Raw genomic sequence first — 72089 nt, 5'->3', positions numbered from 1 at the left:
GGAATTTTCCATAACGTCGTTCTAGGATTGGGAGAATATAAGTTTTGCATCAATTTCGTTATTGTTCCCTTGGGTGGTTTTGGGGCGATTCTATGGGTCAATTGGCTCCATATAATAACATATTTTATACCTTATAAACAATGAACATTTCTCAGTATTGTTATGTAATATTGTTGGTTGTTTTGTCACCAATTTCATACTTTCAGGTCTGAAAAAGTAATTTTATTAATTATTATTTTTTAATTTTATTATTTGTTGTGAGAATATTAAATTATTGTTCATATTTATTTTATTGCAATGGTATTTGCGTTTGTTATAATTATTTTTAAAATATGATATCATTTTATATAATTATTACTATTTTGATCCCTATTGACACTTTATTAGTGTATATAAAAGTTATTATTATTATTATAATATTTGAATTTTGGTTATTTTTGTTATTATAAATTTACTATTTAGTTTGGTTAGTGCTATTATTATTTAAGTTATTATATATCATTTGAACGGTAGACAATAGGTAAGTTATAGCAATTAATTTGTGTGAGAATCCTAACTAATATTAATATAATTAGTAACAATACTAACTTAATTATAATACTAGTAATTAATGAAACTAATTTATAACATTTTTATTTATAGTAAATAAGTTTAATAATAATGATAATCATTATAATAATTGTGTACTAATATTTTCATCAATGTTAAAAAATTTCTGAATTCAATGACATTATTGATGTATTATGAAACTAATTGTAATTAAAATAATTAAAATAGTGATTATGGTATTAGATCATTAACTATTATTTTGTTTTATCAATAATACTAATTAAAAAGTAAAGACGTTATTAACTGATATGTAATGTGATACTAATAATAACACTAATTATAAATATTTAGATTAATATATGTTTAAATTATAGTAGTATTTTAAAAATAAATAAATAATAATGGGGCTAAATAACATATTTTTAGTAATAATTATGATATATGTTATGATCATAAAAGAGTTTAGAGGGGAGGTGAATAAACTCTTTAAGAAATTGACGTTTTTAAATTTGCTTATAATTGCTTTTAGGCGCTTGAAACTTTCTCGAATGCTTAGAAATGTGAACCACTTAAAAAGTGCGGAAGACGGTTCAGAATTTCTAATGAAGCTACAAATGGTTGTCTAGCTTGTTAACAAGAAACATTTCAAAATGCAGGAGCTTCCAGAAAGTAAAGACACATGATTTTATGGATGTTCGGAGATAAAACTCCTACGTCATCCCTTCTTCCTTTTCAGGAAAGATTCCACTAAAATATTTTGGTTTGACAAAATGTTGCAATAGCCAACTCCAATCAGTACTTATCACACCGCCTATGTTGGAACTCTTATTGATTATTTTACACTTCTAGATATTTAAAAACCTACGGTTCACCAGACCAGTCAGCAAATCAAATAACTCAAAGGTTACTGATATAAAGAAACAATATGCTTCAGTAGCACGAGGTTGATCCTTGAAAGATCTAATAGATTTCTGATGAGTGCGTGCTTGAATAAACGATAAAGGATGAAACTTTAAGTGCGCTCAAGATCTTCATATATGCAAACTTAATGATGAGGCAATATAGCGTTTGGAAAGCTTGTAAGTTGTAGAGCGCAAAAATCAGCAATGAGGCAATATAGCGGTTGAAAAGCTTGTAAGTTGTGGAGTGCAAAAATCAGCAATCTCTTTTCATTCTTCATCTCTTCATTTATATAGGCTATCAGTCCAACGGTCGACAAAGGATATTGTTGCGTGTATTCTTGATTGCTCGCAAGTGCACGATGTCAAGTTATAGTAAAATGTATTTTTGAGTACAAGTGTCGATCCCACGAGGAGTGTGTATATAAACATATATCAATTCTTGTGATTAAAATAGTCTTGATTTTATTTAGAATAATTAATTAAATATTTGTTTGCAAGAATAACTAAATTGAAAATGGATTAAAATGTAACACCAAATTTTAGCAAATAACAATGAAATAAAAGATCTATAGGTCCGATTTCACGCAACCGTCCACCATGTGTAATTTATTGTAGCTATGTTATAAAAATACTTCTTATTCATTAACTAAGAATCCTATAATTATCTACTCCCTCTCCCGAGTGAGGTAGATGTTAGTTATCTAAAAATGGATTGCGACATCCCCATCAACAATCTACAATTTAATAACACATCAAGCATTATATTCTCTACGAGCTTCGATAGCATTATAGGCCCTTCCAAACTCTATAAATACCATTGACGTATTTTTCCCTTTTCTTGTTTATAATTTTCTCTTCCGAGTGATAAATTGTAAACATATAAATCATTCAAATTATGGCCAATAAATTGAAAGTATCAAGATTAGAACAATACAAAAGAACAATATGAAGAGCTTAAATAGCTTATTTCATAAATTCCAACACATGGTTTCTAGTTTTGTTCCATATTTCGTCTAGAAATAAAATTAGTTAATAATAACAAAAGCAAAACAACATAACATGGTTCTAAAACAAGATATATCAAATGAAAAACAAAAGAAAGAAGAACTTAGAATAAGAGTTTGAAGTGCTGATTCCGTCCCCGAAGTTGATCAAAATATTTCCCAAAAACTTGATGAACTTGGGTCTTAAATCTTCTAGCATCGGCCTCCACTCTTCCCTTGGCTTCCCAATACCCTAGATGGTAAGTAAATGATGAATTTTATAGTCCCAGACAAGCCCCAATTCACAGCACACCAAAATCTTGGACTTCCATGCGTAGCACACCAAAATACAGATTTTTCGGATTCTGTCTTGCAAGGACCACGGGAGCGGTTAGGAAGTCATCGCGGGTGCCGTGCAGCTACTGGTGTGTGAGCACTAGTGCATTATTTTTTCAGCGTGGGTGCGGTGTAAATATAAGCGCGGGTGTGCTGTAGCTTCTGTATTTTTGCATCTTTTGCACTTTCCAATTCAAAATTTTAATACTCAAAACTCTCATCCTAAGCTTCCAAACTAAAACAACAACAAATCTCATAAAACCTGCTTAAGAATCACAAAATTCCAAGTTAAATATAAGTAATAAAAGTGCAATAAATTACACTTATCGAACTCCCCCAAACTTAGGATTTTTCTAGTCCCGAGCAAAAAAAAAAAAAACAAGTCATGAAATATTTTTAAAATAACTTTGCCTCAAGATAATTTAAGTAACTCTTCATGCATTCATTATTCAATATATGACAAGTCAAATCAATCCAACCAATTTTTCATCCGGATAATATCATGCAATCGATTAATTTTCTAAACTTCTAATCTCTTCAACTCATGTTTCAAAACATTCTCAATCGATTTCAAATATCACAAACACAAATCAAGAGGTATTTTTCGGTAAAAATTGGGTTCAAAGCAATATTAAATCAAGAAAAGAGTACCCAATAAATATTTGATGCAATGAGGTGTATGTAAAGTTGATCAAGATTTGTACTCAATGTAAGTGTTTATCGATTATCCATATGCTTGATCCTCACAATTCCTTTCCACTAGTATATTGGACAACTATGACTTGGTCAATAGGATTTGCAATGCTTACAATGTTAGGCCTTGACTCATGGCTACAAATGAAGATTAGGAATTCAAATAAGGGAGTAAGTTGAATTTGTATCTCTTTTGCATACTCCACTTTTTCTTTTATCTCCATTTTTTTAAATTCATTTCATCTCTTTTTCTCCAAGTTCTTCAATCAAACATCATTCATTTTTCTTTATTTTGTAGGAGAATTTCAATTTCTTTGATCCTTTGAATTCTTACTCCTTTGAGAAGGTAGGGAATTAATGTATAAGATATTCAAAGGGGTGGTATATGTGGGATATTTGATAGGGTATCGAATGGGGGTCTTTTACACATATTCACTTGTGCCATTCGAATTAATATAAGCTACAAAGATGTGACAAATGATAAATTATTTTATTTGGTGGCTCGAAAGGCTCAACCGATCCAAAAATCACCTAAATCATAGTTTGTCTGTATTTCACTTCGAGTGTTGTTTGGATAGTTCTAGATAAATCTCAATTCACCAACACAAAGTAGAATATAATCATCGTGAAAAAAATGGTGTTTCAATGCATCAACCAAACACATACATATTTAAAAGAAAAGTGTTTGGCTTGCAAGAAATTTCGAGAACACAATTTTTTTTCTCATATAGGCTCAAGAGGGCTTCAAATGAATATTTATAAAAAATATACATAGTCCCAAATAAAATCAAACATTTCCTCAATCATATATATGTTTGCAAAAATTTATTTCAATGTCAAATGAAATTCACAGAGTTGTTTAGAAATTATAATTCTCAAACTTACCAAATCTCATGATTGTTCTCTAAGATTTTCAAAATGATTGATGAACAAGAATGAAATGTATGAAATTTCTTCTCAACACACAAATTTTGTTCATCATTGACCATTTCAAAAAATTTCATGACTGACACTACAAACACACAAGCAAATAAAACACTCAAATAAAACTAAATAAATGAAATAAAATAAATAACATCTCCCCCAAACTAAAATATGTGCATCGTCCTCGATGTAAATGATCATGAAAGACAGAGTTGTAGTAGCCCGAATTCCAGATTGGGTAATTAACGAATTAATGGTGATTAAGAAGGTTTAATGTGTAATTTTGACCGTGGTCATAATCGGACGGACCGAAGATGGTTCGGTAGCACCGAAGAGTTCGGACGATCCGAAGTGGGTTCGGTGGATCCGATCATGAGGTGTCAAGAGTTGATCGACACGTGGGAGTTCGGACGTTCCGAAGTGTAGGTTCGGTGGATCCGATCATGAGGTGTCAATAGCCGATGGACACGTGGGAGTTCGGACGTTCCGAAGTGTAGGTTCGGTGGATCCGATCGTGAGGTGTCAAGAGCTGATGGACACGTGGGAGTTCGGACGTTCCGAAGTAGGTTCGGTGGATCCGAACATAGCCTATAAATAGTGCTCGGATTTCCTCATTTTGTATTGACAATCCTTGAGTTGTGTCTCATATTTGAGAGATTTGGAAGGTTTCTAGGGTTAGTTGCCGGTCGAGCGATAGCCAAGAGCTGCCAGGATTGGTAGTGTAGCGACGCCTGAGTTACGAGGCAATCGACATCAAAGGGCTGTCGACGGACGAAGGTAAACCCTAAACCTTTGGTAGTACTAGGGAGTACTGGTTTTGCTAGTTGAGCATGGTAGTATTGTTCATTGGGTGCTTTTGATGCATAGGCTTGTTCTAGACCTGATTAGCGGTGTTGCGTAAGGCTAGGCTTGCTGTGATAGAGGTACGAAAGTACTATCCGAGATATCCTGGTCGAGTATACATTCTTATATGTGTTGCATGATTATGTGGTGCATTGATATATGTCATATGATGCATGCTATTATGTCACGTTTATTACTGCACGTTGCATTTCATGTTGAGCCGTATCTCCTTCGAGATAGCCTTTACTGTTGAGCTGTATCTCTTTCGAGATAAGCTATATCTTGTGGGGCCGCTCAGCCCTGTCTTGTCTTGTGGACGCATGGACACCGAGAGTACACAGTGGCCGACGGGTCGGGAGGGCTTCGGTGATCCGGGACATTTTAGGTCCACGTCTGTTCTTGCAGTGGATGCAGTGACCCAGAGGTTGGACCGCGCGGCACTATCCACTTGGCGCCTCTAGACTGAGCATTTTGAGATCTTTTGTGACTTCTGTTTCTTGACTACCCTGGTATCATATCATAGCATGTGCATTTCATATAGGTTTGTATACTCATGCTTTTGTACTGGGCGTTCTTATCGCTCACGTCCTCGGTTTTGTTTATCTTGGACACCCCATTCCCACGGGGCAGGCCTCAGGTTGGACAGCTCGGGAAGAGCAGGAGGAGGACAGTGAGTATCTGGTTGGTTTAGTTTTCAGTACTATTCTATTTCGATATGGTTGTACCGAATATATTTTGAGTTCTTCTGATTTCGATTGGGTTGTATAACTATCATTTGTTGGTATTTCCGCTGTTATCTATGATTTTTATTAATTAAGTTAAGTTGCATGCTTAGTTCTTGATTAGTAGGTGATTCTGGAACGGGTCACTACATTTATGGTATCAGAGCATGCTTACGATTTTGGGATATAGATTCTGTTTTGGGATTTTCGTTGACCATTTTACCATTTTTCCCCATTCTATCTTGTAGCGATGGCTGACCACTTTGGTGATGAGAGTAGTCAGGGGAGTGTAGGTCGTTGGGGCGACCAGGATGATCATAGGCGTCATCGTGAGCATCGTCATCGTCGGGATGGTCCTAGGCGTTTTGATTTGCATCGTTTTATTCAGATGGGGCCTAAGCCTTTAGTTGGTGGTGAGACTCCCGATGATGCTGAGGATTGGTTAGAGCGCATGGAGAGTTGTTTCCGTGCATTCCAGTGCACCGAGGAGCAGAAGATAGAGACCCTTAGTTTTCTTCTCGAGGGCCGTGCGCGCAAGTGGTGGCGATCGACTTCTGCGCCGATAGTCCAGTCCCAGGGTAGGGTGACTTGGGCCGATTTCCGTGCAGCTTTCATGCAGCTGTATTTTCCTCCAGCCCTTCGCCAGGCGAAGACGATTGAGCTCCTGAACCTTAAGCAGGGGAGTATGTCTGTTGATGAGTATCAGCAGAAATTCTTCGAGTTGTTACCCTTCGCTCCTCATATCAGTGGCAGTTCTGAGGCCAAGTATGACCATTTCCTCCAGGGTCTTAACCAGGAGATCTTTGATCGAGTCACTGTCTGTGATAATCCTACTTCTTACGATGGGTTAGTGAACCGGTGTCGCCAGGCAGAGATCAGTCTCCAGCGTGGTAGGGCTATTTTTTCTTCCAGACCTCCGAGTACTTTGAGCCCTAGGTCTCAGTCGTTCAAGAAATCTGGTTCTTCTTCTTCTGGATCTGGATCACGGTCTAGCGGTGTTTTCCGCTTTGGTGATAAGAAGGATGCTTGTGTGCATTGTGGAAAGAACCATCCCTCGGAGCAATGCCGATCAGTCGCGGGAGCTTGTTTTCAGTGCGGAGAGATGGGGCATATTAAGAAGTATTGTCCTCAGTTGCGAGGTGGAGCAGGATCTGGTTCCGGATCACAGACGACTGTTCAGCAGAGGAGGCAGGGTCAGGCAGTGGGTAGTTCGAATCTTCGACCTCGTGCCCAAGGTCAGGTATTTGCGCTGAACCAAGATCAGGCTGCAGATGACTGAGAGAGTCATAGCAGGTACTTTTCGTTTATGCGGTATTCCTGCTTTTGTTCTTATTGATACCGGAGCATCGCATTCATTCATTTCTGCACGATTTGTTAAGCGTCATAAGTTACTGTATGTTTCTCTTGATGTCATTCTTTCCGTTTCTACTCCGATGGGTCATTCGGTTTTAGCCAAGCGTCTAGTGATGGGTTGTCCCTTAGATTTTGAGGGTAACGATGTTGTTATTTTCGTTTTGTTCATCCTCTAAACTTGATTTCGAGGACGAAATCGTTTTAAGGGGGGGAGAATGTAGTAGCCCGAATTCCAGATTGGGTAATTAACGAATTAATGGTGATTAAGAAGGTTTAATGTGTAATTTTGACCGTGGTCATAATCGGACGGACCGAAGATGGTTCGGTAGCACCGAAGAGTTCGGACGATCCGAAGTGGGTTCGGTGGATCCGATCATGAGGTGTCAAGAGTTGATCGACACGTGGGAGTTCGGACGTTCCGAAGTGTAGGTTCGGTGGATCCGATCATGAGGTGTCAAGAGCCGATGGACACGTGGGAGTTCGGACGTTCCGAAGTGTAGGTTCGGTGGATCCGATCGTGAGGTGTCAAGAGCTGATGGACACGTGGGAGTTCGGACGTTCCGAAGTAGGTTCGGTGGATCCGAACATAGCCTATAAATAGTGCTCGGATTTCCTCATTTTGTATTGACAATCCTTGAGTTGTGTCTCATATTTGAGAGATTTGGAAGGTTTCTAGGGTTAGTTGCCGGTCGAGCGATAGCCAAGAGCTGCCAGGATTGGTAGTGTAGCGACGCCTGAGTTACGAGGCAATCGACATCAAAGGGCTGTCGACGGACGAAGGTAAACCCTAAACCTTTGGTAGTACTAGGGAGTACTGGTTTTGCTAGTTGAGCATGGTAGTATTGTTCATTGGGTGCTTTTGATGCATAGGCTTGTTCTAGACCTGATTAGCGGTGTTGCGTAAGGCTAGGCTTGCTGTGATAGAGGTACGAAAGTACTATCCGAGATATCCTGGTCGAGTATACATTCTTATATGTGTTGCATGATTATGTGGTGCATTGATATATGTCATATGATGCATGCTATTATGTCACGTTTATTACTGCACGTTGCATTTCATGTTGAGCCGTATCTCCTTCGAGATAGCCTTTACTGTTGAGCTGTATCTCTTTCGAGATAAGCTATATCTTGTGGGGCCGCTCAGCCCTGTCTTGTCTTGTGGACGCATGGACACCGAGAGTACACAGTGGCCGACGGGTCGGGAGGGCTTCGGTGATCCGGGACATTTTAGGTCCACGTCTGTTCTTGCAGTGGATGCAGTGACCCAGAGGTTGGACCGCGCGGCACTATCCACTTGGCGCCTCTAGACTGAGCATTTTGAGATCTTTTGTGACTCCTGTTTCTTGACTACCCTGGTATCATATCATAGCATGTGCATTTCATATAAGTTTGTATACTCATGCTTTTGTACTGGGCGTTCTTATCGCTCACGTCCTCGGTTTTGTTTATCTTGGACACCCCATTCCCACGGGGCAGGCCTCAGGTTGGACAGCTCGGGAAGAGCAGGAGGAGGACAGTGAGTATCTGGTTGGTTTAGTTTTCAGTACTATTCTATTTCGATATGGTTGTACCGAATATATTTTGAGTTCTTCTGATTTCGATTGGGTTGTATAACTATCATTTGTTGGTATTTCCGCTGTTATCTATGATTTTTATTAATTAAGTTAAGTTGCATGCTTAGTTCTTGATTAGTAGGTGATTCTGGAACGGGTCACTACAAGAGTAATGCACATACCTCGGGCAATGACTGTCAGTGTTCATCGTCATCCTCATCATCTGTGCCTTTTGTTGGTGGGTGGAACTCCAGCGGGTAGTATGCGGGCGGCCACTGTGGAGGTTGTGGAAATGGATTATCCAATACGGAAGCTGATGGAAATTGTTGAGCCAAGACAGACGTGAAATCCATCATAAAGCCCATGAACGTATCGGTCCTAAGCCGAAACTCGTCCATGTCTTGGCGTTGATGGCGCATCTCTTCTTCCAAATGGGTTAATCGATCTCGCATATTTGTTGGTTGCGGTTGCTGTTGTGGGGCCAAAGCATGGGCACGTCTTTCTGCAGCTCTTCTGTATAATTCTCTCTGAGCTCGACGTGCTTCATGTTGTTCAGCTGGCAGTGACCTATGTGGTTGAATTATCACACTGGCATTTTTTGGTTTTAACAACTCTTCATTTGCTGCCCAAGCCACTCCCACATTCTGGCATAGATCAGTGATAAGATAGGGGTGGATGCATGGTCTAAAATCGAGTTCTGAAGCAATTGACCTAAGTCAATTATCTTTTCTGTCATGATGCAAAAAGTCAGGATTGCCCTCTACTTGATGACGGTGGTAGTATGGTCAGTAGGCTTAATCCTAGCCGAAATGAAGGAATACCAATCTTTGGCAACATCTCTGATATCTGATTTGGCTAGGCTTAAATCCTCATTTTCTCTCATTCGCCACTCCGCTCCCTCAATTCATATAGTCTGAAGAATATTATTATAATCAACGTCTTCGGTTCGATATTCTGCGTATTCATCATGCATGACTGCAGGGATACCATACATAATGTTGATGGTATGACATCAAAAGATACCATCTTTCCTCTCACCAAAACTTTCAAATGATCATACTTAACCTTAAGGTTAGCATAAAATTCTCGTACCAAAGAAATGACCGCATCCTATGGTTGCTTGCCAAAATCCTCCCAATTCCTAGCGGTAAGCATTAATCTGATTTCGGTTCGGGAGAAGCTCAGGTCAAATCTCCTCTCTTTCACAATGCTTTTGTTCAAAATTTTACCATAATTTTCCTCCGCCTTGTCGTACCAAAACTTGTGTGAATCATAATTCGCAGATGGGGATGCACCATTTGATTGTTTTTTTCTTGGAGGTATTTTATCAAACACTTTCAAAGCACCAACTTCCCCTCTTATCTGTGAGAACCCAAATTTTTGAGAACGTAATTAATTAAATATAGACATGTATAAAAATTTATTTTCGAGTTATAATAAATTCAAAAATATAAATAATACAAGGAAATCGAAATTTGGTGTAAGATACACGATAAATTAAGGCTGGACATCTGCTAAATTTGGAAGAAAATATTACATACAAGGTAGATTTCTTAACAAGGAAGCATATCAATATTTATTGAATGATTATCTCGAGTTTATGGAAGGAGCATCTCCAAATTTTGGAAAGAATATCAATCGAATTATGGTAAGATTTTCATCTCACCCCTATAAATAAGAAGACACTCTCATTCAAAATTCACCCCTTATTCTAGCATGCAAATTTCGAAATTTTGCTCTTCAATTTGCGAAATTCCTCCTAAAAATTCTGCACGAGTCGTCAAAATTATGTCGAAGTTCAGAAATTCTTTTCTCTCTCCCGGTTGCTCGGAATACAATCTCCACCGTTCAGAATATGCTTTCATATGTTTGAATAACATATCCAAATTTCAGTGAAATCCAACAGTTAGTTTTTCGTTTATAGCCTTTGCAAGAAAACTGCCCAGATTTTATGCGGGAATTCAGCATACCTTCGTTTTCGTCCATAAGCGGATCAAAAAGACTTCTAAACCCAATCTCCACCGTTCATAATTTATTTTAGGTACATATGAACGTACTGTAAAAGTTTGAACTCGATCCAACGGTGCAATAAGGCGCAAAGAATTTTTTTAGGCGACTGATTTTTCGGTAGATGTGCTGTTGCGTTTTCGAAGTATGATTCTTCTCTGGTTTCTGAGTTCTTCACGTTCTCTTCCAGTATAAAGTAAGTGGGCTGTTTTAAAGAATTACTTTCGATTATGCATTCTTCATGTGTTTTTGAAAATACGATCGAGTACATGTTCTTTTTCTACTCCTTTTCTTGTGTCGATTGTCATACTGTTTTGAGCACTGTGAGGAGTCGACTGTATATGGGTGGGAATCCCAACCATGATGTACCCTTACGCGGTGGGGGATATAACCGCTATACGGCCTCGCTCTCTTAGAGGAGTAAAAATTAGGGACTGACGTCAGTAAACCATAGAAAGTTAGATAAATCACAGTGGCTGGTAAATGTTACACATGTTTATGAAGTATGTATGCAAGTCATGTGTTTCGAAATTTATGCATGTTGTTTTATCGTGCTCGATATTCCCCCACTTACTGAGTGACGACCATATCACTCACCCCTTACTCTGTGCGGTAGATTTCCATCGCAGGTGCGGTTTCTGAAATCGTTTTCTCGTCTAATTTTTAGTCTTGAAAAACACAATTGGTAGTCATAAAATTTGGGAAGATACAAGAATACACTAAACCAAAAATACTCAACCAAAAATAATATTACAAGAATAAAAGTAAAACCAAAAACGAAATGCAATAAAGTAACAAAAATTTGGGTTGCCTCCGCTTGGTTTAACGTTGTCAGCCCGACTGCCACCAGTCTAAATCAAGTTGATCCGTCCAAAGGAATGTTGTCAACATGCCGTAATTCAGTCCCATAATAATGCTTGATCCGTTGTCCATTTACTTTAAACGTTTTTCCGTCATTGCACTTTAGCTCAATGGCTCCATATGGTTGGACTCATTCTATTGTAAAAGACCCCGACCATCTTGATTTTAGCTTACCAGGAAATAGTTTGAGGCGTGAATTGAACAACATTACTTGTTGTCCGGGCTTGAAATTCCTGTGCGAGATATTGATTCCGTGCCACTTCTTGGTCTTCTCCTTGTATATTTTTGCGTTCTCATAAGCCTCATTTCTGAATTCATCCATCTCATTCAAGTGCAATAGCCGCTGCTCACCAGATGCTTCCATTTCAAAGTTGGGCTTTTTTATGGCCCAAAAAGCTCTAGGTTCCAATTCCATTGGTAAGTGACAGGCCTTACCAAAAGACCAACCTATAGGGTGACATCCCAATAGGTGTCTTGTATGCAGTTCTGTATGCCCATAAAGCATCATCCAGCTTCAGTGCCCAATCCTTCCGGTTTGTCCTCACCATTTTCTCCAATATCTGCTTAATTTCTCGGTTTTGTACTTCGGTTTGTCCATTTGCTTGTGGGTGGTATGCCAGGGTCACCTTATGATTCATGTCATATTTAGTCAAAAGTGGGTTAAAGATTTTATTACAAAAATGTGTACCTTCATCATTAATTATGGCTCTTGGTGTCCCAAATCTTGTGAAGATGTTTCTGTGAACAAACTTAGCAACCACTCGAGCATCATTAATATTGGTGGCAATTGCTTCCACCCATTTTGACACATAATCCACAGCAAACAAAATATAAGATTGACAAAAAAAAGATGAAAATGGTCCCATGAAATCAATACCCCAAATATCAAAAAATTTCACTTCCAAAATATTGGTCAATGGAAATTCATGGCGTCTAGAAATATTGCCAACCCTTTGGCATCTATCACATGACTTGACTAAGATATAACTATCTTTGAACAAAGTAGGCCAATAAAAACCAGACTGTAATACCTTTGCAGCTGTTCTTGATGCTCCAAATTGGCCACCATATGGTGAAGAGTGGCATTGTTCAAAGAATAACTTTCGCTTCTTCCTCCACTACGCAAACCTCAGCACATCTCTTGAAGATGTATGGATCATCCCATAGGTAAAACTTTGCATCATGAAAAAATTACTTCTTTTGATGATAAGTCAAATCTGGAGGGAGAGTACCACAAGACAAGAAATTAGCTGTATCAGCAAACCAAGGGAGTATAGAATTTACCTCAAACAGCCGTTCATCTGGAAATGCTTCTTTTAGGGTTCATTCATCTTTTTTATCTTCAAGTTCGAGCCATGACAAGTGTTCGACCACTTGATTTTCACATCCCTTCCTATTCTTCACTTCAAAATCAAACTCTTGGACCAATAAAATCCATCTTATCAAGCGTGGTTTTGCATCCTTCTTGGCAAACATGTATGGAATAGCTGCGTGGTCAGTGAAAATAATTACCTTTGTGCCAACTAAGTAGGGTCTAAACTTGTCAAATGCAAACACTACTGCAAGTAATTGTGTAATTTTGCTACACATCATCCATGGTTCGACTTGCATAGTAGATTGATTTAAAAAAAATTATCATGCCTTTGGCCCAACACCACACCTACTGCATAATCACTAGTATCGCACATCAACTCGAAGGGCTCCTTCCAATCTGGAACTATCATGATTGGTGTTGTCACCAATTCCTTCTTGATCTTCTCAAATGCCTGTAGAAAATCATCATCAAAAATAAAAGTGGATTCTTTTTCAAGCAAATTACACAAAGGTTTAGTAATCTTAGAATTTATTTTGATAAATCTACAATAAAAAACCGGATTGTCCTAAGAAACTCCTTATCCCTTTGATGTTCTTTGATGGTGGAAGCTTTTCAATTGCAACCACTTTGGCTCTGTCTACCTCTAATCCCTTAGAAGACACTTTATGTCCAAGAACAATACTCTCTTAAACCATAAAATGAAACTTCTCCCAATTATGAACTAAGTTTTTTTCTTGACATCTATGCAAAACAAGGGAAATGAAAAAAAAAAACAGTAGTGACAATAACCAGCAAGTCTATCAATCATTTGATCAATAAAAGGTAATGAAAAATGATCTTTACATGTGACATTATTCAACTTCCTATAATCAATACATACTCGACATCCAGTCATGGTACGAGTAGATATTAGTTCATCATTTTCATTATTTACCACAGTCATTCCACCCTTTTTAGGCACTACTTGCACAAGAGACACCCAACTGCTGTCAAAAATAGCATATATAACTCCAGCATTTAACAATTTCAATACTTAATTTTTCACTACCTCCTTCATGGCTGAATTTAGCCTCCTCTGATGATCCACATAAGGATGACCCCTCCATTAGAATCCTATGCATGCATATGATGGGACTAATCACTACAAGAAATTCTGCATACAACAACACACATACGACAACGGTTTTTAGGGTCAATGACAACGGTTCTATAAAACCATTGCCTTTGAGCCTTTTTTTAGGGTCAATGTCAACGGTTCTATGAACTGTTGTATATTAGAGTGTTTTTTTGGACAAAATCGTTGTCGATTAGCGTGGTTTTTGGACAAACAATAACGGTTTTGAAAAACGTTGCAATATTTAGCGACAGATTTTCTAAAACCATTGCCAAAGTTAGAGACAGTTTTTATCAAAAAATCTCATTTTTAAAATTAGCGACGGTTTATGCAAAACCGTCGCTAATTAGTGTGAGCTTATCCTAGATCTCCTTCGTTGTAGAACAAGTTTCAATTTTAGTAAACATATTCTTATCTAGGTTAGTCACCTTGTCAAGGTTTTCCTTCTTTTTAACTTCATCGATCCATTCAGATCAATGATTTTTCACCAACTGAGGAACACCTTTAGTTATAGCAACAACTGGATTAACTTTCATAATTTTCAAAGGACTGTCTGTGATGTCATGCCACATGTCATCATCCTGAGCCGCTAAATGTGCTTGCATATGTATTTTCCAATCATCATAATATTCTTTTGAAAACATGAGAATCTTGTTAAATGATGTCATATATAGATTGTAGATATCAGAGTTCAAGAAAACCCACTGTGATACCACTAGTTAGGATCAGAAAAGATTTTAGAGGGGGTGAATAAACTCTTTAAGAAATTGACGTCTTAAAATTTGTTTACAATTGTTTTTAAGCGGTTGACTTTTCTTGAACGATTAGAAATGTGAACCACTTAAAAGTGTGGAAGACAGATCAGAATTTATAATGATAGCTACAACCGGTTGGCTAGCTTGTTAACAAGAAACAATTCAAAATGTAAGAGATTGCAGAAAGTAAAGACAAGATTTTATGGATGTTCGGAGATAAAACTCTTACGACACCCATTTTTTCCTTTTCAAGAAAGATTCCACTAAAAGACTTTGGCTTTACAAACTATTGCAATAGCCCATTCCAATCAAGACTTATCACACTACCTGTGTTGGAACTCTTAGTGATCAATTTACACTTCTTGATATTTAAAAACCCTCGATTCACTAGACCACTCAGAAAATCAAATAATCCAAAGGTTATTGATATAAACAAATAGTATGATTGAGTGCACGAGGTTGATCCTTGAATGATCAGACAAATTTCTGATGAGTGTGTGCAACAATAAAGGATGTAACTTTAAGTGCTCTCAATATCTTCATATATGCAAGCTTAATGATGTGGCAATATAGCAGTTGAAAATCTTGTATGTCGTAGAGTGCAAAAGTCAGCGATCTCTTTGCATTCTTCAACTCTTCATTTATATAGGCTATCAGTCCATCGGTCGACAAAGGATAAATAACGTAAACATGTAGCGTTAAAATGATGTGTCACTATCAGCTGGGAAAACATTTAATGTTATCTTTGCTTGTGCAACTTTGAATCACATTCATTTGAAGAGTTGCTACTAGATATCCTTTTTATATTAACTGTTAGCTCGATCAGAACTTGTAGGATAATTGAATAATCTTTCCATTTTGGGATAGCGAGATAAATGAATATCTTTATCGGGACTGGAGCAAGGCATTGTTGACTTGTAGCGGTTCAAAACCATTGAATGTCCTGAGCCGGTCAAAGAATGTTTTTCATTAAGTGTTCAATAAATAGCTCCTTAAATTAAGCGGTTGAAGTCTTTAAGTAGCCGGTTGGAAACTTCTATCGGTTGAAACTCTTCCAAGCTGCTAAGATGCTGCAAGCGGTTGAGATCAAGCGGTTGAAGCGTTATGTTGTAGAAGATCGATTGCGGTTGTTTTCTAAAACAGTTAGTTCCTGTTTTGATTTTGTCAATCACCAAAACTTAAGGGTAATCACAATATCTTAATAGTATAATAATAATGATAATAATAACAATATTAATAATAATATTATTTAACTACTAATCCACGATTCCACGATTTTTGCCCATTTTTGGAAAATTTCTTTTTCTTTATGCTGGTTAATTGGAGAATTTTATCATGATTATCTTTTTTATTGTTATTTTTTGCCCCATCATTAATTTTTATATAAAGATTTGACAATTGATAGAGGTCGTATTTAAGTATTTTATTGCATCGTGTGAGCCTTAGTTTGCATCATTTTGTCTGCATGAAGTCAACATTTTGGTCATTTTATCGTAAATTATTGCATTTGATACCGCTCACCGAATTGTATGAATGTGCAGGAGAATGACGGAAAATATGAAAATTCAACCAGAACTGAAGCAATTGGGACAGAGGACCTCGCGCTAGGGCGGTATTTCTCGACCACCCAGCGCGAGAGGCCGAAGAATAACCAAGTTTGACAGAGAACCTCGCGCTAGGGCGGAATTTCTCGATTGCTCCAACGCGAGTAAAGAAGGAAATTCCCCTATTTGACTTGTTTCCAACTTGGAAGGAGGGAGGCTACCACGAAAACCCTAAGACACGAAAACAAGAGAGAAAAAGAGGACTTTCCAGCAGCCATTGAAGCTTGGAGGAGGAAAAAGGCTTGGAGTTGAAGAATTTCAAGATTTCCAGGTATTGTTCTTCGCGTTTTTGCCAAGTCTAGTATTTCTAGTTTAGAACTTCTAGTTTAAACATGGTTTTGCATATTTTTATCATGAATTCTAGGAGATAAATTTTCATATTTGTTGGGATTTAAGGGGATTTTACCATAAAATCGTGTTAGGTAATTTAACTATCGACTTTTGATTGATTCTTGATTATGCTACTGTTTTTCATTGCATTATTAAGGCGTATCTAAATGAATAATAATATTATATTGCGAATGAGTTCGAGAGAATAGCTTGTGATGGAACAAATAGCATAGTCCGTGGATTTACGATTTGCATAGAAATATGAAACCAGATACATGTAGTCATAGTCCAATATGTCGAAAGTTAGGGGATTTCATAGAGCGACATGCAATTCACATTTGATAAATAATTAAAGAGATTTAATTAATTCACCGTATTGAATTAATTTGGCATAGCTCAAGATAGTGTGTTCAATTGGTTAGGAAATCCTTTCAAAAGAGTGGATCATCGTCGATTCGAATTAATTAAATCAACGAGGGGCAAGTGAATCGAGATTCCCAAAAAAATCATTTGTCATTGAATCCTTAATCGATCATCTTAGCTTATTCATTTCATTATCTCATCGTTGAATCATTTAGTAATTGTTTATTTAATTATTCTAGTAGTCCGTAATCATTCAAATAATCGCTACTACAAGCTTAATAATTGGAAATAATAATTGTGAAATACAGTTTCTGGATGAATGATACTCATACTTGTGTACACTATATTATTACTTGACATCGTGCACTTGTGATTATATCGAGTTTGAATTTTATTGTTTTTTACCAAAGATTTCACAATGCAAGTTTTGCTCGATCAACAATGTTTGCCTTCAATTAATTGTTATTAATGTTTTTAGTAAATTCATTAATTATCTCAGTTCCTAAATAATTAGAGTCTAAAATTTTAATTACTTGATAAATTATATTTACACAAAATAAATATTAAATTATTATTCTTTATATAATTTGATAGTAAAAATAATACTTTATTTTATTATTATAAATTACATTCAGAACTGAATTAGAAAAATACACAATATACTTTGTGACTTACAAATATATTAAATGATTACATTTATTTGAAATTACTCATTATAATAAATTGATCTTAAGAATATTGTAAAATGATTAATGAACTTTGATCCAACATAAATTGTATGATTTATGATAATACATTTCTAAAAAACTCATAATAAAATATTTTATGATTTTATGACATTTTATTACTTATTTTTTCCCTCCACAAATGGATATTGTAAGTGTCCTACACTAGGTAGGTGACTGTCATTATCGAATATAAGATGATTAGAAATAGCATCCCCGCAAGTAGGCACTTGATGATCCCACAATCTATTACAATTTTACAATTGGTGAATGATGTGCATCGCATGCTACAGATCTACTCATCTGAATTTTTCGTCAAATTATCAACAAAATATTCTTACAATGCAATATCTCGTTACATTAAAGAACACGTCTATATTACAGATGAATATCGTGTACAGTTTATGTTTGATTTGATCATATGGAGTGCTTGTACCTCTGCGTGGAATTATTGCCAATATCACACAACATGAGAGGTTATGATCCCGAGTCAATCATGCCAGTCATAACGCAAAGTTTTAGAACAATATGTTTCAATGACCAACCAAGACTTTCTACATATCACGTTGACAAACATTCAATTCAGACATATTTAGGGATAGACACTGGGCCTTGAGATCACCATATCACAGCTCCCACCGAACAAAATTATAAATGAGTGCGGAATAGAATATGACCATGTGATTTGACTTCATGGGGTTGAGATCAACATATCATGGTTCTCACAGAATGAGATGTTGCATATGGGGCAAATAGAACACAAGTCTAGGATTTAAATTCATGGGGTCACGACGTGAACTACAAATGTAAGATCTTCCAATATTTCTACTAGTGATGCAAATATTTCAGCTCGAATTACAAAACACATTTTCGATCAAGATGATTTGTTTGCAAACATTTCTCGTAATGTCGTGAGTAGTGATGATGAGTTGTATGATCCATTGATTAATGGAAGAGATGATGAACATGTTGACAACGCCAACGAGATCACATCATTGCTTGTACCAAACCTCATAGCAATACTTACACAACACTTTCCTAATGCTCGGGTATACCTGGTATGATAAATTCTCCCCCAATAAAAAAATTGCATTTGTCATGTATCAATGAAATATTTGTATGAGTCACGCAATCACAATTGATCTGCTCTTGACGTGTCAACAACGCATTCTTGACCGAACTCCTTCCCCGGAATCAGATGCTTTCAACCTCGAACATCAGATTCAGTGTCTACAAACCGACCTCAACAACATATCTGATTTAGTGAAACGTATGTCTTATGAAAACCTAGCGGAATTCAGTGGTGCTCAATCTTTCCGAGAGCGAATGAGTAAACACATCTATCTCACTAAGGAGACGACGGACAAGATGTATGCTGAAGCTTCTGTTTTCAGAACAGCTATATCAAGAACTCACAACGCCATCATGCTTGCTCAAAATGATATACTCACTCGAATTACTGATCATGATGATATCTTTCGATCCCTGTCTACTTCTGTGGAACTGTTGGATGCCAAGATTGACTCTCAAAATCAATCTATCACTGCCTTAGATAATCGCATCTCTTCTCAGACCCCGTATCTGGAGATGTTAACCGATGGCATTCAAAATATTTCCGGCAGACTGAATGATCTCTTTACCCATGTCGTGGCCGCTGATGCCAAAAAAGGGGAAGATAGAGGAGATAGAGGAGATCAAGCTGGAGATAGACAAACAGAAGATGAGGCTGAACCTTCTAACAGAAGAGATCAAGAACCTCAAAATGAAGAAATCATTTACAGGGACATTGGAACCGATTAATTTGTTTACTTTAATGCGTTATTAACTTTATCCGTTTGATTAAATGTTTATCTGTTTTACTTAATGATTTTCTACTGTTTAGGTTTTGGCATCACCACAAAGGGGGAAATTGTTAGATATGAATTTTATTGTGGCGATGATAACTAAAACCAGTAGACCAGCAGATCAATTCAACAGATTAGCTTATCAGTAGTTGCTGCTCTAGTAAAACTAAAACCAGTAGAAAAAGGGATAACAATACAAACCAGTAGAAAACGTTTTCTAACGTTGCTATCTTAATTGTTACCGTTAAAGTGTTCCTAGTACCAGTATTAATTGCAGTATTAAATACTATACGGAGTCATTTAATGCATATTACCCAATTGAGTATAAAACAAGACTGATTGTTTTATAGCTTTTTTGCAGGAACCTATTTCGGTAATAAAGCTGATTGTATCAGTTATCTGAAGACTTCTCTGATTATGAACGTTGAACTCAGTCGATTATATATACTTGGATCAAATCCTTGTTCGACACGACACTTCTCATAATATCATTTTCAAGGAACAAAGCTACTTTCTTATCAGACGAATATCAGTTTTCCTTGAGCATTTTAAAAGTTCAACACAAAGAAAAGTAGCACACGCTTCATAGCTTATATCTGATCTTTTTGAAGATCATCTTGTGCTACTAATTCTTACACTCTTCACGATCTTTACTGCACTAATATTTTATCAGAAGAGTCTGTAATCTGAAAAGAGTCTTTTCAGAACTTTGTGTTCCGCATTTTTGTAAGTTGAGAAACTAGGAGTTTCAGTAGGCTGAGGTGTAAGTCCTTCTGAAGTGGGTGTGTACAAGTGTTGTACTGTAATATCCAAAGTCTTTTAGTTATACCTTCTGGAAACAGAAGAAGGGGAGACGTAGAAGAGTTTATCTTCGAACTTCCATAAACAACTGCTGTCTACTGCTTTATTGTTTTTTCAACTACTTCATCAGATTTTTTCCGCACGATTCTACTGTAATCAGGTGAAAGTATTCACACAAGATCAACTACTATCCTTAACAAGATTCTAGTACCTCATCAATACGAAAAACGAGTAGAGTTTATTCACCCCCCCTCTAAACTCAACTTCGATCCTCAACACCGGGAGTGTGGGATGTCGTCTTAACATCCTCCCAGGATTTATAACAAGTTTATGAAAAATTTATTTTTATTATTTCTAATAATAACATTATATTGTATATTAAATAAATACACAATAAATAAATAACAGTAAAATAAATATTATTACTTTTGTTACCTTTTTCTTCTGTTTGGAGCTTGGAAAAGTATGTAGGACTTTTAGAGTTTCGTGCTGATAACGTGTTGTGAAAAAGTAAAAATTTATGGTAAAAAATAAAAATCTCAAACTCTCAAAATTTAACAAACTACACACTTTATAATATTTTTCTCTCTACTCAATTGTGATTTTCTTCACAAATGAGAGATCTATTTATAGAAAATCTTTAAAAATAATCCAAAAATAAAATACATCATTACCTACATCATCACACACTAATTTTCAATATTTACAACTCTTATTTTCAACATTCAAATATTCAACATTCAAATATTCAATACACACATTTTAAATATTATTTTTCAACATATATATATATATATATATATATATATATATATATATATATATATTTGCTAATTTTTTATGGGTAATTGAATAGAACTTGTTTGAATAGTCGAGGTGGTGTTTCAACTTTTAGGTGGGGCATATTCTTGTGTGGTTGCCATTTAAGATATATATACAATGAAAGTAGAACTAAAAGGTGGAACATCCGTCGGCTTGGAGTTGGTTTACTTAAATGGCTTACACGTTTTACGTTTTGTATGGAGTATGTGACCTGGATTTGAGTCGATACGAAAATGACTTTATCTACATTAATACATAAACTCATCAAAAAAGGAATATTGGAGTAAACCCAATGCATGGTTGATGCCATAGTGATCATTTTATTTCAGAAATAATTATAGACAATCCAAGGATACATTACTACATGTTTATCGGTAATTATATATTATAAGTTATTTTGGTATGTTCAAATTACTTAGACTTGGGACCATAAACACAACAAATTAATCGATGTTCGTTACTATAAACTACTATCATCAGCACGGGAACATGAAGATGTATCAGACATGCTTCCATGGTCTTTCCACGATATCTACGCATTTTTTGTATCTAAAACAGTATACCAGATGGTCGATGGTCATTCCCGCCGCTTGCATGAACGAGTATACGATAATGGGACCGACCAATCGGAACCCGTGCCTCATCAATTCCTTGCTCATAGTCTCCGCCTTTGGGCTCCTCAGTGGCACGTTTCTTGAATTTCTGAATTTGTTGATAATTGGTTTGTAGTTCACTTGATCCCACAAGTAGCTACTAAATGATCCATATTCCCTAGCAATCTTAAAATAGAGCAAATTCATGTGAATATAGGGGATAACATATTTCTGTCTAAATGTTAATTTTTTTTACATTGTTCAAATTACTTATAACCGCCCTAATTTTCATTGTAACATTTTAAATATTTCGTCGGAGAGCGAATATATGTAAATATTTCAGCCCGAATTACAAAACACATGCTCGATCAAGATGATTTGTTTGCAGACAGCTCTCGTAATGTCATGAGTAGTGATGGTGAGTTGTATGATCCATCGATTAATTGAAGAGATGGTTAACATATATATAAATATATATATATATATATATATATATATATATATATATATATATATATATATATATATTAAGGTTGATCACCTTATAAAAACTGCCAAGGAGGACACCATTTTTTTTTCCAGTTATACCCTTATATGCTACTAATATTACACTTTTGTTTTTTGTTTTTTTTTTTAAATTTCAACACACACTTTATTTTTATTTTTTTATTTCAATCATTCAAATATCAATTTAATCCCTCCATAATTTGTCAATTTTTACTTTAGTCCATCGATAATGATAAAAAAGATTGTACACACGCAACGCGTGTGCAGAGTAACTAGTATATATATATATATATATATATATATATATATATATATATATATATATATATATATATATATATATATAATTTTCAGATGATGGTATTTGCGATTTTAACATAATACAAGGGATTATCTGCAATTACTTAAAATGTTTACCTTATTTATGCATATATATATATATATATATATATATAATTTTCAGATGATGGTATTTGCGATTTTAACATAATACAAGGGATTATCTGCAATTACTTAAAATGTTTACCTTATTTATGCATCTTGCATTTTCCACAATGCACCGAACCCTGCTTTCTGGTAAAGTTAATTCTTTGTTGGAATATATGTCCATCATCTCTTTTTCACCCATTTTGCTCACATTTTGAGCATCAAATCCAAGAAAAGATTCCCTGAATTTAATCAAATCAAATATTCACAAAAAAGTAATTATTAATTGTGAAATAAAATTATATGTTATTTTCATCATTCGGAAAAAAATTGATTATAATATGGGAAAAATTTAATCAAACCTGAGAATTATTCTCCTTTTCAAGATTTCAGTCCAATTAAAATCCATTAGCATTCCACACATTGCGAGCAGCTCGAACAACTGACTGCTTGTTACATTAGAAAAGATTTTCACAGTGATATAATTTAAATAACAAATCAAATATTTATTAGTAAGTCTCTTGTGACGAGTCAACTATGTTCATATTTACAATAATAATTAATATTTTAACATGAAAATTAATTTTTTTCATGAGCCACTAAAATAAGAGATCGTATAACAAAACTGACTTGTGAAATCGTCTCAGAACAGTTTTTGTGAATATTTAATTATGCTAATGATGTATGGTATGACTTACTTATCATCGTAGACTGGAACTCCCCAGCATTCGTCATGGAATTGCACGTAAACTTCATCTGGAATGATTTCACTTAGAATAGCTAATTTAATAAAATTATCATAATTATTGGTTAATCTAGAGTAACATCAAACACACAAACAAACACACACACACACACACACACACACATATATATATATATATATATATATATATATATATATATATATATATATATATGAATGTATGTATTTAAATTTAATACATGCATGCACAACCATCAACATGAATACTTTAATTAATTTATAAATTTATGCTTATTCATATAAAGTTATAAAGAGTCATCAATGATGATGCACTAACATATTCATATAAAGTTATATGCTTATTCATATAGAGTTATATATTTTTATTTTTGGCAATTTAAACTTTTTCACGACGAGGTATTAATATGACATCGATGCAATGTTGACGTGGAATCGACGTGTGTAGTGTCACATCAACATTCTGATGAAATATGACTAAAATTTTCCACCAATTAAAAGATACATGACCAAGAAGATTTAAATTCTCTGATGTACTTGTATTCTTTTTTTATTTATCATCGAGCATTTTTTTCGTAAATACATGTTTTATTTTCTTATATATATATATATATATAATATGCAAAGAATTTAAATATTTTCAGAGGAGACGCTAATTAATTTGAGTAAGTCTTTTGAGAGACGGTCTCACAAATCTTTATTCGTGAGACAGGTCAACCTTATCAATTTTCACAATAAAAAGTAATATTCTTAGCATAAAAAATAATATTTTTCATTGATGACCCAAATAAGAGATCTGTCTCACAAAATACGATCCGTGAAACCGTCTCACACAAATTTTTGACAATTAATTTATCCTTCTAATTAACTTAACACCGTGTAGGTGTAGGTAACAACCATTTAAATGAAGTCCTATATTAAGTGAAATTTGGTTATGGAATCCAACAGAGGAATCTAAGTTATTGGGAAAGATTGCTTGACCTACACTCGTACTCATTTCAAGGGTAAAATTTAAATAGTTTGATATATATTATTTTTTTCATCAATTTTAAATAATCTTTGTTACCTTTACTAGCTTGCTTAATTCAATTATTTTTCAACGTGTAATAATGAAAGATTCCACTTAAAAGCATGCATTATTATTATTATTGAAAAATCTATATTTTAAAAATATATTTGTGTAAGATTGCTGAATTTGTAAAATGCAAATAAGAAAAATTTTACCACTGTTTTTTGTGATCCAATTGCACCTTCTTGTTCCATCCTCACAAGGATCGTGATCATCAGCATGAATCTGCTGCTGCGCAATTTTAGTAAGAGGTACTTCTCTTCTTGCAGCCGCATCAATCAAACGAACCGCGAACGATATTTTCTGTTCGAGTGAGTTCGAAGAATCTGTCAAGGAACAAGAATCCGTCGAATTATGTGACAAAGACAATGATAAAGAAGACAAAGACAGAGGCGAGCAAGTTCTGTGAAGTCCAAATGGATATATCTTCTTGGAGCGCTTCGAAAATATATTTGTATACGACTTCTCTTTTTCTTTCGAAATGTTTTTGACCTTTTCCATATCTTGTTCCCTGATAAATAGTTTGGACATGTTGGAGAAGAAGAAGAATTTAAATTTTCTATGCTTTACATTAGGGTTTTATGATATTAGGAAATTATTTTGGAGTGTAAAGTTTTTAAAATAAAATAAATAAAAAGAAGAAGATTGGTTTCTTGAAAATGGGATGATGTACGTAATTTCTTTATGCGGTGTGGATATATATAAGGTGGGAATTAATTAGTAAATTGAGTTGGTATGGAGAGGTGGGATTTCATTGAACATATATGGATATATAATGGTACTTAATTAGGGTTTAAGCAAAGCCAATGAAAGTATGTTAGACTTGTAAAATAGTTATGGAAAATGATATTTGAATTCCATGCATTATCAAGTGCGGGAAGATTCGCATATCAAGAAAATACTTGTCACACAAGCTTAATGTAGGTTGTGAATGTGTTCGAAGATATAAACGAAAGTATATATATATATATAATTTTGATATGTTGTTCATCAATTGTGCTCACTTATATATCTATCGTTGAGGTGAAATTCATCTATTAGACGTGATGAAGCATATTAAAATCTTATATTCATTGGGTGAATACCACCTCAGTAGTTAGCACATAGGTGAACGATATATCAAAATTGCCAATGAAACTCCATGGAGGATAAGTAGAAAAATGTATATAAAACAACTATTTAAGAGTAGAGCATATATGGCATGCTTACTTCAAAAGAAAGTGTAGAACTTTACATCCAAATTCACTTAATTTCCCAACATCAATTTTCAAGATAAAATTATAGTTCTCTTTTTCCCCCATTAAATAGCTTTAATTTCATTTGAAAATCTATAGTATATTTATAACTCCCATTTGAAAAAGGATATCAAAAATCATAAAATATTATTAAAATAAAAATGTGACGACTATCCATATTCGATATTTTCCGATGGCTTCATCTATGAAAATAGGACTAATTATGCACACTCTTAGTTGAAGTGTGTTTGTCTCAATGAAGTTCAAATGGGTCCGAGTATTAACATAAGCACCACTCATTGGAAATTAATGAGGCAAACACATTGTCTACAAAGGATTAAGATATATCATCTGCCGTTTAATTTTCTAAAATAATTACACGCTTACATATTCGATTTGTCAAATTAATTAAAGATATATGGGAAAATTGTGGTTGGAAATAATAATAATAATCTTGCCAATTTATGAAATATATATAATCTTGGGATGCATTAAATTATAATGGAGGAAATTAAAGATACGTGAAGAATAATCTGTGCAAGAAGTACAAAATGTGGTCAAGATTGTATTTAATTGCTTGCATTATAATTTGATGCAAAAATCATCACTCGATACCAGTGACGAAGTCAGAAATATGGCTCTACCTGAACTAGAATTTTAAATTTTAAAATTTTTATACATTTTAAATTGATCTATACAAAATTTATATATAAATTTTTTTTTAAAAAAAATTGGGCTAGCCCGGGTATCTATCCATGTGGCGACCCGATGCTACAGCCTCTAACAACGAGGTCCATCCACAAAGACAGAACCTCGGTCCGCTACCCTATCCTTGAACCCATCAGGAATCGATCCAAACCCATACACAACTTGTAGGGCCGTGACCTGTTTAACAGCCCAAGAAACTTGACACCACTCCTCTCTAGCCCATTAGCCAAAGCCTTCATTAGTGCGTTCTTACGGATCTTCTGGTTAGATCAAGTATCCAACGAAATAATTTGTGACTTGAACTTTATTGTCTCTTATTCAAACGATATCTTTATTTTAATAATATTTTAAGATTTTATTCAGTTGTGACATTTAATTTATCCGTATGCTAATGCAAGATGCATATATAAAATTTTCGAATATATTATAAGTACCATGAGGTTCACGAGTCTAGTGGATCATGAAATTCATTAGAAAATGTATTGTATATCCTAAATACGTTGCTAGTCGATTAATCAGACTAAAATAAGATAAATGTCGCTCGAGTTTGAGACTAGTATCTGTGATGTAAACGTCTCTTTTCATTAGTAAGTGCATAAAGATATTCATTCATACAAATGAGTGATCAATTGATGGGACATTGAACAACTTTCCCTCAGACTGTCTGAATAGTTATCATTTATCGAGAGAAATATTTTGCGGTTATGGTTGTACATTATTAGTCTTTTCACCTGAGATAACATGAAGGCTCTGTATACTAGCCTGCACTTTGATCCGTTTAGCATCAATTTTGACTAATGAATAAAATTTAAGCTCTTGGGTATTTTGAATAAGAAATCAAACTAGGCCACTTTTGATTAAGGAACCACGAACAACTGTCTCACTTGTTAGACAAGTCACAACCAACTCCTATTTTGAGAAAGAATGTTTCGGCCACCCCCACTAACTCCACCATACAACCGCAGGACCGATTTTGTCTTTTGGTGATTAATTCTCAACATAAATTTTGTTTAGATTTTCAGTGCAATAAAAGCAAGTAATCCAATTTTCAACCATGGACCTGATTAGAAGATTGAATTTCAATAAGAATTCGAAGTCATGAATTTTTTTTTAATCTGGTAGATAAATACATTAATATTAATAAATATTTCTTTTTATAAGATATTACTTTTTGCAAAAAATTAGTAATTTTAACGGACAATTCTGTGAAAAAATTACATTTCTATGTAAAATTATCTTTGAAAATTCTTATGCAATCACCATAAATAATTATTGAATGTATAATTATTTTTAATGATATTTTGTTACACATGCAAAGGGATCCTAATAATTGTGATTTATTCTTTGATTTTGAAACTCTAAAAAACTTTTACACATGATATCAATTGAAGAACATATTAACAAAAAAATATATACTTTAAAAAAAAAGTAATACTTTTACGTTCCATTCATGATCACTTCATAAAATTAGCCATTCATTAATAATAACTAGAGTAGATAAATACCCATAAATTGGACATTTATATAGTTATCACTTATCATCAATCCTTCTCCACCTTAAGTTTTGCTAGTTCTTGCACAAGTCCATCCAAATCTTTGTTAGAACTCCCACCAATCTTAACAGCTCCCACAGCCTTATCTCTCAATGCTCTAATCCTTTCCACCACGTCCCCGCGCATCGACTCGGTAATTTTCCGAGCCAAATCATCCGGGTCAGGCACTGTGTCGCTACCCTTGCACACTCGGACCGCGACCTTTTTATAATCTACCATCAACTTATCGTTCAAATATTGATCCGCCTCCATGGGCCAACACAATATCACCACACCAGATGCTACGGCCTCCAAGGCAGAGTTCCACCCACAATGGCTCAAGAATCGGCCCACAGCACGATGGCGCAATATCGCCGACTGCGGAGCCCAGCCCTTTATCACAAAACCTCGGCCTGCTACCCGATGCTCGAACCCATCATCGGGAACGGACCCAAACCCATCCGCCGCTTGTTCGGTCATGGCCTGTTTAACAGCCCAAACAAACTTTACACCACTCTTCTCCAGCCCACTAGCCAGAGCCTCAATCTGTGCTTTCTTGAGCAACTTTTGACTTCCAAAACACACATACAAAACAGACCCATCCTCGCACTCATCAAGCCATGACAAGACATCATCACTAGCCATTGGGCCACCACCTAAGTTATTGGGCCTACCCAATAAATGCAGTGGCCCAACAGAATAGACCCGTGAATGGCCTACTTTCTCACTCAAATGGTCCAAGAACTCCCCTTCCAAGGCCACCAGAGTGTTGAAGACAAGACCCCAACTCCGAGTATTAGCCATTATTGACTTCTTGACCAACTCATAACTGGGATCGGTGACTTGTAATTCTTTGTAGCGGCGGAACAGTGAAGGGACTTCGTCCCAAGTCAAACTTGGCGAGCCTGGTAAATCTTGAAATGTTACCTCAGACCCAGGTTTGACAGCTTCTAAATGTCCCCAAACATGATCAAAAACCGCAGCTAAAATGGCCCCTGTGCCGTAGAAAGCGATTCTCCGAATATTGAGCTTGCAAGCCAGATCATGCGTCCAACCGAGAAAGAAATCAGATAGAATCGCCACTGGTGGATCAGAGTGAGAGTCAAACCACTGAATTATGGGTTCCTGGAGCTTGCTCAGAGCGCTGATCATCGGTATATTTCCCTGGTTTCCAAGATCCTTGATATTTTCAACACCCCTGAGGGATCAAGGGGCTGTTTGGGAAGGCGAGAATCAGTGTCTGGATCGAGGGATTGTCCGAGAGAAGTGGTGTCAGAATCGGAAGGTTTCCCGGGGTGATTAAAATGGTGATGCTTAGATTTCTTAGGGATAGTTGGTGAGCTAAGTCTAGAAGAGCAAGCATGTGGCCTTGTGCTGGATAGGGAAAAACTAGAACATGAGCTGCCTTCTTCTCCATAATTCTTGCTGCTGTGAGAGAATTAAGATGCTATTGTAATTTTAAATTTCAAGAATAAATGGCTGTAATAAAATGTATTTAGAGTTGATGAAAGCTTAAATTAAAGTATCAAATAAAAACTTGTAAAATACCATCGGGTGTTTGTCAGTGTGCTTGCTTTCCGAGAAACTTTCTTGGAGACCGAGACCGAGAAAGAGGAAGGAGTTAATGTATGAGTCAAATACCATTGGCAATATAAATCTTTTCAAACTATTAAAAATAAAAAATTATGATAAAAAAATAAAAATCTCAAACTCACAAAATATATCAAACTATATATTTTATAAAATTTTCTCTCTACTCAATTGTGTTTTTCTTCACAAATTGATAGATCTATTTACAGAATTTCTTTGAAAATAATCCAAAAATAAATACATCATTACATAAATCATAATACACTAATTTTCAATATTTACAACTCTTATTTTCAACATTCAACTTCTTATTTTCAACATTCAACTTTCTTATTTCAACACTTCCCCTTGTGATGATGATCATGATAAAATGATTGTCTTCATTACGTGTTTTTTTACTGCCTCGTTAAAACCTTACTAGGAAGAACCCATTAGGATAAAGGCATAGTAAGGGAAAAGGAGTATAGTTACGTAAACTCTCCATCATCTGTTAACACGAACGATTCTTCACAAATTTCGTAGATTGTACATCCCAATATTATATCTATGTTTTCTGAATATTGTCGTAGGAAGTGCCTATGTGAAGAGATCTTGATGAGTTTTCACTTGATTGAATGTAACGAATATCAATATATTTATTCTTCTCAAGCTTGGTGAATGCGAAGAACCTAGGGAGAATATGTTTAGTTATGTCGTTTTTTATGTATCATTTTTTTCATTTGAGCAATACATGCAGCATTATCTTCATATAGTGTCACGGGCTTCTTGTCGAATGATAATCCTGCATGAGGTTTGGATATGTTCGGTCATTGATTTTAGCCAAACACATTCACGGCTTACTTCATGTAGTGCAATAATCTCGACGTGATTTGATGAAGTTATTACGAATGTTTGTTTCTGTGAACTCCTAGAAATTGCAGTGCCTCCACGAGTAAATACATATCCAGTTTGAGAATGTGCATTGTGTGGATCAGAGAAATACTCAGGCATCAGCATAACTAATTATGCTTTGATTGCTATCTTTTGAATACAAAAGTCTCAAGTCTATCTTTACTCGTAAATAATGGAATATATGTTTAATTCTGTTCCAGTGTCTTTTTGTTGGATATGAGCTAAATCTTGCCAATAAATTTACAGCAAAAGATATATCAGGTCTTGTACAATTTGCAAGATATATAAGGACACCGATAGCACTTAGATATGGTACTTCTGTACCAAGAATAACTTCATCATCTTCACATGGACGGAATAGATCATTTTCTATGTTTAATGATCTAACAACTATTGGAGTATTAAAGGATTTGATTTATCCATATTAAAATGTTTAAGGACATTTTCTGTATAATTTGACTGTGAACAAATATTCCATATTCTCTGTGTTCAATTTGCAAACCCAGACAATACTTTATTTTTCCAAGGTCATTCATTTCAAATTCTTCTTTCAAGTATGACACAACTTCTTGAACTTCCTTATTCGTTCCAATGATGTTTAAATCATCAACATATACAACAATAATTACGCATCTGGATGTTGTTTTTTTTTTTATTGAAAATGCAAGGGCATATTGAATTGTTTACATATCTCTTTTTCATGAAGTGTTCACTTAGCCGATTATATCACATTTGGCCGGATTGTTTTAACCCATATAATGATATTTGTAATTTCAAATAATAACATTATCTAGGTTTTGAACTTTGTGCTTCAGGCATCTTAAATCCTTCAGGGATTTTCAATATATATATATATTACTATCGAGTGATACGTATAAGTAAGCTGTGACAAAATCCATAAGATGCATTTCTAAATTTTCAGATACCGCCAAACTAATCAAATATCGAAACGTAATTGCATCCATAACAGTAGAATACGTTTTTTCATAATCAATTATAGGCCTTTCAAAAAAACATTGTGCAACAAGTCGAGCTTTATATCTTACTATTTCATTTTTATCATTTCACTTTCGAATAAAGATTCATTTGTACCCAACAAGTTTTACACCTTCAGGTGTAAGGACTATAGACCAAAAAATGTTACGTTTATTTAGTGAATCCAATTCAACCTGGATGACATCTTTCCATTTTATCCAATCCTGTCGATTTTTACATTCACCAAAAGATTTTGGTTCATGATCTTCATTGTCATTTATGATGTCAAATTCCACATTGTAAAAAATATCTCATCAATTTCTTTTATATATTTTCTGTTCCATATTTTTCTAGCATTAATATAATTGATAGAGATTTCACGATTCTCAGCAGTTTGTGGTTCCGACGGAACATTTTCATCATCATGTATTTCTGTCGGAATATCATTCTCTATTTTATGATCATCGTGTTTCTCTATACTTTTTCATTTTCGAGGATTTTTATCCTTGAAACCGATTGGCCTTCCACGCTTCAAAGTTTAATGACATCATGAGTGTCTTCAATTTGTTTATTTGGAATTTCAATTCGAGCAGGGGTATTTACAGCATGTATATATGATTTAGTTACCCCTTTTGTGTCTGCAAATGCATATGGTATTTAAGTTGCTATTCTTTGCAAGTACACAATTTGTTGTACATCTTTTTTACGTTGTTTAGTTCTTGGATCAAGATGTAATAATGATGATGTATACCATGTAATATTCTTTTCGATATTTTTCTTTTCTACCCCTAACATTGGGGAGATTTCCTCATTAAAATGACAATCAGCAAAACGTGTTCTAAACACGTTGCCTGTCTGATATTCAAGATATCGGATTATTGATGGGCTATCATAACCAACATAAATTCAGATCTTTCTTTAAGGTCTTATTTTTGTTCGTTGAGGCAGTGCAATAGGCACATATACCATACATCCAAAAATTTTCAATTGAGAAATGTCTGGTTCTTTACCAAATGCAAGCTGCAATGAGGAATATTTATGATATGCACTTGGTGTGATGCGAATTAATGCAGCAGCATGTAAAATTGCATGTACCTATATAGAAACAGAGAGTTTTTTTTCATAATCATTTTTCTAGCAATCAGTTGTAGACGTTTAATCAATGATTCAGCTAATCAATTTTGTGTATGTACATGAGCAACATGATGCTCAACCATGATTCCTATTGACATACAATAATCATTGAAAGTCTGGGAAGTAAATTCACCAGCATTATCAAGTCTAATTTTCTTAATTGTATAATCGGGAAATTGATTCCACAATTTTATTATTTGCGCAAGTATCTTGTAAATGTCACATTCCGAGTTGATAATAAACATACATGTGACCATCTGCTGGAGGCATCGATCAATACCATAAAATATCTAAATGGTCCACATGATGGATGAATTGGCCCACAAATATCATCTAAGGCCCTGTATTTAATTATCTGGTAATTTGGCATAATTAGAATAATTATTGAGTTGTAAATTAAAATAATTATTTATGCCAAATAATTTTTGAAGTGTGTTAAAAAAATGTATTTTAGAATATCGGAGTTAAAACGATATAAAAATACATATAGAGTTTAAATAACACACGAGAGCAAAATAAATTCAGACCGGGATAAATGGGCTTGGGTTACTACTTTGGTGATCCATTATTATTATTAAATACATACAATACACACATATCTCATTCAAGAAGAGAAAAGAAACGAGAGAAGGAAGAGAAAGGAAAGAAAGAAGGGAACCCAAATTTTCGCAACTCTTGGAGCAGCCGCAGAAAAGTGGCGATATCTCCTCCGTCCGGCGTCCAAATCTTGATCGGTCTGAAGGGGTGTCTTCCTAACATCCTAAGCTTTGATTCAATCAGAAATCGCGAAGTTTGAGCAAGGATTCGGGTAGATCAAAGCTGCTGTTCGGGTGCTATGTTTCTGCGAGAATTCTTCCGATTTTGGGTCAGAGTTTTTGGGTTTCTGCGACTTTTTTAGTTTGAATTTGTAGAAATGACTTATAAGTAAGTTGTAGCTATGTTTGTTAGCTTTCTATAGCCACTGGAATCATCGAATTTGGATAAGAAACGGATTTGATATGATTTTTCTACCAAAATGTGTCAAATCGAATTATGAAATGGTGCTGTGCAGGAAACCTACTGTAATTCGAGTTTTTGTCAATTATGCGCTCTGATTCTGGACTTTTGAGTCAAAAGAACATTGTAGAGCTATGTATTATCTTCGTAATGATATAACATTCGTTAAATTCCATTAAGAATTGAGCAAGTTATGCCCGTTTTTCCGGAACTGCTCAGTGTGTGAGATTCTGTCCGCGAATTCGTAATTAGCAGAGTGTTCTTGGAAATTCTGAGAATAATCTACTGAGATTCTGAAGATGGTTTTAACTGGAGAAACTTAGATAATTGAGTTATCTTTCATTTTCAATTGGCGGATAGTGATTTGAGTTATTATTGAGCGAGATAAGAATTTTATGCTCTTCTGTGGAAAATCAGACATTGGTATAGAATGTAGTTTTCACGATCGGCTTATTGTTGTTTTGTTTAGGCCGAGAGTCTTGAAGAGAAGTTGATATTGGAGTTTCAAGTTGGTATAGGTATGTTACAGCTCGGTAACATACGACGGTAAAACATAAATTATGTTTAGTTGTCATTCTGTGTTACATGGATCGTGTTTATGACTTGTTGACTGTTGTAAATTGTTAAATGCCTTCATTGTGATCTATGTTTATTTATTATGACATATTATTGGCATTTAGCATTGGGCATACAGTTATGACATTCATGTTGAGCCCTATCGTTCTTGTTAGCCCATTTTTGATATCCGTTGTTATCTGGCACTGTTGTTTATCTCGGGATCATTGTGTGGCTGATAGGCCTATACACATGAGACCGTAGATGTGATTGAACAATCCCGTGGTTAGTGCAGCCTTTTGAGGTGTAACATACCGTACTTTTCATACTCAAAATTTGCGGAAAAATTAAAAATTTTCTTGAATGTAAAAATACTTTCAATGTCTGCCATAAAATATCTCAACCAAGTCCCCCATAAGACATAGTTGTTCAAAATAACTACAATAAAAATTTGCTCACAAAAGGTTTGCTCAAAGTATTCCCATCAAAATATGAAATCAGAGTAATTTGACTTTTACATAAAACTTAAACATGGCGGTCCTCGGGTTTAGCCTCCCGCTCAGTCCAAGCCTGTCCCTTGGTCACCACCTCCTGTCTCCTCATCAACATACTCACCTGCATCGATCAAGTCTAGTGAGTCTAAAGACTCAACACGTATAAACTGGAATAACGAGTACTACGTAATAAAATCGCATGCACTTTAAAATAGGACATACATAACTTGATGCTTGAACTTGCATAATGAACTTGGACATATGTATGTACATAACTAGACGTGCCATCAACATAAACTTTCATTAACATACTGCATACTTGAACATACATAACTTCATCATTTTTGCGTAGAGGCATGTTTCAAAACAAGTGACCCATAACATAATAAATGCCTGATCAGACAAACCACAGTACTGGGCTGACAGGGACGTATCCACTGCCACATACATGAGATCCCCGTTCATAATTTAACGGGCTGGTTGGTCCCCGTTCAAAATTTAACGCTTTCCAACCACGATCTAACCCGTTCATAATTTAACGGGCGGATTGGTCCCCGTTCATAATTTAACGCTTTCCAATCCTAAACATAATTTGGTCACAAGACATTTAGCATACCTCCAAAAACTTAAAATATTTTCTTTGCACGTCATACATACTTACTTGGCGTTGAGGGATTCGTTGGAATTCGATTGGGGCCGTTGCTGCAACATACTAACATGAATTTGCATGCTTAACTTGCATAACTAAACGTAGAAATCATACTTGCTCTCGAGTTCAATCATTACTTAGGACGTTCTAAAACTTCCCATGACACGACCTTGACAATCCTTGCGCTAGACCATGCCATCAAACCTCAAAGCATACTAAAATATTTTCCCCAAAATATGCAAGACACGGACCCCGTGCCCAGGTCCGGCTCCGGGTCCGTGTAGGCACTGTAAAATGTGTGTGCAGAAAAGGGGAGACACGGACCCCGTGCTTAGGTCTGTGTAGGGTTCCGTGTAGACTCTGGAAAAAGACATCGAAAAGGAGGAGGGGCACGGACCCCGTGTATAGGTCCGGGTATGGGTCCTGTAGACACTGGAAAAAGGCACTCCGGAAGAACAAAAGGCACGGACCCCGTGCAGAGGTCCGGGTGAGGGTCAGTGTACCTACTGTGAACGCGAACCAACGAAAATTTTGTACATGTTTCGCTTAACTTTCTAGACTCGATTGCACAGACTATGAATTGACACCCCAAGACTCATCTTAGCACGCCATAACATCAAACCAAATTCGTACAAATTCCCAAAGCGACTATGTTCACCCTACGACACATACCATTCAAAACGTAGCAATTGACACCAATTCGTTTCCTACGACTTCTAATGCATTCGAGTGCCTATCGACACTAAACGACGTATCAATTAACATCCCAACATCATACTAATCATACCTAAATGCAGCAACGATCACCCGTTGATCCCCAACGAAGCCTGCAACAAAGAAACTTCAAGAACACAATTTTCGTAAAAGTCGTAGTTTGAGCAGTCCCACGAAAAGCCCCATAACTCACTCAAATTTCATCCAAAAATCTTGAATTTTATATCAAATCGAAGGTATCGAAAGGTTCTAAAATTTTTGAGTTGAAAGTTTTCTCAAAAGCTCGACCGAAAATTCTCAGTTTCAACCAGAACAGTAAAAACGTGATTTTTAGATCTAAAAAGGACTCCAAAAGCGATTTAAACATGATTGCTCAAACTTCTACACAACATACACATGGTTTTTCAGATAAATAACAACGCACGCATAATATGACATGATCGATGCATCAAGAACGGAATATACGTGCCTTTTGATGTATAAAAATACCGATACGACGATACCAAAGCGGAGACGGTGCGATGCTCGATCCGGGACGAACTTGGCGTTAAAATCTTGCGATGAAAACTCTCGAAAATTGATGGAATGGTGAAGGGGGTGGGGCGGCTGCTGAATGCTATGGAACCCTAGGTTTCTCTCCTTTTAAAAATATGAAAATAAGATGTGTAGGGTGTGTTGTGTGTTTTAGTGTGTGTAAAAACATGTAAGTGTGTGTGAGTGTGTATAACGTTTGTGTGGGTTTTTAATTAGGAGAATTTAGTGATAAATTAACTAATTAAAGGTTGACTCACACTAATTTAATCAAACTCCTCTATTAAAATAATTACATACTAGTTTTAAAAGTTCTAAGCTATTAAATTACTAAATACATAAATAAGGCTTTTAAAATACTAAAAACTTAATAAATTATTTAAAATGCCTCAATCTTAACTTAAAATAAAATACCACACTTTAAATTGCTAAAAATCGTCACCGGTCTTTTCCTCGATCCCGCCTCGAATAATCGTTTGAAACATGAAACTCGAAAAGTATTTTAACGTACATCAATTAAACATAAATATTAAAATAATGCAAATTCTTAAATCGTGAATTAAAACCCAAATCAATGAATTAAGCATGCATTAAAACCATTTAATAAAATACATGAGGAATTTAATAACTTGCACGCACGTGGTTCATGTGGATCTCAAATTTTGGGACGTCACAATCTATCCCCCTTAATTTGAATTTCGTCCCCGAAATTCGCTTATCCTCGATAATCCAAAAGTAAGATTCTTAATTCTAGTATCCCAACGATCCACGCTACCGCTGCGCTACTTTGAATAAAATTAAGTCTTATGTTGTCCTTACGTCTCTTCAATCCTAATTAAATTACCTACCAAAAACTTTGTTTGCGAATCACAACTTAAAACGACTTATGGCGTCTTAGTTTTACTTTGCTATGAACTCAAATTCTGAATTTTCTCACAATTCCCAATATTAGGAATAGAGGTTCAAACTTATCGTATCTTACTTTCTCATACCATACCCCTAATGCTCATCGAACTATTACATACGCATTTATACAGTCCAACTTAAGAGGTCTTAGCACCAACGGTTACTGATCAACTTCCATCCTCAGCAATACACTTAAAAGTTAAATCTTATCTTAATCCCCATATGTTAATATTGGCCTACAATCCTTGAATCGAATATTTACCTTACGATACAAACTTACATAACTTAGCTATTTACGAGTACATCCCAAATATAAAATTGTTGCCAACCTTTAATTTCGAGTAACATAAATCCGTAAAACCCCAAAATATATAATATCGATCATCTCCTTAAATAATAAAAACTTTCTAGCATCAATCACAAGCTTAAACTATTTTTTTCACGATTACAATATAATTAAAGCCTAAGACACTTGAGCCTTCCTCATTGGAACGAATGTCCCACTTAGACGTATCCCCAATACTCAATTAATTCTAGCGTATAAAACTTAATAAGCTTCCTTTATTAATAATGGACTAACTCTAATGAATCAACTCCACTTATAACCCATAGAATTCTAGAATCCCCATATCAAGCTTGTAGATTTCTTACTCAATAAAAATCTTACTATTCATTTATTGATAACTTATGTTGAACACCGATAATTCCCTTTGTTTTTATTTCACCTAGAAATTCCGTATGAGCAAATATCCCACAAATTTGAAATTCAACCTTACGCAGTCCAAATAATTTTGGATAACATAATTCCAACACACATATTCACTTATTCTCAAGTTTCTTAATAACCTACAAAAATTTCTCAAGACAAGATGTCTACCTCAATTCTTACATGCGTCGTCTATCAAATAACCTAATCATGAACCATACCCAACCTTCTAGAAAAATCAAATTCCAACAAAGGTACAAGCTTAACTGTTACAATCATGACTAAAACTTATGACACATCAACTTAAGTTCCCAAAAAAAAAATTCGCTAACTCAATGTCTACTCTTATAACTTAGCTAACCGATCAACTTTACCTCAAATCGTTATCACCCTGAATTTTAAATTTGCCGCAACATTAATTCACTAGCGCTTAACTTTTCGAGCCCAATGTCGATTCATCTTACAATCCCCTTGATTACCATTTCTTATAACATTATGATCCAGATACTTCAAGGTTCTAATAATCCCTTCGAGCTTAAATCATCGAAAATTCCTATCATTTAAACCATTTAATTCTCACTTACTGCTAAACTAGTCCCCCAAATTCCTTAAAATTGTAGCATTAATTCATTATTTCCTCAAAATTATCCATTTTGTCCTAAATTTCGGAAATTCCACATTTACCCATAAGTTCTTGATGTTCCTAATTCCATTGTGTAAGTTCCTCGCAACATAAAATTCAAAAATTTTAAGCTTATTAGACCCAAATTCAATTCTCATAGCCTCGAAATTTACTGATTTAACCCAAGTGTTCCTCAAAAATTCGAATTTAATCCCCAAAATTTTCTGAATTTGCAATTTGACCCTTAAAGTTCTCGAACTTACATTTTTGGCCCTACAACTCTTCAAAATTTGCATTTCCGGTCCCCAATAAAATCTTCGATTTTAGTCTCATTAAACCTTAAAATCCTCGAAACTCGGAATTTAATCCCAAACGATAACTTCGAAACTAGTCCCTTAGGATTTTTATCTTTGCACTTAGGTCCTGAAACTATTGGTCATTACCACTAGGTCCTTAAAATTCCCAATTCGTGCAATTAAATCCTTAAATCCAACTAGGGGGAGTATGCATCCTAAATAAATTCTATGTTTGTATACTTCCAAATATCGTCGTAGTCTCAAATAATTAATCCTTACATGGAGTTCTCAAAAAGCAACTCAGCTAGCAACCACAAACCATCAGTATTCTTAGAAAATCTACAAGTCCCAAAAGCATTCGTAATTGTCCAGTTTAACTTATTACCCACAAGTATAACATCAGTACTACTAACCAAAAATTAATATAGACAAATCATTTCAAACTTTTCCAGACGCCCAAAAGCAAAATTCTTGCTCATGTCCAATTCCACCGCACCAGCATGCAAGAAAATTAAATAATTTCTCATTTCATGTCGTAACATGCATAAAATTTTTAAGGATCCAATCTCAATTCATAACGACAGATAAACTTGTACTCTAAAACGTATGTCATGTAAACATACAGGCGGTTGCATTTAAATATGCACATGCTGAAATCATGATTTGAATGCTTAATACATGAAATAATTTTAAATTTTAAAACTTACAGACTTGAAGTGTGACTTCGTGAGCTTCTTGCGACTGGCAGTAGGCGTAACCCTTTACAAGAACACCGCTCTGATACCAACTGTAACGTACCGTACTTTTCATACTCAAAATTTGCGGAAAAATTAAAAATTTTCTTGAATGTAAAAATACTTTCAATGTCTGCCATAAAATATCTCAACCAAGTCCCCCATAAGACATGGTTGTTCAAAATAACTACAATAAAAATTTGCTCACAAAAGGTTTGCTCAAAGTATTCCCATCAAAATATGAAATCAGAGTAATTTAACTTTTACATAAAACTTAAACATGGCGGTCCTCGGGTTTAGCCTCTCGCTCAGTCCAAGCCTGCCCCTTGGTCACCACCTCATGTCTCTTCATCAACATACTCACCTGCATCGATCAAGTCTAGTGAGTCTAAAGACTCAACACGTATAAACTGGAATAAAGAGTACTACGTAATAAAATTGCATGCACTTTAAAATAGGACATACATAACTTGATGCTTGAACTTGCATAATGAACTTGAACATACGTACGTACATACCTAGACGTGCCATCAACATAAACTTTCATTAACATACTGCATACTTGAACATACATAACTTCATCATTTTTGCGTAGAGGCATGTTTCAAAGCAAGTGACCCATAATATAATAAATGCCTGATCAGACAAACCACAGTACTGGGCTGACAGGGACGTATCCACTGCCACATACATGCGATCCCCGTTCATAATTTAACAGGTTGGTTGGTCCCCGTTCATAATTTAACGCTTTCCAACCACGATCTAACTCGTTCATAATTTAACGGGCGGATTGGTCCCCGTTCATAATTTAATGCTTTCCAATCCTAAACATAATTTGGTCACAAGACATTTAGCATACCTCCAAAAACTTAAAATATTTTAAAGTCCAACTTGATTTCATACTTACTTGGCGTTGAGGGATTCGTTGGACTTCGATTGGGGCCGTTGCTGCAACATACTAACATGAATTTGCATACTTAACTTGCATAACTTAACGTAGAAATCATACTTGCTCTCGAGTTCAATCATTACTTAGGACGTTCTAAAACTTCCCATGACACGACCTTGACAATCCTTGCGCTAGACCATGCCATCAAACCTCAAAGCATGCTAAAATATTTTCCCCAAAATATGCAAGACACGGACCCCGTGCCCAGATCAGGCTCTGGGTCCATGTAGGTACTGTAAAATGTGTGTGCAGAAAAAGGGAGACACGAACCCCGTGCTTAGGTCCGTGTAGGGGTCCGTGTAGACTCTGGAAAAAGACATCGAAAAGGAGGAGGGGCACGGACCCCGTGTATAGGTCCGGGTATGGGTCCGTGTAGACACTGGAAAAAGGCACTCCGGAAGAACAAAAGGCACAGACCTCGTGTAGAGGTCCGGGTGAGGGTCCGTGTACCTACTGTGAACGCGAACCAACGAAAATTTTGTATATGTTTCGCTTAACTTTCTAGACTCGATTGCACGGACTATGAATCGACACCCCAAGACTCATCCTAGCACGCCATAACATCAAACCAAATTCGTACAAATTCCCAAAGCGACTATGTTCACCCTACGGCACATACCATTCAAAACGTAGCAATTGACACCAATTCGTTTCCTACGACTTCTAATGCATTCGAGTGCCTATCGACACTAAACGACGTATCAATTAACATCCCAACATCATACTAATCATACCTAGATGCAGCAACGATCACCCGACTATCCCCAACGAAGCCTGCAACAAAGAAACTTCCAGAACACAATTTTCGTAAAAGTCGCAGTTTGAGCAGTCCCACGAAAAGCGCCATAACTCATTCAAATTTCATCCAAAAATCTCGAATATTATATCAAATCGAAGGTATCAAAAAGTTCTACAATTTTTTAGTTGAAAGTTTTCTCAAAATCTTGACCAAAAATTCGCAGTTTCAACCAGAACAGTAAAAACGTGATTTTTAGATCTAAAAAGGACTCCAAAAGCGATTTAAACATGATTGCTCAAACTTCTACACAACATACACATGGTTTTTCACATAAATAACAATGCACGCATAATATGACATGATCGATGCATCAAGAACAGAATATACGTGCCTTTTGATGTATAAAAATACCGATACGATGATACCGAAGCGGAGACGGTGCGAGGCTCGATCCGGGACGAACGTGGCGTTAAAATCTTGCGATGAAAACTCTCGAAAATTGATGGAATGGTGATGGGGGTGGGGCGGCTGCTGAATGCTATGGAACCCTAGGTTTCTCTCCTTTAAAAAATCCAAAAATAAGATGTGTAGGGTGTGTTGTGTGTTTTAGTGTGTGTAAAAACGTGTAAGTTTGTGTGAGTGTGTATAACGTGTGTGTGGGTTTTTAATTAGGAGAATTTAGTACTAAATTAACTAATTAAAATACTAATTAAAGGTTGACACACACTAATTTAATCAAACTCCTTTATTAAAATAATTACATACTAGTTTTAAAAGTTCTAAGCTATTAAATTACTAAATACATAAATAAGGCTTTTAAAATACTAAAAACTTAATAAATTATTTAAAATGCCTCACTCTTAACTTAAAATAAAATACCACACTTTAAATTGTTAAAAATCGTCACTAGTCTTTTCCTCGATCCCGCCTCGAATAATCATCTGAAACATGAAACTCGAAAAGTATTTTAACGTGCATCAATTAAACATAAATATTAAAATAATGCAAATTCTTAAATCGTGAATTAAAACCCAAATCAATGAATTAAGCATGCATTAAAACCATTTAATAAAATAGATAAGGAATTTAATAACTTGCACGCACGTGGTTCATGTGGTTCTCAAATTTCGGGACGTCACATGAGGTGAGCGCTGGGATTGTGTCATCTAGTTCGTTCTGTTGTGCCATCCTTTTATAGCGTATCAGCTGTATGGAGGCCGAGTCAGGGGTGTTTTTCAGCACAGCTTGGCATACCTCGCATACTTGCCAGTGCGGTTTAGCTGCATGACGATGTAGTTCCCTTGTGTTGTTGCTCGAGCATTATTCCAGTTGTTATCGTACCGTTTGTTGGCTCCTGTTATCCCGATTATTCGTTGAGCCTTTCATGCATTACATATTACATTTCATTATATGATTATGCATGATTTATGTTATTGTTGTTATTGTTGAACTGTTTCATACCAGAATCCTTACCTCAGTTGTTTACTGGGGGGGCTGCTGTGGTTGCTTTTTGGGCACCATGGTAGATCTCCCGAGTCGTTTTGCAGCATCAGGCCGAGGTTCCGCCAGTGGAGCTCGGGATTGAGGTTGGATTGCTTGGTTCTGTTCAGTGGAGTCTCCCAGTTAGTCTATATGTATGTCTTGAGTTTTTTTCAGACTTGTATTGTACTTTATTTGCCGGGGAGATGCCCCGTGTATCTGTAGTAGTATTTGGTTGTTTTTGTGATGTTCTGAGTCGACTATGTGATGTTTATGATATGGTGAGCATTTAGTAAGTTTTAATTTCTGTTTATTCCTGGCCAGTGCGGCTATAGGTTGTTAAATTTCGGTTTTGTTTTAATGACTCTAGTTGGAGTATTGTAACGTACCGTATTTTCATACTTAAAATTTGCGAAAAAATTAAAAATTTTCTTTTAAACTAAAAGGAATGCGGAAATGAAATCAAATACAGTCGTCACTACATTCTCCATCAAATAAATATTTGAAATCGACATCGTCAACAAAATTTGCTACACGAAACACCCGTTCCAAAAGTCTTGAAATAAAACATAACATCAGAGTATTTTAAACTGGCATAAAAATCGTAAAATAACATGGGCGGTCCTCGGGTTTAGCCTGCCGCTCAGTCCAAGCCTGCCCCTTGGTCGCCACCTCCTGTCTCAACATCCACATACTCACCTGCATCGATCAAGTCTAGTGAGTCTAAAGACTCAACACGTATAAACTGGGATAACGAGTACTACATAATAAAATCGCATGCATCTTAAAAATAGAACGTACATAACTTGAAACCTGAGCTTGCATGATAACTTGAACTTGCATACATACATAGACATGCCATCACGTGAAACTTTCATAATCATAACTGCACAATTGAGCATACTAAAACATACATGACTTCATCATTTTTCGTAGAGGATGTTTCAAAGCAAGTGACCCATAGCATGATAAACGCCTGATCAGACACACCACAGTACTGGGCTGACAGGGACGTATCCACTGCCGCATACATGAGATCCCCGTTCATAATTTAACGGGCTGGTTGGTCCCCGTTCATAATTTAACGCTTTCCAACCCCGATCTAACCCGTTCATAATTTAACGGGGCGGAGAGGTCCTCGGCCACGTTCACCGACTTCCAAACCCATTCATAATTTGGTCACGAGACAATTAGCATACCTCAAAAACTTAAAATATTTTCTTTGCACGTCATACATACTTACTTGGCGTTGAGGGATTCGTTGGACTTCGACTGGGGCCGTCGCTGCGGTACATACTAGCTTAATTTGCATACTTAGCTTACATAACTTAACGTAGAAATCATACTTACTCTCGAGTTCAATCATTACTTAGGACATTCTATAATTTCCCATGACATGACCTTGATAACCCTTGCACTAAACCAGGACATCAATCTTAAAAGCAACAATATTATTTTTCCCGAAAACGTGAGTACACGGACCCCGACCCCGGGCCCGTGTACATGTCCGTCTACCTACTGCAAAGAAAATGCCCGGAAGAAAGAGGGGCACGGACCCCGTGTCGGGATCCGGAGACAGTCCGTGTCTGTGCGGTGAAAGGTGTCTCGAAGAAAAGGGAAGGCACGGACCCCGTGCCTGCATCCCTGTGAGGGTCCGTGTCCGTGCGCAAATTTGACACCGCGAAGAAAACAAAGGCACGGACCCCGTGTCAAGGTCCGTGTAGACCTCTGTGTACCTACGCGACTTAGAAGCTCACGAAAAGTCTGAACCTGTTGTGCTTAACTCCCTCAACTCGGTGTACAACCCAATAATCAACTTCACGAGCTCATCTTAGGCTACTAAATCAATGACTCGAGCCTATACAACTGTCCCAAAACAACCATACATCACAATCAACCCAACAAAACCCGTGAACAAGACTTTTTGACACAAAATGGTTTTATACGACATTCGATCTCCCAAGCACCTAACGACAAGAAACGATGCTTCAATAAACATCCCAACATCATAAATAATATACCTATACGTAGCAAAGATCACCCGTCGATCCTTGAAAAAGCCTGCAACAATTAAACTTGAAGAGCACATCAATATCATAACTTTTCTGAAAACTCAGTTTGAGCAGTCCCACGAAAAACGCCATAACTCACTCAATTTTCATCCAAAAATCTCGAATTTTATATCAAATCGAAGGCATCGAAAATTTCTACAATTTCCTAGTTGAAAGTTTTCTCAAAATCCCGACGGAAAAATCGCAGTATTTAAAAAGACAGTAAAAATGTGATTTTAGATCTAAAATTAATTCAAAACTGATCCGAATCGTTTTCTGCTCAAACGACGAACGTCACACATATATTTTTACGCATAAAAATTACACAACACATAATATGACAAGATCGATGCAGAAAGAACAGAATATACGTGCCTTTTGATATTTAAAAATACCGTAACGGCGTCACCGAAGCGGAGATAGAAGCGAGGTTGATCCGGGACGAACGTGACGCGATTTTCTTGCAATAAAATCGAACAAAACCTGCTGGAAGGTAACGGGGAAGGGGGCGGCTGCTAGGTTTCTTAGAAACCTAGGTTTTCTTCAAAAAGAATTGAAATAGAAATATGTTTGTGTGTGTGTGTTGTGAGTTGCCGTGAGTTAGTGTGTGAGTTAGGTGTGTGTAAAAGTGTGAGTGTGTGAGTTTAGTGGTTAATTATGGGAATTAAATTGCTTAATAATAAATCGACCACTAATTTAAAGTTAATCAAACCCTAACTCCCTCAATTGCCTTAATTAAAATAACAAACCCACACAAAATGCTAGATTTAAAGGTTTTAAACTCTAAAATCACTAAATAAATAAATTAGGCTTTTAAAAATACTAAAACTAAATAAATTATTTAAAATACCTCATCTTAAACTTAAAATAAAATACCACCCTTTAAAATGCTAAAAATCGTCACCGGTTCTTTCCTCGATCCCGCCTCGAGTAATCCCCTGAACAAGAAAGTCGAAAACATTTAACATGCATCAATTAAACATAAATATTAAAATAATGCAATTTCTTAAATCGTGAACTAAAACTCAAATCAATGAATTAAACATGCATTAAAATCATTTAATAAAATACATAAGGAATTTAATAACTTGCACGCACGTGGTTCACGTGGACCTCAAATTTTCGGGATGTCACAATCTATCCCCCTTAATTTGAATTTCGTCCCCGAAATTCGCTTATCCTCGATAATCCAAAAATTAGATTCTTAATTCTAGTATCTCAACAATCCACGCTACCGCTGCGCTACTCTGATAAAATTTTTTTAAATCTTAGGCTGTCCTTACGTCTTCTTCAATCCTAATCAAATTGCCTACCAGAAACCTCGTTTGCTAATCGCAACTTAAAACGACTTATGGTAACTTAGCTTACTTTACTACGACCTCGAATTCGGACTTTTCTCGTCGTTCTCAATATTAGAAATGAAGGTTCAAACTTATCGTATCTTACCTTCTCTATACTATACATGTAATGTCAATGACCTATTACATTAGCATTTATGCAGTCCAACCTAAGAGGTCTTAGCACCAAAGGTTACTGATCAACTTCCATCCTCAGCAATACACTTACAAGTTAAATCTTATCTTAATCCTCTTAATAATATTGGCCTACAATCCTTGAATCGAATATTTACCTTACGATACAAACTTACATAACTTAGCTATTTACGAGTACGTCTCAAATATAAAATTGTTGCCAACCTTTCATTTCGAGTAACATAAATCCGTAAAACCCCAAAATATATAATATCGATCCTCTCCTTAAATAATAAAAACTTTCTAGCATCAATCACATTCTTAAACTATTCTCTTCACGATTACAATATAGTTAAAGCCTAAGACACTTGAACCTTCCTCATTGGAACGAATGTCCCACTTAGACGTATCCCCAATACTCAATTAATTCTAGCGTAAAAACTTAATAAGTTTCCTTTGTTAATGATGGACTAACTCTAATAAATCAACTCCATTTATAACAAATAGAATTCTAGAATCCCCATATCAAGCTTTTAGATTTCTTACTCAATAAAAATCTTAATATTCATTTATTGATAACTTATGTTGAACACCACTAATTCCCTTTGTTTTTATTTCACCCAAAAATTCCGTATGAGCAAATATCCCATAAATTTGAAATTCAACCTTACGCAGTCCAAATAGTTTTGGATAACATAATTCCAACACACATATTCACTTATTCTCAAGTTTCTTAATAACCTACAAAAAATCCCAAGACAAGATGTCTACCTCAATTCTTACATGCGTCGTCTATTAAATAACCTAATCATCAACCATACCCAACCTTCTAGAAAATCAAATTCCAACAAAGGTACAAGCTTAACTGTTACAATCATGAATAAAACTTATGACACATCGACTTAAGTTCCCAAAAAAAATTTCGCTAACTCAATGTCTACTCTTATAACTTAGCTAAACGATCAACTTTACCTCAAATCGTTATCACCCTGAATTTTAAATTTGCCGCAACATTAATTTCGTTAGCGCTTAACTTTTCGAGCCCAATGTCGATTCTTCTTACAATCCCCTTGATTACCATTTCTTATAATATTATAACCCAGATACTTCAAGGTTCTAATGATCCCTTCGAGCTTAAATCATCGAAAATTCCTATCATTTAAACCATTCAATTCCCACTTACTGCTAAACTAGTCCCCCAAATTCCTTAAAATTGTAGCATTAATTCATTATTTCCTCAAAATTATCCAGTTTGTCCTAAATTTCGGAAATTCCACATTTATCCATAAGTTCTTGGTGTTCCTAATTCCATTGTGTAAGTTCCTCGCAACATAAAATTCAAAAATTTTAAGCTTATTAGACCCAAATTCAATTCTCATAGCCTTGAAATTTACTGATTTAACCCAAGTGTTCCTCAAAAATTCGAATTTAATTCCCAAAATTTTCTGAATTTTCAATTTGACCCCTAAAGTTCTCGAACTTACATTTTTTGCCCTACAACTCTTCAAAATTTGCATTTCCGATCTCCAATAAAATCTTCGATTTTAGTCTCATTAAACCTTAAAATCCTCGAAACTCGGAAATTAATCCCAGACGATAACTTCGAAACTAGTCCCTTATGATTTTTATCTTTGCACTTAGGTCCTGAAACTATTGGTCATTACCACTAGGTCCTTAAAATTCTCAATTCGTCCAATTAAATCTTTAAATCCAACTAGGGGGAGTATGCATCCTAAATAAATTCTATGCTTGTATACTTCCAAATATCGTCGTAGTCTCAAATAATTAATCCTTACATGGAGTTCTCAAAAAGCAACTCAGCTAGCAACCACAAACCATCAGTAATTTCTTAGAAAATCTACAAGTCCCAAAAGCATTCGTAATTGTCAAGTTTAACTTATTACCCACAAGTATAACATCAGTACTACTAACCAAAAATTAATATAGACAAATCATTTCCAACTTTTCCAAACGCCCAAAAGCAAAATTCTTACTCATGTCCGATCCACCACCAGCATGCAAGAAAATTAAATAATTTCTTATTTCATGTCGTAACATGCATAAAAGTTTTAAGGATCCAATCTCAATTCATAACGACAGATAAACATGTACTCTAAAACGTATGTCATGTAAACATACAGGTGGTTGCATTAAAATATGCACATGCTAAAATCATGACTTGAATGCTTAATACATGAAATAATTTAAAATTTTAAAACTTACAGACTCGAGGTGTGACTTCGTGAGCTTCTTGCGACTGGCAGTAGGCGTAACCCTTTACAAGAACACCGCTCTGATACCAACTGTAACGTACCGTATTTTCATACTTAAAATTTGCGGAAAAATTAAAAATTTTCTTTTAAACTAAAAGGAATGCGGAAATGAAATCAAATACAGTCGTCACTACATTCTCCATCAAATAAATATTTGAAATCGACATCGCCAACAAAATTTGCTAAACGAAACACCCGTTCCAAAAGTCTTGAAATAAAACATAACATCAGAGTATTTTAAACTGGCATAAAAATCGTAAAATAACATGGGCGATCCTCGGGTTTAGCCTGCCGCTCAGTCCAAGCCTGCCCCTTGGTCGCCACCTCCTGTCTCAACATCCACATACTCACCTGCATCGATCAAGTCTAGTGAGTCTAAAGACTCAACACGTATAAACTGGGATAACGAGTACTACATAATAAAATCGCATGCATCTTAAAAATAGAACGTACATAACTTGAAACTTGAGCTTGCATGATAACTTGAACTTGCATACATACATAGACGTGCCATCACGTGAAACTTTCATAATCATAACTGCATACTTGAGCATACTAAAACATACATGACTTCATCATTTTTCGTAGAGGATGTTTCAAAGCAAGTGACCCATAGCATGATAAACACCTGATCAGACACACCACAGTATTGGGCTGACAGGGACGTATCCACTGCCGCATACATGAGATCCCCGTTCATAATTTAACGGGCTGGTTGGTCCCCGTTCATAATTTAACGCTTTCCAACCACGATCTAACCCGTTCATAATTTAACGGGGCGGAGAGGTCCTCGGCCACGTTCACCGACTTCCAAACCCATTCATAATTTGTTCACGATACAATTAGCATACCTCAAAAACTTAAAATATTTTCTTTGCACGTCATACATACTTACTTGGCGTTGAGGGATTCGTTGGACTTCGACTGGGGCCTTCGCTGCGGTACATACTAACTTGAATTTTCATACTTAACTTGCATAACTTAACGTAGAAATCATACTTACTCTCGAGTTCAATCATTACTTAGGACATTCTATAATTTCCCATGGCATGACCTTGATAACCCTTGCACTAAACCAGGACATCAATCTTAAAAGCAACAATATTATTTTTCCCGAAAACGTGAGTACACGGACCCCGACCCCGGGCCCGTGTACAGGTCCGTCTACCTACTGCAAAGAAAATGCCCGGAAGAAAGAGGGGCACGGACCCCGTGTCGGGATCCGGAGACAGTCCGTGTCTGTGCGGTGAAAGGTGTCTCGAAGAAAAGGGAAGGCACGGACCCCGTGCCTGCATCCCTGTGAGGGTCCGTGTCCGTGCGCAAATTTGACACCGCGAAGAAAACAAAGGCACGGACCCCGTGTCAAGGTCCGTGTAGACCTCTGTGTACCTACGCGACTTAGAAGCTCACGAAAAGTCTGAACCTGTTGTGCTTAACTCCCTCAACTCGGTGTACAACCCAATAATCAACTTCACGAGCTCATCTTAGGCTACTAAATCAATGACTCGAGCCTATACAACTGTCCCAAAACAACCATACATCACAATCAACCCAACAAAACCCGTGAACAAGACTTTTTGACACAAAATGGTTTTATACGACATTCGATCTCCCAAGCACCTAACGACAAGAAACGATGCTTCAATAAACATCCCAACATCATAAATAATATACCTATACGTAGCAAAGATCACCCGTCGATCCTTGAAAAAGCCTGCAACAATTAAACTTGAAGAGCACATCAATATCATAACTTTTCTGAAAACTCAGTTTGAGCAGTCCCACGAAAAACGCCATAACTCACTCAATTTTCATTCAAAAATCTCGAATTTTATATCAAATCGAAGGCATCGAAAATTTCTACAATTTCCTAGTTGAAAGTTTTCTCAAAATCCCGACGGAAAAATCGCAGTATTTAAAAAGACAGTAAAAATGTGATTTTAGATCTAAAATTAATTCAAAACTGATCCGAATCGTTTTCTGCTCAAACGACGAACGTCACACATATATTTTTACGCATAAAAATTACACAACACATAATATGACAAGATCGATGCAGAAAGAACAGAATATACGTGCCTTTTGATATTTAAAAATACCGTAACGGCGTCACCGAAGCGGAGATAGAAGCGAGGTTGATCCGGGACGAACGTGACGCGATTTTCTTGCAATAAAATCGAACAAAACCTGCTGGAAGGTAACGGGGAAGGGGGCGGCTGCTAGGTTTCTTAGAAACCTAGGTTTTCTTCAAAAAGAATTGAAATAGAAATATGTTTGTGTGTGTGTGTTGTGAGTTGCCGTGAGTTAGTGTGTGAGTTAGGTGTGTGTAAAAGTGTGAGTGTGTGAGTTTAGTGGTTAATTATGGGAATTAAATTGCTTAATAATAAATCGACCACTAATTTAAAGTTAATCAAACCCTAACTCCCTCAATTGCCTTAATTAAAATAACAAACCCACACAAAATGCTATATTTAAAGGTTTTAAACTCTAAAATCACTAAATAAATAAATTAGGCTTTTAAAAATACTAAAACTAAATAAATTATTTAAAATACCTCATCTTAAACTTAAAATAAAAAACCACCCTTTAAATTGCTAAAAATCGTCACCGGTTCTTTCCTCGATCCCGCCTCGAGTAATCCCCTGAACAAGAAACTCGAAAACATTTAACATGCATCAATTAAACATAAATATTAAAATAATGTAATTTCTTAAATCGTGAATTAAAACTCAAATCAATGAATTAAACATGCATTAAAATCATTTAATAAAATACATAAGGAATTTAATAACTTGCACGCACGTGGTTCACGTGGACCTCAAATTTTCGGGACGTCACAAGTATATTCTGATATAAACTGCTGCTTGAGTTTTCGGGATGTCCTATTTACGGGGAGGTCATGCCGAAGCCCTGAGGTCCGTTTTAAAGTATTTTAAACATTTTTCCGCTGCAGCTTTAAGTTAAACCATTATTGTTTGATCATTAATTGTCATTAGAGTAAATGGGCCTCACATCTTGGTATCAGAGCGTAAACTGGGATACGCTCGAACTAGAGTCTAGGACACTCGAGTCTTGGCACTAAAATGGTTGTTGCGCCTGTGTATGCTACTTGATAACATGCTTATGTGATTATATGATTTGTTTACTTCCATTCTAATTGTTTTGGTGTTTTATCGTATAGAATGGAAGGAGGTGGAGAAACTCCAGTTGATGAGATTCCTTTAGCTCGAGGTCGAGGTCGTGGACGTGGTAGACCTCGTGTCTGTGTTGTTGATGATACTTTTGTTGAGCAAGCTGCTGATCATCTAGAGCAGCTTAGGATGGATGAGTTAGTTGCGCGTTTCCATTCTATGCATCCTCCTCGATTCAGTGGTTCAGAGGGAGCTGAGAAAGCTGAGTTATGAATTTCTGAGATTGAGGAATTGTTTGATTTGATTGAGTATCCTCCAGAGTGTCGATTGAGATTAGCTGTGCATTAGTTGAAAGAACGTGCTATAATGTGGTGGTCTACTACATTAATGACTTTAGATGCTCAGAGGATCATTCCATCATGGGATATATTCAAGCTGAAGTTTAAGGAAAGTTATTGTCCTCCATCATTCTACAGTTCTAAGGCTTCTGAGTTTCATAACCTGAAACAAGGCGATATGTCAGTTGCGGATTATGCGGATAATTTTTATGCTATGCTGAGATATGCTCCTCATGTGACCGCGAGTCAGGTTGCTGTCGTCGAAAGTTTCATTGAAGGGTTGAACGATCATATGCACCCTTTTGTTTCTACCGGTAAGCCACTGAATTATCTTGAAGCGGTGGAAATAGCAAAAAGGGCTGAAGCTAGTCTTAAGAGGAGTGGCAATCGAGTTCCTACCCAACATCATCAGTCGGGGAGACAACAATTCAGTTCATATGGTTCTGCATCTCTTCGTCCGCGTGGGAAACAATTTAAGAAGCCTGGTTCTAGTTCTTCGAGTTCAGGGAGTTCGGGGAACCGTGGGGGATATCGATATAGTGGACCTTACTGTGATCACTGTGGAGGCAAGCATTCCAGTAATCAGTGTGTTGGAGTTCAAGGGGTTTGTAATGTTTGTGGTCGGCCGGGCCATTTTGCTAGAGTCTGTCCTAGTAAGACGGGGAAATCAGCCCAGGCAGGCAGTGGAGCTCAAGGTAATAGAATTCCATCTGCGTCCCAGTCTTCCCATCAGCCTAGTCGCTCTTTGCATCAGAGCAGAGGGCAAGGTGGTCAACAAAATCAGTCATCTGTTCATGTATTTGCCTTGACTGAGGATGAGGCTCAGGCAGCTCCAGGTACTGTCATTACCGGTAATTGTACTCTATGTGGTTTTATAGCACGAGTGTTATTTGATACTGGAGCATCTCATTCCTTTGTTTCTCATGCATTCGTTGTTTCGCATGATCTTCGCACCACTAGTATGAATTTCAATCTATCTGTTGCTACTCCGATGGGCAAAATGATTATCACTGATAATGTGGTGTTCAATGTGATTTTGTTTCACGCTGAAAACGTTCTATATTTGAATCTCATAGTTCTACCTATGCATGACTTTGATTGTATCGTTGGTATGGATGTTTTGACTGCAAATCGTGCCACTGTTGACTGTTATCGAGAAATAGTTCGTTTCAGACCTAGCTTTGCTCCTAAATGGAATTTCTATGGTCGTGGTTTCTCAAGCCAAGATTCCTCTAGTTTCTGCCATTGAAATGAATCGATTGTTAGATTCTGGTCATGAAGGTTTTCTGGTTTATGTTGTTGACCTATCGCAAGATAAGCGACGGATTTCTGATATTCCTGTAGTCTGTGAGTTTCCTGATGTGTTTCCAGAAGAGATTCCTGGTTTTCCACCAGAACGAGAAGTTAAGTTCAGTATCGAATTAATGCCAGGAACTGAACCCATATCTCGAGCACTATATCGTTTAGCCCCTGTTGAGCTGAAAGAACTGAAAGAACAATTGCAGGATTTGTTGAGTAAAGGTTCTATTCGTCCGAGTTCTTCACTGTGGGGTGCACCGATTCTATTTGTCAAGAAGAAAGATGGTACGATGCGGATGTGTATTTATTATCGGCAATTGAATAAGTTTACTGTCAAGAATAAATATCCACTCCCTAGGATTGATGACTTATTTGATCAGTTGCAAGGTACTTCGGTGTATTCTAATATTGATCTCCATTCTGGGTACCATCAAGTGCGAGTTAGACAAGAAGATGTGCCAAAAACAGCTTTTCGCACGAGATACGGACACTTTGAATTTTTGGTTATGCCTTTTGGTTTGACCAATGCTCCTGCTGTGTTTATGGACTTGATGAATCGAGTATTTCGTAAATATCTCGATCGTTTTGTGATTGTATTCATCGATGATATTCTTGTTTATTCCAAGTCCGAGGAAGAGCATGCCAAACATTTGAGGATAGTTCTTCGAATTCTTCAAAAGAAGCAGTTGTACGCCAAGCTATCCAAGTGAGAGTTTTGGCTAGATAGAGTTGTGTTTCTGGGCCATGTCATATCTCAACATGGTATTTCTGTCGATCCAAGTAAAGTAGAAGCAGTTCTGAACTGGGCACGACCGACCAATGTGCCAGAGATTCGTAGTTTCATGGGTTTAGCTGGTTATTACCGGAGATTTATCGAAAATTTCTCAAAGATTGCTAGACCTATCACTCAACTGACTCAGAAAAATCAGAGATTCATTTGGTCTGATGAATGTGAGTCAAGTTTTGTCGATTTGAAGAAGAGATTGACTTCTGCACCAGTTCTTACGATTCCAAGTGGTTCTGGAGGATTTGTGGTTTGCACTGATGCATCTAATCGAGGTCTAGGTTGTGTTCTGATGCAGCATGGCAGAGTTGTGGCCTATGATTCTCGTTAGTTGAAACTGCATGAATCTAAGTATCCTGTTCATGACTTGGAATTGGCTGCTATCGTTTTTGCTCTCAAGATTTGGAGACATTATTTGTTTGGGGAGCAATTTGTAATCTATTCTGATCACAAGAGTTTGAAGTATTTGTTCTCTCAGTCAGATCTGAATATGAGACAGAGACTTTGGATGAATCTTTTGAAAGATTATGATTGTGAGATCCAGTATCATCCAGGAAAAGTGAATGTCATTGCCGATGCTTTGAGTCGTAAGGTTGTTGACGTTAATTTATCTTCGATTCATGTTTCTAATTTACGAGAGGATATTTGCACCTCTGGGTTGGATTTTCAAATCCAAGGTAATGCTGTTTGTGTATCTCAGATTTCTGTTGAGCTAGAGTTGATTCAGATTGTAAAGTCGGCTCAGAAAAATGATGATCGAGTTCTGAAATCTTATGAGTTAGTATCTCAAGGACACCAATCTAGTTTCTCAATTCACTCAGATGATTCTCTTCGGTTGAATGGTAGACTGGTTGTCCCAGATATTCCTGAATTGCGTACAACCATCCTTAAAGAAGCTCATTGTACTCGATATAGTATCCACCCAGGAGGAAGGAAAATGTATCATATTCTACGGCCTCAGTTTTGGTGGAAGAATATAAAAAAGGATGTGGCTGATTTTGTGTCTCGTTGTATGATCTGTCAGCAAGTCAAAGCGGAACGAATTAGACCGGAAGGATTACTGCATAGCCTTGAGGTTCCTCAGTGGAACTGGGATCACGTGGCTATGGATTTTGTCACGCATTTTCCACGTACTTCTCGTCATTTCGATGCCATTTGGATGATTGTCGATAGGTTATCTAAATCGGCACATTTTATTCCGTATGAGAGGACGTATTCGTACAAGAAAATGGCTCGTCTGTATATTGAAAATGTTGTTAGACTTCATGGAGTTCCAGTTGCAATAGTCTCAGATCGTGACCCTAGATTCACATCAAAGTTTTGGACTAGTTTTCAAAAAGAAATGGGTACACGACTTGCAATGAGTACTGCGTACCATCCTCAGACAGATGGTCAGATAGAGCGTACTATTCAGACACTCGAGGATCTGCTTCGAGCTGTAGTCATGGATTTTAAAGACAGTTGGCAGGAAGCTTTACCACTAGTAGAATTTTCATATAACAACATTTTCTAGGTGACTATTGGTATGGATCCTTTTGAAGCTTTGTACGGCAGACGATGTCGATCACCTCTTTGTTGGGATGAATTTGGTGAGAAGCAGTTGACTGGACCTGATATTGTTCAGGAAATGCATGATAAAGTCCAGTTGATTCGTCAAAAAGTGAAAGATGCCCAAGATCGTCAAGCTAGTTATGTTAACAGACGTCGTCTACCTCTAGAGTTTCAAGTTAGAGATTTTGTGTTTCTGAGAATCTCTCCGTTTATAGGTGTTGTTCGTTTTGGTATGAGAGGTAAGTTGTCACCTCGTTTCGTTGGCCCCTACGAGATTGTTGCGCGTATTGGGACTTGCACTTATTGTTTGGATTTGCCCCAGTCTTTATCTGGCATCCATGATGTTTTCCATGTTTCTATTTTGCGTAAGTATGAGCCCGATCCGTCTCATGTGATTCAGCCTGATGAGGTTGAACTTGATCTGTCTCTATCGTATACTGAGTATCCTGTTTGTATCTTGGATCGTAAAGATAAAATTTTACGCAATAAAGTTATACCACTTGTACGTGTTCAGTGGTCGAGGCATGGTGTAGAAGAATCAACGTGGGAAACAGAAGAGAAGATGAGAGCATCTTATACATATCTGTTTGATTCTTAATAATGTATTGTTGGTTTCGTATCGTGTGTAAGATGTATGTGTGTAAACAGAAATTTCGAGGACGAAATTTGTTTTAAGGGGTTGAGTAGTGTAAGGTCCTGTATTTAATTATCCGGTAATTTGGAATAATTAGAATAATTATTGAGTTGTAAATTAAAATAATTATTTATGCCAAATAAATTTTAGAAGTGTGTTAAAAAAATGCATTTTAGAATATCGGAGTTAAAACGATATAAAAATATATATAGAGTTTAAATAACACACGAGAGCAAAATAAATTCAGACCGGGATAAATGGGCTTGGGTTACTACTTTGGTGATCCATTATTATTATTAAATACATACAATACACACATATCTCATTCAAGAAGAGAAAAGAAACGAGAGAAGGAAGAGAAAGGAAAGAAAGAAGGGAACCCAAATTTTCGCAACTCTTGGAGCAGCCGAAGAAAAGTGGCGATATCTCCTCCGTCTGGCGTCCAAATCTCGATCGGTCTGAAGGGGTGTCTTCCTAACATCCTAAGCTTTGATTCAAGTCAGAAATCGTGAAGTTTGAGCAAGGATTCGGGTAGATCGAAGCTGCTGTTCGGGTGCTATGTTTCTGCGAGAATTCTTCCGATTTTGGGTGAGAGTTTTTGGGTTGCTGCGACTTTTGTAGTTTGAATTTGTAGAAATGACTTATAAATAAGTTGTAGTTATGTTTGTTAGCTTTCTATAGCCACTAGAATCATCGAATTTGGATAAGAAACAGATTTGATATGATTTTTCTACCAAAATGTGTCAAATCGAATTATGAAATGGTGTTGTGCAGAACACCAACTGTAATTCGAGTTTTTTTCAACTATGCGCTCGGATTCTGGACTTGTGATTCAAAAGAAAGTTGTAGAGCTATGTGTTATCTTCGTAATGATATAAAATTCGTTAAATTCCATTAAGAATTGAGCAAGTTATGCCCGTTTTTTTGGAACTGCTCAGTGTGTGAGATTCTGTTCCCGAATTCGTAAGTAGCAGAGTGTTCTTGGAAATTCTGAGAAAAATCTACTGAGATTCTGATGATGGTTTTAACTGGAGAAACTTAGATAATTGAGTTATCCAATTGGCGGATAGTGATTTGAGTTATTATTGAGCGAGATATGAATTTTATGCTCTTCTGTGCAAAATCGGACATTGGTATGGAATGTAGTTTTCACGATCGGCTTATTGTGGTTTTGTTTAGGCCGAGAGTCTTGAAGAGAAGTTGATATTGGAGTTTCAAGTTGGTATATGTATGTTACAGCTCAGTAACATACGACGGTAAAACATAAATTATGTTTAATTGTCATTCTGTGTTACATGGATCGTGTTTATGACTTGTTGACTGTTGTAAATTGTTAAATGCCTTCATTGTGATCTATGTTTATTTATTATGACATATTATTGGCATTTAACATTGGACATACAGTTATGACATTCATGTTGAGCCTTATCGTTCTTGTTAGTCCATTGTTGATATCTGTTGTTATCTGGCACTGTTGTTTATCTCGGGATCATTGTGTGGCTGATAGGCCTATACACATGAGACCGTAGATGTGATTGAACAATCCCGTGGTTAGTGCAGCCTTTTGAGGTGAGCGCTGGGATTGTGTCATCTAGTTCGTTCTGTTGTGCCATCCTGTTATAGCGTATCAACTGTATGGAGGCCGAGTCAAGGGTGTTTTTCAGCACAGCTTGGCATACCTCGCATACTTGGCAGGGCGGTTTAGCTGCATGACGATGTAGCTCCCTTGTGTTGTTGCTCGAGCATTATTCAAGTTGTTATCGTACCGTTTGTTGGCTCCTGTTATCCAGATTATTCGTTGAGCCTTTCATGCATTACATATTACATTTCATTATATGATTATGCATGATTTATGTTATTGTTGTTATTGTTGAACTGTTTCATACCAGAATCCTAACCTCAGTTGTTTACTGGGGGGCTGTTGTGGTTGCTTTTTGGGCACCATGGTAGATCTCCCGAGTCGTTTTGCAACATCAGGCCGAGGTTCCGCCAGTGGAGCTCGGGATTGAGGTTGGATTGCTTGGTTATGTTCAGTGGAGCCTCCCAGTTAGTCTATATGTATGTCTTGAGTTTTTTTCAGACTTGTATTGTACTTTATTTTCCGGGGAGATGCCCCGTGTATCTGTAGTAGTATTTGGTTGTTTTTTGTGATGTTCTGAGTCGACTATGTGATGTTTATGATCTGGTGAGCATTTGGTAAGTTTTAATTTCTGTTTAGTCCTGGCCAGTGCGGCTATAGGTTGTTAAATTTTGGTTTTGTTTTAATGACTCTAGTTGGAGTATATTTTGATATAAACTGCTGCTTGAGTTTTCGGGATGTCCTATTTACGGGGAGGTCATGCTGAAATTTTTCTAGGCCCTGAGGTCCGTTTTAATGTATTTTAAACATTTTTCCGCTGCAGCTTTAAGTTAAACCATTATTGTTTGATCATTAATTGTCATTAGAGTAAATGGGCCTCACATATCACCCTGAACACGTTCAAGAAACATGGGTGATTCAGTTTGGATTTTAGCTGGTGATGGTCTTATAATGAGTTTTTTGTTATTGTGTTTATAACATATTTACTCAAGTGTGATGTTATTAAACAAAAAGCAAACTGAAACCGAATTATGCACAAACTGAATTTTTGGCAAGCTTTAGTGTTTTGATGATATCTCTCAGCTTGATGATTCAAATGACAATCCGTCAACTTGACTGATTCGAAAACTCAATTTGATACAAGTCGTATTTTCGTGTCAGTTGGGCAAAATCGGATGTTATCAAGGTCTAACAGATCGCTGAATTACCAAACTGATTGCACGAAAACAACAATCAGTTTGGTATGAGCAGTTGCCGTATTTTGGTCATATCTCTTAGCTCAGTTATTGTAATAAAGCGATTCAGTATGCTTTGGAAAGATAAGACGGTGTTATACAATTCAACATCAAAAGTAAAAGTCTGAATCGAAGCTTAAGATGCTGATAAATGACGATGAAGCTCCCGGTTCTGTACAAACTGAAATCAGTCTAGCTGATTTCAAAACACCAGCTGAAATTGAACGAGTTGAACTGAACCAGACCAGCTGAAACTGAACCGAACCTGTTAAATTGAACTAGACCAACTGAAACTGAACCAGATCAGTTAAACTGAACCAACAACTGGCCAACTAAACTAAACTGAACCAGCTGCTGACCAATTGAATTGAACGATCAGCTGAGTTGACCAGTTTAAGCACAGCAAGGTGAATTTGACCGTTGCAATTTCAGAAACAGTAAAGAAAATTTCCAAGCGGTCATATTCTTGTGTCTAAAGTATATATCATTGTTCGGGCTTATAAATACAACATATTGAAGATCAAACCAGATCTTTTAAAGGGGATTCCAAGTATGGATAGTTAGCATGAGTATATCAGTTAGTTGAGAGCACAAGCCCTTGTGTGAGGATACATTTGAGACGTAACACTGTAAATGATAAATTCGTCACACACAATCACTCAAACATATACAAGAAAGTTGAACTTCAAATATTAGTTGAGTGAATCTTTACACAAAGACGTAAAAACATTGTGTTTGTAGTCTTTGCATATGAGAGATTAAACAATATGCTAATTGTGATGTGTTGCCTAAAATCTTGAGTGCTATGAGTCTAGTTGGGTGCTGCCCTTTCGGATCGGGTTTGTACAAGTAGTTGTATAAATCAAAGTATTTTAGTGAATCTTTCCCAAGGGGAAGAAGGAGTGATGTAGGAGCATTTGAAGTCTCCGAACATCCATAAACAAATTCGTGTATATTTATTTTTTGCATTTACTTATCATCTCTATTGTTTTAAATATGCATTGTTGAAGCATTTTATGTGTTCTTCAAATACCAAAATATTGCATACAAAGTGTTTGATAAAATGCTGCAACTAAATATTTTTACTCATTCAACTTGTATATATTTTAAATGCTTTACCAAATATTTAATCGATTTCTACGAAAGATTATTTCGAGTGTCTTCCACTTGGTTTGAACACCAAGCTCGATTTAATTCATCGGTGTTCAATATTTCAAGAACCGAGCTATTGTAGCTCAACGATTTACCCCCTATTCGATCCTAACAAGAAGCTTATTTCCCTCAGTGTGTGAGAACACCTTCCTGGTGTATTCATTGTTCAGTTCTCACACACTCACACACACCACCACTCAAATACAGTCTTGCACAAAGACAATAAACTTGTTTATGTTGTCCTTGACACACAGACGTTAAATAAGTGTTCCCTGAAAGGTGCTGCCTTCAGTCTAGGCTAGGAGTTTAGTTAGGCACTATAGTAAGTCTTAAGCTGTGAAGGATTTTGATATGTGTCGTTTTTACGTGTTTTATTGCATTGGTTTAGTTGTGTTTGCACTGTGCATGCATGCATTTCTTTTACTTTTTGTTTATTTTCGAGTAATCGTTTGCATTTTATCATGTCTCACTTGTATGTGATGAAATTGAAGGAAAAATGGTCGGAAAAATCAAGAATGAAGCAAAGTGTTGAAGACAAGGAACTTTGGACAGAAATTTCGGCGCTCGAGCGGTAGATTTCTACCGCCCGGGCGCCACATTTGACTAGCAAAGAGAAGAAGACAGAAAGTTTGGCGCTCGGGCGGTACATTTCTATCGCCCGGGCACGAGAAGGTGCATCCGAAGACAGAAAGGTCGGCACTCGAGCGGTAGTTTTCTACCGCCCGAGCGCGAATGCTGCATGTGCCAAGGAGAGTTACAGAGAGTGTGGCGCTCGAGCGGTACTTTTCTACCGCCCGAGCGCCGCCTATTTTTGGAAGATTATTGCACGCGATTTCTTACCTTAATTTTGGAGTATGGCTGCTATGGAAAGATTATTGGTCGACTTTTGGGCATTATTCAGACATTATTGAGGGACCATAAGGAGTTTTGGGAGAGCTTTTGCACTTGGATTGAAGATTCGACGGTTTCCGGGCATCGTTCTTCGCAGATTTCGTCACGTATCGTATTTCTAGTTTATTTGCCTGTATTTAAATATTGTTTTGCTTATTTTAATGATGAATTCTAGTAGCTAAACTTTCATATTTGTTGGGATTAAAGGGGATCCTACCCCAAAACTTTGATCTAGTTAATTCATCTTTCGATTTGTGATTTGTTCTTGGTTATACTATTGTTTTATTGTTTTGTTAGAGCGTAGCTAACTTTAACAACGTTTTTATTTCGCGAGTGAGTTCGAGAGAATAACTTGTGATAAGAACTAGTATAATAATTCGCGGATCTACAATTTACATAGAGATATGAAATTGGATATGTGTCGATAGTCATAGTCCTTAGGGTCGAAACCTAGGGGATTTCATCAATCGAAATGCGATTCATTCTTGATAAATAATTAAAGACATTTAATTACTTCATTGAGTGAATTAGTTTGGCATAGCTCGAGAGAGTGTGTTCAATTGAATAGGAAATCCTGTCGGAAGCGTAGAACACAATCGAACGAATTAATTAATTAATAAGGGGTAGGTGAACCAGAATTCCCAACAAATTCTTTTATCATTTGAAATTTAATCAATCGATTTAGCAGTCATATTTTATCATTTAATCTTTGAACTTGTTCATTTAATTTTCTTGCATTTTAGTAGTTATAACACAACAAATCATCTTTCGTCGCTAAAGTTTTAATAACTAAAATAATAATTGTTAAATACAGTCCTCAGCGGAACGATACTCGTATTCACATACACTATATTATTACTTGACATCGTGCACTTGCGATTACTTTTTGAGCATACAAAATCATATTTTATTGGGGAATTCACAGTGCAAGTTTTGCTCGACCAAGTTTTTGGCGCCGTTGCCGGGGACTGTTAATCTACAATTATATTTTTAGTTATTTTCTTTAGTGTATTTTATTTTTATTGAACTAACACTCCATATTTTAATTCAGATATCTCTTCCGGTGCATGTCAAAGTCACTTGACTTGGAGCTTGAGTGTGACCCTGAAATTGAAAGGAATTTCCGCAGGCGAAGACAACAGCAAAGACTTAAGTAACTAATGGAGATGCACGAACAAGAGCAGGAGGCGGAGCGCCAAAACGAGAGACGAATTGAGATGCCACGCCGCATACCCATGTTAGAGTATGCCCAGCCTTCTTTGGATGGTGCACGCCCCAACATTGTGAGGCCGATTGTGCGGGCAAACCAATTCGAAATCAAACCAGCCATTATCCAAATGTTTCAGAACACCGTTCAATTTGGAGGAACTGCTGTGGACGATCCAAACACACACATCGCGGATTTTCTTGAGATTTGCGATACTTTTAAATTTAATGGAGTTTCTGATGATGCTGTTAGACTGCGTTTATTTCCTTTCTCTTTGCGTGATAAAGCTAAAGCTTGGTTGAATTGTTTACCTGTAGGTTCGATAGCTACATGGGAGGACATGGCAAAGGCGTTTCTCATCAAATACTTTTTTCCATCGAAGACCATGAAGCTGCGGGCAGACATCACAACATTTGCTCAGTTCGATCAAGAGTCACTATATGAGGCGTGGGAGCGTTTCAAAGATCTATTACGAAGATGCCCACATCACGAGTTGCCACTTGGGTTAGTCGTTCAAACCTTTTATTACGGTTTGCTTACTCCTAACCGTACTATGATAGATGCTGCTGCGTGTGGGAACCTTTTGAGGAAGACTGCGGAAGAAGGATATGGGTTGTTGGAGGAGATGGCTGCTAGCAGCTATCATCCTCAATCCGACAAGAACAACCAGCGGAGAAGTGCCGGAGTTCACCAGGTAACTGATTTTTCTGTTATTACTGCACAACTTGACGCTTTAAACAGGAAAATAGACGGCTTGAACGTGGGTGGCACGACTATGCGTCTTCAAGAGATATTCTGTGAGAAGTGTGGAGGGGAACACTATGTGAAAGACTGTCAAGATGGAAATCCATTTTATGTGCAAGATGAGGCACCGGTGAATCAAATGGGAGTCCAAAACCGCCCAAGGAATGACCCTTACTCGAACACATATAATCCTGGGTGGAGGCAGCATCCCAACTTCTCATGGGGCGGTCAAAACAGTCAGAATAGGCCGCAAGGAGGACAACAATATGGGAAACAACCGATATACAGATCCGATCCTCCTAGGGAAGAAAAGTCCAACTTGGAACAAATGATGTCTAAGTTTATCTCATCCACTGAAACTCGACTCCAAAACCAAGATGCATCAATAAAGGGGCTCGAGAATCAAATTGGACAGTTGGCCAAGATGATAGCAAGTAGAGAGCCGGGCACCTTGCCAAGTAATACCGAGACTAATCCAAAAGAGCAAGTGAAGGCCATTGAGTTGAAGAGCGGAAAAGTTTTGGAGCCTAGAGAAAAAGAGAAAAGCCAAGTGCCGGATGAACATGCTGCGACATCTCAAGGTAAGTCATCTAACTCTACACCAGCACTCACTGCACAACCTAAGATTGTTATCCCTCCACCTTTTCCTGCAGCATTAAAAAAGGCAAAACTAGATGCACAATTCGGTAAGTTTTTAGAGGTATTTAAAAAATTGCATATTAATATTCCTTTTGTCGATGCTTTGATGCAAATTCCTAGTTATGCTAAATTTTTGAAGGACATCTTAGCCAACAAGAGAAAATTGGAGGACCCTTTGGAGGCCACCATCAACACTGAATTGGGAGAAGAGGAGTTAGACGAAGAAAGAGCTGAAATTGTGGCACAATTTAATGCCAACCAACCATGGAGAAGGCCAATGAGGATGCGACTGGAGGATCTAGGAGAACGAAGAGATTTGACACCTCAAAGGTCAAGCATCGAGGACCCACCAACACTTGAGCTGAAGCCGTTGCCTCCACACCTCAAGTACGTATACTTAGGTGAGAATAACACTTTACCTGTCATTATTTCTGCTGCTTTGACAGATGTGATGGAGGACAAGCTGTTGGAAGTTTTGAAAGCGCACAAGGGTGCATTTGCGTGGAAGGTGGCAGATATCAGAGGAATAAATCCATCCGTCTGCATGCACAAGATCTTGATGGAAGAGAAGTACTCACCTCTCGTGCAACCTCAAAGACGATTAAATCCAAAGATGCAAGAGGTAGTAAGGGCTGAAACAATTAAGCTTCTCGACGCAGGTATTATCTATCCTATATCTGATAGTGCATGGGTAAGTCCTGTTCAGTGTGTGCCAAAGAAAGGTGGGATTACTGTTATCACAAATGAAAATAATGAATTAATACCCACTAGGACTGTTACGGGATGGCGTGTGTGCATTGATTATAGGAAATTGAATGATGCTACCCGTAAAGACCACTTTCCCCTTCCCTTTATTGATCAAATGCTTGAGAGGTTAGCGGGTCATGAGTTCTATTGTTTTTTAGATGGGTATTCTGGGTATAACCAAATCATGATTGCGCCCGAGGACCAAGAGAAAACCAATTTCACTTGTCCTTATGGCACTTTTGCTTTTAGACGGATGCCATTTGGTTTGTGTAATGCCCCTGCCACTTTTCAGCGATGCATGACTGCTATATTCCATGATATGATTGAAACTTTTCTTGAGATATTTATGGATGAATTCTCGATCTTTGGCTCGTCTTTTAATGATTGTTTGTAGAACTTGCAGGTAGTGTTGAGGAGATGTGAGGAGACAAACTTGGTGCTTAATTGGGAAAAATGCCACTTTATGGTACAAGAGGGAATTGTCCTAGGGCACAAGGTTTCGGGGCACGGAATAGAGGTGGATAAGGCGAAAGTTGAAGTTATCAAGAACTTACCACCTCCGGCGTCCATAAAGGGAGTTAGAAGTTTTCTAAGCCACGCCGGTTTTTACCGACGTTTCATCAAAGATTTTTCTAAAATTGCAAAACCTTTATCTTCTTTACTCATGAAAGATGTGCCTTTTGATTTCAATTCTGATTGTTTGCAGGCATACGAGAAGTTGAAAGAGCGCTTAGTGACGGCTCCTGTCTTGGTGGCACCGGATTGGGATCTACCCTTCGAGATCATGTGCGATGCCAGCGATACTGCAGTAGGTGCTGTCCTCGGACAAAGACAAAACAAGGTATTTCACACCATATACTATGCAAGTAGGACTCTAGATGAAGCACAATTGAATTATGCTACCACCGAAAAAGAGTTACTTGCAGTAGTGTTTGCACTTGACAAGTTTCATGCTTATCTTGTTTTGTCGAAAGTAATTGTTTTTACTGATCACTCTGCCCTTAAATATTTACTTGCAAAGAAAGAATGCAAAGCCACGTTTACTTCGGTGGATTTTATTATTGCAAGAATTTGATGTGGAAATAAAAGATAAGAAGGGTGTTGAGAATGTGGTTACAGATCATTTGTCTAGATTAGAATTTATCAGTAATGATTGTGTGACTGATGCGATTAATGATTGGTTTCCGGATGAGCAGTTGTTTGAGGTAAAAAAATTGTCCATGGTATGCAAATCTTGCGAATTTTCTTGTTACAGGCTCACCTCCCCCAAATCTAACATTTCACCAAAGAAAGAAATTCTTTTCGGACGTGAAATATTATTTTTGGGAGGAACCTTTCTTGTTTAAGATTTGTGCAGATTCTATGATTCGGAGATGTGTGGCGGAGGAAGAGATGGGATCGATTCTTACTCATTGCCATGACCGTGAGGTAGGTGGTCACTTTGGACCAACGAGGACGGCATCTAAGGTACTCGAATGTGGCTTTTATTGGCCAACCCTCTTTAAAGATGCTCGTTCTTATGTGCTAGCATGTGATAAATGCCAACGGACAGGTAACATCTCTAACCGTCACGAAATGCCTTTAAATAATATCATTGAGTGTGATGTTTTTGATGTGTGGGGAATAGATTTCATGGGACCGTTTCCCAGTTCTTTCACGAAAAAATACATTTTGGTGGCGGTGGATTATGTGTCTAAGTGGGTAGAGGCGGAAGCTTACGCCACTAATGATGCTCAAGTGGTTCTAAAATTTTTGAAGAAAAACATTTTTAACCGCTTTGGAACACCACGAGCAATCATTAGTGATGGTGGCACTCATTTTTGCAACAAACTCTTTGAAAAACTTTTAAGCAAATATGGTGTCACACATAAGATCTCTACCCCTTATCACCCCAGACGAGTGGGCAAGTTGAGGTGTCTAACCGAGAGATAAAGCGAATTTTGGAGAAGGTGGTAGGTGTCAGTAGGAAGGATTGGTCGGTGAGATTAGATGATGCTCTTTGGGCATATAGGACTGCTTTCAAAACACCAATAGGCACGACACCGTACAGATTATTGTTTGGTAAAGCATGTCACTTACCTGTAGAGATAGAGCATCGTGCATATTGGGCAACCAAAGCACTAAACTTTAACTTTACTGATGCAGGTGAACGACGGTTGCTTCAACTAGATCAATTGGAGGAGTTCCGAAATCTGGCCTATGATCTTGCATTGTCATACAAAGAGAAAACAAAGAAGGCTCATGATAAGAGGACCATCGAGAGAGAATTCAAAGAAGGCGAAAGTGTCCTACTCTACAACTCCCGGTTGCGACTATAGTAGTATAATTCGCGGATCTACAATTTACATAGAGATATGAAATTGGATACGTGCCGATAGTCATAGTCCTTAGGGTCGAAAACTAGGAGATTTCATCAATCGAAATGCGATTCATTCTTGATAAATAATTAAAGACATTTAATTACTTCATTGAGTGAATTAGTTTGGCATAGCTCGAGAGAGTGTGTTCAATTGAATAGGAAATCCTGTCGGAAGCGTAGAACACAATCGAACGAATTAATTAATTAATAAGGGGTAGGTGATAAGTGCAAGTTTTGCACTTAATTTATATTAGAATCCATTTTTGAATTATGCTTGTTTCGAACGGAATTATGCGTTTTTGGTTTGTTTTTGTTGTCACTTCAAGAATGGTGAAAACAGCGGACACGAAGCCAAGTGAATCAAGAAAACAAAGTCATTGCAATAACCTTCGGACAGTAGCTCGCGCGCCCCAGCGCGACATTACGCGCGACCGCGCGCTCATCCATGCAAGTGTGCACCCCGAGAGGCACGCGCCCTCGCGCGTAATCTCGCGCCATCGCGCACACTGGAAGGGAAAGAATCGACAGAGGGTCGCGCGCCATCGCGCGAACTATCGCGCCACCGCGCGCTCAGCTACGCAACATTGACCCGAGACCATCACGCCCCAGCGCGACACCTCGCGCCTCCGCGCGCGCACGCACCTTCTCACCCGGCAGAACACAGCACGCCCCAGCGCCAAGTCTCGCGCCCCTGCGCGCGCCGCACTATAAATGGAGCGAGTTAGGTCATAACATGAATTATTCAGCCGTCGGGGAGTTACAACACACGAAATTATACCATCTTGGGGAGAAAAAAGGAAGCGAGAACGGAGCGCCTGCACGAGACGATTGCAAATACGAAGACGACGCATCTGGACACAGAGACGATACTTCGGATTTGTTATTCTTTCTCTTGTTTCTTTGTTTTCGTGTGTAACGATATTTAGTTCTACGAACATGTCTTGTTTTCTCATGGAATTCGTGATGAACTAAATTCCCATTCTAGAGAATGACGTAACTCTGTTGATACGATGATTTGACACCGTTATTTATTTGATTGAATTCCGCTTTCGTTTAATTGTGTTCTCTGCGCTTACTGCACTGCAATTTACTGGCCATAAATTGTTTGTTGTTTGATTAATCTTATAACTCGGGAGAGGGACTAGGATTATAGATCATTAGAGATACATCGTTAAATGTTTATAGCGTTCGGAAGGCGTATAACTTTAGCGAGGCTTAGTAAGAACATAGTTTGCATTTATCTATGAAACGTAGATTCTAATTAGGAATAATTGAATCGAAAGTTGATAGATACACTTTATTCGTCACTTGGGAAAGGGGGAATAAAACAATCTAAGTGTTCTTGGCCATTAATTGATTGGAATTTAGGAAGATAAATTAAACTCTGAATAATTATCGTGGAAACTTTGTGAAATCATTTATCTAGATATTTTCTCTCAGTATTATCTCTCAATTCGGTGACTTAAATAATTCATTGTTTTCAATTAATTCATTCAAACAAACCAACCGTTTATTCAAGTTCTCTAAATAAAGTCTTGGCTATTCTAATTACAAGAATTGATATACATTTTTATACACACTCCTCGTGGGATCGATATCTGTACTCTAACCAGTACTAAACCTTGACACCGTATACTTGCGGTAGTGAAAACTCACAACAAGTTTTTGGCGCCGTTGCCGGGGAGTGTCAAATTTGAATTTATATCAGTATTGTTACCAATTAGTCTAGATTTTAATTTAGATCTTTTATTTAATTCATTTTTAATTTATTGATTTTCTCTGTTTGACAGTGCATGCTAAGATCGCACACCCCTGAATTGCTTGTTTTTGATCCGGAGATCGAGCGAACTGCAAGAAGATTAAGAAAAGCGAGAAGGGAAGAAATCAAAGCGATGGCCGATAACAGAGAAAACGACCGACAGATGCCACCTGAGGTAATACCAATCAGAGATCACTTCCGACCAGTGATCAACACGCACTATTCTGGCATTGCAAGAGGGACAATCAACGCCAATAATTTCGAATTGAAGCCCGCTCTAATCAATATGGTTCAGCAAAACCAGTTTTCCGGAACAGCCACATCTGATCCTCATGTTCACCTGAGGACCTTTTTGGAGATCACGGATACGGTAAAGATTAACAATGTTCCTGATGATGTTATTAGACTGCGTTTGTTTCCGTTCTCTCTCAGGGATCAAGCACGAGGATGGCTCCAATCGCTTCCCTTGGGAAGCATCACGACATGGCACGAGCTGGCGACGAAATTTCTGGCAAAGTACTTTCCCCCTGCAAAGTCTGCGCAGTTGAAGATTGAGATTAGCACTTTCAGGCAGACTGATTTTGAACAACTGTATGAGGCATGGGAGAGATAAAAGGAGCTGTTGAGAAAGTGCCCAAATCATGGATTCGAAGACTGGGTGCAGATTTAGTTATTCTATAACGGTCTGAATGGGCAAACAAGAGGAACAGTGGATGCTGCAGCTGGTGGCACGATCTTTGCGAAATCTCCCGAGCAAGCATATGACTTGCTTGAACAGATGACGATAAATAGCTATCAGTGGCCATCTGAAAGATCTGGAGTGAAGAGGACAATTGGAGTTTATGCTGTGGATCCCATGACGTCACTCACTGCACAGGTATCAGCACTGACCACTCAACTCGCTGCTATGAACAAAGTGAGCATATCAGAAACTGAGAGTCCATCGACTGTTGCTGAAGAACTATCTACCCCTGAAGAAGTACAGTATATCAACAACAGAAATCAGGGTGGATATGGCGGATATAGAGGTAACCCTCCCCCTAACACTTATCATCCTGGATTAAGAAATCATGAAAACTTTTCTTATGCAAACAATAAAAATGTGTTGAATCCTCCACCGGGGTTCAATACATCAAAGGGGGAGGGAAAGCCTTCATTTGAAGATTTGGTAGGAACATTTGTTACTGAGTCTGGCAAAAGGATGGTGAGAACCGAGTCTCGTCTGGACAACATGGAGACTCATATGGGAAATATGGGGGCCACAATGAAATCTCTGGAGACACAAATCGGACAGTTGGCCAACGCCTTGAGAGATCAGAACAGAGGTCAATTTCCTAGTAACACGGAAGTTAACCCAAAAGAACAGTGCAAGGCAGTCACTTTGAGGAGTGGGAAGGAATTAGAGGTACAGAATCCCAAAGAGAGAGTGGACAGTGGGAAGACAGTTGAAGAAGGTGAAATGGAGAAATCCACGGCTGAAATCAAAGTTGAACCACCTCCAGTGTATAAGCCGACTCTACCCTATCCTCAGAGATTCAAGAAGAAGAGTTTAGATGATCAGTTTGCAAAATTCTTAGAGATTTTCAAGAAGATACACATCAACATACCATTTGCTGATGCTTTGGAGCAAATGCCGAATTATGCAAAGTTTATTAAAGATGTGATGTCTAAAAAGAGAAAGCTGCAAGAGTTTGAGACTGTGAAGCTTACTGAGGAGTGCAGTGCCATCTTACAAAAGAAATTACCACAAAAATTGAAAGATCCAAGGAGTTTTACTATTCCTTGTTTTATTGGTGGTTCTCATTGTAGTAAAGCTTTATGTGATTTAGGAGTAAGTATTAATTTGATGCCATTTTCTATTTTCAGGAAATTGGAGCTTGGAGAAGTTAAACCAACTACTATCACCCTACAGCTTGCAGACAGAAGTCTCACGTATCCGCAGGGGATCGTCGAGGATGTACTGGTAAAAGTGGATAAGTTTATTTTTCCTGCTGACTTTGTGATTTTAGATATGGAAGAAGATCATGATGCTCCATTGATCTTTGGGAGACCATTCTTGGCGACTGGAAGGGCATTGATTGATGTTCATAAGGGTGAACTCACCTTGAGAGTTGGTGGAGAAGAAGTTATTTTTAACATCTATCACGCCATGAAGGGATCGAATGAGGTAAGCACTTGTAAAAGCATTAATGTTATAGACTCATGTATGTTTCTTGATTGTGCAGGAATGAGAGATCCTCTGGAGAGCTGTCTGATAGGTGCAGCAGGAACTGTTGATGAAGATAATTGGGAAGTGAATGAGCAATTGGTGGCTCTTGAAGCACTGCAGAAAGAAAAGAGAAAAGATGTACCGCACGAGGAATTGAATGCGAATGAGAGACTAGAGGTAAAACCACCTTCCCCTGATCTGAAAGAGTTGCCAAGCCACCTGTGCTATGCATTTTTAGGTGAGAAATCGACATATCCGGTAATCATTTCTTCCTCTCTTACTTGTGATGAAAAAGATAAATTATTGAGAGTATTGAGGAAATTTAAAACTGCTTTAGGATGGTCGATTTCTGATATTAGGGGAATTAGCCCCACTATATGCATGCATAAAATTTTGATGGATGAGTCGTATACTCCTTATGTGGACCACCAGAGGAGGTTGAACCCAGCAATGAAGGAGGTTGTGAAAAACGAGGTACTGAAATTACTAAATGCTAGTGTGATTTATGCCATTTCTGATAGTAGTTGGGTATCTCCTGTACAAGTTGTACCGAAAAAGGGTGGAATAACTGTGGTTAAAAACGAAAATGATGAACTGATTTCTACTCGCACTGTAACTGGCTGGCGGGTATGTATTGATTACAGAAAGTTAAACAATGCCACACGTAAAGATCATTTTCCACTACCTTTTATTGATCAAATGCTTGATAGACTTGCTGGCTATTGTCATTATTGTTTTTTAGATGGTTATTCAGGTTATAACCAAATTGCTATAGCGCCAGAAGATCAGGAGAAGACTACTTTCACGTGTCCCTATGGCACGTTTGCTTATAGACGAATGCCATTTGGGCTGTGCAATGCACCTGCCACTTTCCAGAGGTGC

General features: G+C 37.0%; 3 protein-coding genes and 1 non-coding gene across 8 annotated transcripts; 1 reads left to right on the top strand and 3 right to left on the bottom strand.

Annotated features, from left to right (window-relative positions):
• Positions 1 to 21688: 21688 nt before the first annotated feature.
• On the bottom strand, positions 21689 to 25616 carry LOC140807316 (uncharacterized). Its single transcript, XM_073164116.1, has 5 exons — positions 24874 to 25616; positions 23624 to 23681; positions 23288 to 23371; positions 23026 to 23167; positions 21689 to 22178 (listed from the first exon to the last, which is right to left on the bottom strand). The coding sequence occupies exons 1-5, from the start codon at positions 25247 to 25249 to the stop codon at positions 21900 to 21902; spliced, it is 939 nt and encodes a 312-aa protein (XP_073020217.1). The 5' UTR covers positions 25250 to 25616; the 3' UTR covers positions 21689 to 21899.
• A 2499-nt stretch (positions 25617 to 28115) lies between these two features.
• LOC140807966 (flavonol 3-O-glucosyltransferase UGT89B1-like) lies at positions 28116 to 29805 on the bottom strand. The gene is given in 3 exon segments (XM_073164943.1): positions 28116 to 29390; positions 29392 to 29618; positions 29742 to 29805. Coding segments are annotated over 2 exon segments (1407 nt in total). The 5' UTR covers positions 29611 to 29618; positions 29742 to 29805; the 3' UTR covers positions 28116 to 28202.
• A 3639-nt stretch (positions 29806 to 33444) lies between these two features.
• LOC140808408 (uncharacterized) lies at positions 33445 to 59113 on the top strand. 5 transcript variants are annotated; one of them, XR_012112875.1, is made up of 3 exons: positions 33445 to 33648; positions 34249 to 34297; positions 43201 to 43522. XR_012112875.1 is itself a non-coding variant. In XM_073165533.1 (3 exons), exon 3 carries the CDS (start codon positions 52447 to 52449, stop codon positions 53665 to 53667), a length of 1221 nt encoding a protein of 406 aa, XP_073021634.1. In that variant the 5' UTR covers positions 33445 to 33648; positions 34249 to 34297; positions 52131 to 52446; the 3' UTR covers positions 53668 to 53880. The 5 variants fall into 5 exon arrangements, 4 of the variants coding, with proteins under 4 accessions (XP_073021634.1, XP_073021637.1, XP_073021635.1 ...); XM_073165533.1 differs by lacking the exon at positions 43201 to 43522 and adding an exon at positions 52131 to 53880; XM_073165536.1 differs by lacking the exons at positions 33445 to 33648; positions 34249 to 34297; positions 43201 to 43522 and adding exons at positions 51885 to 53254; positions 57866 to 57914; positions 58637 to 59113.
• Positions 59114 to 63139: 4026 nt separating this feature from the next.
• LOC140808494 (small nucleolar RNA R71) lies at positions 63140 to 63245 on the bottom strand. Its single transcript, XR_012112915.1, has one exon. It is a non-coding gene; the product is annotated as a small nucleolar RNA R71 (small nucleolar RNA).
• Between the last annotated feature and the right edge of the window lie 8844 nt (positions 63246 to 72089).

Source organism: Primulina eburnea, chromosome 12 (assembly GCF_022965805.1).
Source record: "Primulina eburnea isolate SZY01 chromosome 12, ASM2296580v1, whole genome shotgun sequence".
NCBI lineage: Eukaryota > Viridiplantae > Streptophyta > Magnoliopsida > Lamiales > Gesneriaceae > Primulina > Primulina eburnea.
Note: the sequence above shows the minus strand (reverse complement) of the source record. Positions and strands in the feature narration are given on the sequence as shown.

Excerpts from the sequence above, each read along its gene's own strand:
- LOC140807316 (XM_073164116.1), bottom strand. The coding sequence starts at position 25,249 with ATGTCCAAACTATTTATCAGGGAACAAGATATGGAAAAGGTCAAAAAC. Across the intron at positions 23,682-24,873 it reads TTGGATCACAAAAAACAGTG|ATGAAGTTTACGTGCAATTC; the intron begins GTAAAATTTTTC and ends AAATCATTCCAG. Across the intron at positions 23,168-23,287 it reads AAAAGGAGAATAATTCTCAG|GGAATCTTTTCTTGGATTTG; the intron begins GTTTGATTAAAT and ends GATTAAATTCAG.
- LOC140808408 (XM_073165533.1), top strand. The coding sequence starts at position 52,447 with ATGTGGTGGTCTACTACATTAATGACTTTAGATGCTCAGAGGATCATT.